Consider the following 61,862-nt stretch of genomic DNA (forward strand, 5'->3'; position numbering starts at 1 on the left):
CGCGGACGGCGTCGGGGCGGCACGCGGACGGCGTCTGGGCGACGGGCGGCGTCGGGGCAGCAGACGGCGTCGATCTGGGCAGCCTGGCGGCGTCGATGAGCTCGGCGTTGTCGGGCGGGCCGGGGGCAACTGACGATGTGTTCGTCAAATTTTACTAAGTGCTGTATATATAGCAAGAGCATTGGTCCCGGTTCGTGAAACCAACCGGGACCAATACCCCCTTTAGTCCTGGTTGGTGCCACCAACCGGGACACCAACCGGGACCAAAGACCTCTTTTTAGCAGCCCAAAGGGCGGGAAGCGGCGGCCTTTGGTCCCGGTTGGTGGCACCAACCGGGACTAATGCCTCCCCCTTTAGTCCGGGTTGGTGCCACCAACCAGGACCAAAGGACCCTGTGCTACCCGCGTCGGGGCCAAAGTTTAGTCCCACCTTGCTAGTTGAGAGGGGCGCGCAGTGGTTTATAAGCCCCACTGCCGCACCCCTCTCCAGCGTAGACTTGCGGGCCTATTTGCTACTGCTTTGCCTGATGGGCCTTCTGGGCCTACTGCGGGCCTGAATCCTGGCTCATGGTAGGGTTTCTAGTCGTATTCAGGCCGTGAGGGCCCAGTAGGAGGCATTTTTTTTGTTTTTTTGTTTTTTTTCTTGCTTTATTTATTTTATTTTGTTTCTACTTACAACAAAATACTTATTATTGCTATTTTTAATTATTTTCCAGTTTTTTGTTTTGTTTTCTGCATTTTTTTTGTTTTTTGCTTTATTTTTTTAACTCTTTTTGCTTTTAGTTTTGGAAAAATTATAAACTTTCTGTTAGTGCCATTAGTTTTCAAATTTGAAAACACTTTTTTTGTTTTCTTTCTTGCTTTATTTATTTTATTTTGTTTCTACTTACAACAAAATACTTATTGTTGCTATTTTTAATTATTACGAGGGCCGGACCATAAGACATTAAAGCATTTCAAATGAACTATGAAAAAGTTGAAAGTTGGCATGGTATCATAAATTCACCCACATAGCCTGTGCATGTACAAAACGGACAATGGTATCATACTCGTGTGTTACAAAGTTGACATGGTATCATCATAATAGTTGCGGGAGAAAGTCTTCACTTTTTCTTCGCTTGTGTCATTTGCTTATTGCGCCGTAACCATGGATAATCTTCATCGCTTATCAGGATGTTGGGGTCAGCCTTGACTTTGAAGGGAGGAATTTCATGAAACTTTTCATAATTTTCAGACATGTCTGTCTTGCCCTCCACTCCCACGATGTCCCTTTTTCCTGAAAGAACTATGTGGCGCTTTGACTCATCGTATGATGTATTCGCTTCCTTATCTTTTCTTTTTCTCGGTCTGGTAGACATGTCCTTCACATAGATAACATGTGCCACATCATTGGCTAGGACGAACGGTTCGTCAGTGTACCCAAGATTTTTCAGATCCACTGTTGTTATTCCGTACTATGGGTCTACCTGTACCCCGCCTCCTGACAGATTGACCCATTTGCACTTAAACAAAGGGACCTTAAAATCATGTACGTAGTCAAGTTCCGATATGTCCACTATGTAACCATAATATGTGTCCTTTCCCTTCTCGGTTGTTGCATCAAAGCAGACACCGATGTTTTGGTTGGTGCTCTTTTGATCTTGGTCAATCGTGTAAAATGTATTCCCATTTATATCCTTTCCAAATCGTAACAGTCGAAGATGGTCCCCTGGACAACAAGTACAGCTCATCACAAACAGTGTTGTCACCTCTGAGACGTGCTTCCAACCAACTGCTGAAAGTCCTGATGTGTTCACATGTAATCCAGTCGTCGCACTACTCTGGGTGTTTGGAGCGCAGACTGTTCTTGTGTCCATCGACATACGGGGTCACCAAGGTAGAGTTATGTAGAACTGTGTAGCGTGCTTGAGACCAAGAATATCCGTCCCTGCATATTATTGAGTCCCTTCCAAGCGTGCCTTTTCCATTCAGTCTCCCCTCATACCGCGATTGAGGGAGACCTATCTTCTTAAGGCCAGGAATGAAGTCAACACAAAACCCGATGACATCCTCTGTTTGATGGCCCATGGAGATGCTTCCTTCTGGCCTAGCGCGGTTACAGACATATTTCTTTAGGACTCCCATTAACCTCTCAAAGGGGTACATATTGTGTAGAAATACGGGGCCCAGAATGACAATCTCGTCAACTAGATGAACTAGGACGTGCGTCATGATATTGAAGAAGGATGGTGGGAACACCAGCTCGAAACTGACAAGACATTGCACCACATCACTCCTTAGCCTTGGTATGATTTCTGGATCGATCACCTTCTGAGAGATTGCATTGAGGAATACACATAGCTTCACAATGGCTAATCGGACGTTTTCCGATAGAAGCCCCCTCAATGCAACCGTAAGCAGTTGCATCATAATCACATGGCAGTCATGAGACTTTAGGTTCTAAAACTTTTTCTCTGACATATTTATTATTCTTTTTATATTCGACGAGAAGCCAGTCGGGACCTTCATACTAAGCAGGCATTCAAAGAAGATTTCCTTCTCTTCTTTGGTAAGAGCATAGCTGGCAGGACCTTCATACTGCTTTGGTCGCATGCCGTCTTTTTCGTGCAAACATTGCAGGTCCTCCCGTGCCTCAGCTGTATCTTTTGTCTTCCCATACACACCCAAGAAGCCTAGCAGGTTCACGCAAAGGTTCTTCGTCACGTGCATCACGTCGATCAAAGAGCGGACCTCTAGGTCTTTCCAGTAGGGTAGGTCCCAAAATATAGATTTCTTCTTCCACATGGGTGCGTGTCCCCCAGCGTCACTCGGAATAGCTAGTCCGCCGGGACCCTTTCCAAAGATTACGTGTAAATCATTGACCATAGCAAGTACGTGATCACCGGTACGCATGGCAGGCTTCCTCCGGTGATCTGCCTCGCCTTTGAAATGCTTGCCTTTCTTTCGACATTGATGGTCGGTTGGAAGAAATCGACGATGGCCCAGATACACATTCTTCCTGCGGCTTCCCAGGTATATACTATCGGTGTCAAGTAAACAGTGCGTGCATGCATGGTATCCCTTGTTTGTCTGTCCTGAAAGGTTACTGAGAGCGGACCAATCGTTGATGGTCACGAACAGCAACACCTTTAGGTGAAATTCCTCATGTTTGTGCTCATCCCACGTACGTACACCGTTTCCATTCCACAGCTGTAAAAGTTCTTCAACTAATGGCCTTAGGTACACAACAATGTCGTTGCCGGGTTGCTTAGGGCCTTGGATGAGAACTGGCATCATAATGAACTTCCGCTTCATGCACATCCAAGGAGGAAGGTTATACATACATAGAGTCACGGGCTAGGTGCTGTGATTGCTGCTCTGCTCCCCGAAAGGATTAATGTCATCCGCACTTAACGCAAACCATATGTTCCTTGGGTCACTTGCAAACTCATCCCAGTACTTTCTCTCAATTTTTCTCCACCGCGACCCGTCAGCGGGTGCTCTCAACTTCCTATCTTTCTTACGGTCCACACTGTGCCATCGCATTAACTTGGCATGCTCTCCGTTTCTGAACAGACGTTTCAACCGTAGTATTATAGGAGCATACCACATCACCTTCACAGGAACCCTCTTCCTGGGGGGCTCGCCATCAACATCACCAGGGTTATCTCGTCTGATCTTATACCGTAATGCACCACATACCGGGCATGCGTTCAGATCCTTGTACGCACCGCGGTAGAGGATGCAGTCATTAGGGCATGCATGTATCTTCTGCACCTCCAATCCTAGAGGGCATACGACCTTCTTTGCTGCGTATGTACTGTTGGGCAATTCATTATCCTTTGGAAGCTTCTTCTTCAATATTTTCAGTAGCTTCTCAAATCCTTTGTCAGGCACAACATTTTCTGCCTTCCACTGCAGCAATTCCAGTACGGTACCGAGCTTTGTGTTGCCATCTTCGCAATTGGGGTACAACCCTTTTTTGTGGTCCTCTAACATGCGATCGAACTTCAGCTTCTCCTTTTGACTTTCGCATTGCGTCCTAGCATCGACAATGACCCGGCGGAGATCATCATCATCGGGCACATCGTCTGGTTCCTCTTGATCTTCAGCAGCTTCGCCTGTTGCAGCATCATCGTGCACATCGTCTGGTTCCTCTTGATCTTCAGTAGCATCACCGTATTCAGGGGGCACATAGTTGTCATTGTACTTTTCTTCTTCGCCGTCTTCCATCATAACCCCTATTTCTCAGTGCCTCGTCCAAACATTATAGTGTGGCATGAAACCCTTGTAAAGCAGGTGGGTGTGAAGGATTTTCCGATCAGAGTAAGACTTCGTATTCCCACATATAGGGCATGGACAACACATAAAACCATTCTGCTTGTTTGCCTCAGCCACTTCGAGAAATTCATGCACGCCCTTAATGTACTCGGAGGTGTGTCTTGAACCGTACATCCATTGCCGGTTCATCTACGTGCATTACAGAACATCATGAATAGATAATTAAGTGACCAAATTAATAGAAGTTCATCATCACATTAAAACCAAAGTACATACATAGTTCTCATATAACAACATAAAGCTCTGCAGAGCATCTAAATTAATTAAACCATACATTGAAACTATGTAAAACATTTCAATGCGAAAACAAATGCGATCATAATCGCAACCAATGTAACAACTGATCCAACGGCATAATGATACCAAGCCTCGGTATGAATGGCATATTTTCTAATATTTTCCTTCAAGATTACCAATGCGAAAACAATTTTTCTAATTTTTTCCTTCAAGAAATTGTTTTCTTCTTCAACTAAATTTAACATCTCAACAATAGGGTCGGTTGGAATTTCCGGTTCAATAACCTCCTAGATAAATAAAATCTATGTCACGTTGGTCGGCATAATTGTCATAAACAATAGATGAACCAATAGTTATGAAAAGATAATATATACCACATCCGAATCATAGACAGGACGAGGGCCGACGGGGGCGGATACCAAAACCATCGCACTATATAAGATGCAATAATAAAAGTAAGAAAATTATACAAGTATCTATATAAACATACAAGTAAGAATTTTTTTTCCTTTCAAAAAGAAGATAAGAACAAGAGGCTCACCACGGTGGTGCCGGCGACGAGATCGGCGCGGCGATCGACGGCGGTGAAGACGGGGACGTGACGTGACGGACCGCTAAATCTAGACAAATATTGAGAAAAATGGAGCTTGGAGGTCGAGCTTGGAGAGGAGAAAGCTTAAGTAGTGTGGCTCGGGCATTCCATCGAACACCTCGTGTGCATAGGAGGTGAGCTAGAGCACCACAAAGCTCTCTCCTCGCCGGCCACGAAAAACAGAGCAGTGAGAGTGCTCTGCTCGCGGGCGAGGGGTATATATAGGCAATTAATTGGTCCCGGTTCGTGGCTTGAACCGGGACTAAAGGGAAGCATTTGGTCCCGGTTCAGGCCACCAACCAGGACCAATTGTGGTGGGCCAGGACCAAGGCACATTGGTCCCGGTTCGTCCCACCAACCGGGACCAAAAGGTCTAGACGAACCGGGACCAATGGCCCACGTGGCCCGGCCGGCCCCCGGGGCTCGCGAACCGGGTCCAATGCCCCCATTGGTCCCGGTTCTGGATTGAGCCGGGACTAATGGGCTGACCCGGCCTGGACCATTGCCCCCTTTTCTACTAGTGTATGTTGGCATAGGTTACATGGTGTGTCTACCCCGCTATATATGAGAGGTCTAGGATACAAGTGTCCTACTTGGACACGACTCCATATCTTGTCTACACGCCGTACGACTCCAGGTCCAACTGTAACCTAACTTGTACAATAATATTCAACACAACTCTAACATCCTCCGCCCCTGATTCTTCCCATGGCGGTTGTTCTGCCAGCCACCGTTCCCGCCGCCGCCGCCACCAGAGCCTTGGCCCCTCCCGCGCGCCTGCTTGCGCGCCTCCCACTGCTACTCAGTAAGATACAGCTGCCCGTCGCCTTGGCTCAGCGCGGGCGCGGCGCGGCGCTCCTCGGCGGTCCTGAGCCAGCCGATGACTTCCACAACCGAGACAAGTCGAGAAGGTTTTCGATCGCCATTGCGATCTGCGAGTACCGGGTGGAACAACACGCAAAAGCTTCTGCACGACGCGTACCTCCTCCACGTTCTCGCCGAGGGTGCGCAGCTGGTTGACGAGGCTGGTGATCCGCATGCCGAAAGCGTCTTGGGTTTCGCCATGGTGGAATGTGATCTTCTCGAATTCCGCGTGGAGCTGTTGTGCGGTGGCCTCACGCACACGGTGCACTCCCATACGCATTACCTTGATGGTGTCCCAGGCCGCCTTGGCCGTCTCCTTGACGACGAGGACGCCGAGCATCTCCGGCGGAACGGCTCGGAGGAGGACGCCGAGCGCCGCCTTGTCGTCGCGCACGCGTTGCGCATTGCCTTCGATCGCGTCCCAGAGCTCCCAGGACTCCAGGTGTACCTTCATCACCAGCGACCACTCAATGTAGTTGGTCGAGGTGAGGGTCGGGAACATGGTGTCGGCGCTCGGCACGAACGGCGCACGCTCCGTAGCCGCCGCCTGGTGGATCACCACCTGCCGCTCCCACCTGACGCGGCTTCGCCCGCGACCGCGCTCCCGTGGTGGAGTCTCCTAGCGTGCCGGACTGCCCGCGCCTCCGTTGAGGCCAGCCACGGCCGCCGCTGCAGCCGCGTCCGGCTGTACTCCGTGATCGGACATGATCGCCGGGATCGCTAAAATGAGGCTCTGAATACCACTTGTTAGCAATCTTAAGCTCACGACCACAGAGGAGACAGTGGTTTGTGCCGCGTGCAATCTTGCAACTTTTCTCATTTTTCTTTCAGCTTTTTATTCTGTTACATGGAAGGACAGGCAGGTAGTGATCCTATCTATGCGCTACGATCCGGCGTGCTCACGCCATCCCACGAGGGCCGATCGTGCCTCCTAAGCCACCTGCGAGACTTCCGGGCCGATCGTGGTGACCACGTCCAGCCCGCCGAAGCTAGCTACTTGCATGGCACGCATATGTCGTGGCTCATGCGATCTGTTTATTTGACAGAAAAACAAACTAGCCTAAAACCCAACGTCTAGATTAGCTAACATACACATTTCAAGTGAGGCGATAGTTGTCGACACCAGAGCGACGACAAACAAATATGGCCTCTTGGTCCTCCTGTTTGCGCTATGGTTTCCAATAAGTGTGTTTTTTAGTCTAAGAAGATCTTGATTTGCGAAAAAGATTTCTCAAGATTAATTATGTCTTTCTAAAACCTAAACCCCAGTTATTATATCTCTTTTTACCATCAATATTCTTGTTCTTTCTTCCAAGCTAAGGCGGCTAGGGTAAAGTTCTCTTTCCCTCCAAGCTCCGCCAGCCAGCCCATGGATTCTCCTCCCCTCTGCATGTCACTTTGGCAGCTGTTGGCAAGGAGGGGAATCTAGGTGCCTCGGCTCCGGCTAGTAATTTAGGGTAGGGTTTTTAGTCCTCATAGGGTGGCGCTCGAACAGATGGTAGCATATCATCTTCGAGTTAGTCTTCTGGCTTTCGATCCTCCTCGATGAACTTTTATCATAGATCTGGGTATTTAAAAAAAAATCTCTCTTTTGTTTTTGAGTTGAAACCCCAGTTGTTAGTGTAATTCAATTTTCAGTTCTTTTTCATGTACATTTTCTTTATCCTCCACCCGCGAAGATCACTCATCGTCTCTGTCTTGTTCCCTTTTCGCTGCCGCCGCTGCCTGTACCCAACCACGAACCGTGGTGCCCCTCCTCGTCGCCTGCCGCATCATGAGTCTAGGAAAACTTAATGGAATTTGAAAATAAGTTCAGAAATTTGAGAAAAGTTCATGAATATGAAAAAAGTTTGCAAATTGGAAAAAGTTTGTGAAGTTGGAAATATTTCAAGAATTCAAAAAAATACAAATTTGAAAAAAAAAATCACAAATACGGAAAAGTTTGCGAACACACACACACACACACACACACACACACACATACATATAAGAATTTCATTTTTAATTGTGAATTTGGAAAAAAAGTTTGTTACTTTAAAAGAGTTCAAGAGTTTGAAAAGAGTTACTAACTATTTTAAAAAAGTAAAAAATAAAAATAAAGAATGAAAAAAGCAACAAAAAGGTAAAAAAGACCAAACAAAAGCTTAGTAGAAAAAGGCAGAAAAAAGAAAAAGATAAAAAAATAGGACCGGGAGCTTCAGCTTCCAAAAACTGCCTGGATAGAAGTCCCGCTGGAATACACTTTAATGTGCCGATCCATAGAAAGAGGTGCGTCAGGACAACATATGTAGAAGGCATTAAGCAGCGCTCAATGCGCTAAATAGAAATTCGCAAACAACCACTACTTAGTATCACTGGCACCGGTGAAGTAGAAGGGCGGCAAGCCCGAAGACAAGGAGCAGGGACGGCCCTAGGTCCACTGGGGTTGAGCAAACCAAACCATGCACATACTCTCTCCGTTCCTAAATATAAACCTTTTTAGAGATTTCAATATAAATTATGTACGGAGCAAAATAAGTGAACCTACACTTTAAAATATTTTTATATACATATGTATGTAGTTTGTATTGAAAACCGAGGGAGTAGTCTTGAACGTTGAACAGCCTATCCCTCTCCTTTGGGCCTTCACTCACTCAGTAGGGTACAAGTCTCGGCACAAACCGCGTAATATCGCAACGGTAGTGGTACGTGAAGGGCACGCTCACATGTCTTTCAGTTTGAGATGGACGTACGTGTGGAAAATCTGTATAATTTGCGACTAGACCCGTCAATTGTCACGTACTATACCCGTCAAGGTGGCCCGTGGATTAATTTTATGGTTCTCAGTAGTTGCCTGCACTGCACGGCCACAAGCATAAACGTATCCTTCTCCTTGGCCACAAAACCAGACGTACCTTGACTGTAATTTTTTTGTCAGGCGTAGCGTTCCCAAGCGGCCAAGCCCAAGCTGCACTCGGCATATGCAGCGACAGGCGATGACCGCGCGCGGGTCATGCACGTCCTAAGTACTGGTGGTAACTTCCCGCAAAAAAATAACAAAAATAATAATTCCTTGTGGTAACTAACCCGGCGATGACCGTAGACTCCTCTGCACGACATCCTGCTTTTAACACGCGACTAATACGTACAGAGGCATCATACATACAATCTCAATAATATCTCTGTACTGTATCCATCTACTATCTATTATTGATCCTATATATATGGCCACCATAACACGAAAGACGAAACCAACCACCAACAGCTAGAACAACCTTGCCCGCCGCCGGTGCCACGATGAGCGCCGTGTGCTTTTTGTTGGCGTGCTTGGCGGCAGCCCTGCAGCCAACGTCGGCCGCCGAGACTGGAAGGGGTGAGATCTTGCATATCCCGTCCGCCGCCGACCTGGCTCGGGCTCGCTGCCCTTCCAGATGCGGTCGTGTTCCCATTCACTACCCGTTCGGCATAGGGCCTGGCTGCTTCCGGCAAGGCTTCGAGCTCACCTGCAACAACACCGCTGGTCATAAGAGGCTCTTTCTGGCCAACAGTACCATTGAGGTCCTTGACTTGTATCCCAGAGGAAATGAACTTCGAGTCTCTCCTATCCACTTCAACGTCACCATGAAACCAGGTATGGACGACACCTATAACATGTCATGGGAGGCCCCTGTTAAAGGTCTTATGGCCTCTGAAGAAACTAGCTTGTTCGTTGTTGGTTGCGGTGTGGGTGTCTACTTGTTCGGCCGTGATACCAACAATCCCATAGGTTATTGCGTGAGTATTTGCCTAGACGACAAAGAGGCCATGAAGGAGGCAAATGCAAACCACTATAACGATGTTGGGATGGGTTGTTGTTCCATTTATTTGCAGCAGGACGTGCCAGCATTTGGGTTCACAGTTGACCGCCTCAAAGGCGTCTCAGCACTATCAAGAGAACGTCAAGGGCTCTCTAATACTATCAAAGTTTTCCTGGCGGGGGATTACAGTTTTAATGTTACCGACATCTATTCAAGTCGGGTAGACAAAAGAAACATTGGTGTGGCATTACTTGCAATAGCCATCACGGATCAACCAAGATGTCAAAGTGCTAAGAAGAAAAAGTCAAGCTATGCTTGTGGCGATAACAGCGATTGCGTGGATGTGCCATCTGGAGGCTACTCTTGTCGTTGCCGCACTGGCACAAACGACAACAACCCATACCTTATGGATGGTTGTCAACAACCAGGTCAGCAATCTACTCTTTAACCAGGAATTTAAAAATATTGAAATGCCATGTCATAAATATTGGACTGATGTATGCATGATTGAATACTATGGCAATTTTTGCTCGTCATCATTTTTCATAGGAAAAACATATTTTTTGCTTCCGAATTTAAATATAACTAGTTCTACGTACAACAAAGCAAACACTAATTGTCTCTTGCCCAAAACTGAAAATTACCAATCATAGAAGTTCAAAAATTAGGACAGGTTTTTCTTCAGAATCTTTTGACATATTTGGATGTACTAATGTTATTGATTATATTGTTTACTAGTTCCACATGGGGTAACTTAATTCTCAGTTCTCATATTGTCGCTACTAATAGAAAATTCTTGACAAGGTGTCAATAAGACTTAAGTTATTTCACAAAAAATAAGACTTATGTTATTTTCGGTACTCCCTACGTCTTAGTGCATAAGGCATGCTTGTAGTTCTAGGTCGTCAATTTAACTTGTGTATTAACTATAATAAAAATATCTATTAAGAAATTACATTTTCGTATTAATATAATGATATACTTTTGATGGAATAAAACCACGTGCATGCCCTATGCACCGAGATGGATGGAGTAGTATCCACCCAATTAATGGGATTGGTTTCCCAGTTAAGACGGTGGAGTAGCACATTTCTTTAGGTTGGTCTTGGTCATAATGAGAGTAACTTAGCTAGTAACATAGCGTACTTCAAGAGAAGTTTACTTAAGTGACATGTAGTTAACAAGGAAAAAGGTGTTTGGAGTAACATAATATGTTATTATAACATAACACAACCCAAAGAAAAATGATTTTACAATCTAATAAAATGCAATCATCTATAATACTATTTCTATGTTACTTTGCACTATGAAGGTAGTAACTTAGACTAGTGTCGTATGCATGACACTAGTATAAGTTACTCCCCACTATGACTAGCCTTATAATGTTTTAACTAGCAATTAAACTTGGTATTATTAATTAATGATTTAATAAGTTGTACCTCTAGTCTAGATAGGATGACCATTAATTCACACAAGCTTAATGTGACTTCTCTTGTGGTAGTCTCCCAGTGTGACTTCTTCCTCTGTCACTATACTTGCAGCGCATTACAATCCCAATCATAAAGGAGGTTGCACCCAATTTTGCGGGAACACAAGCATTCCCTTCCCTTTTGGGCTTGAAAATGGTTGCTATGCTACTGAAAAGTTTCGACTTAACTGTACATCAGAAAACATTACAATTCTTGATCAAAGGGGCAAATACATTGTGGCAAACATTTCAGTTAATGAAGGATATCTTAGTGTTAGAGAAACACAAAACAACTCAAAGTATGGCGAAGAAGAGCTCACGGTGCTATTTGAACCAGACGAGGGGGGCTGGGAATTAGGACTTATGCCTGGAGAAGGCTTTTATTTATCTGAAGAATACGGTATGAAGATGTGGTGGTCTATCGATAATTTAACTTGTCCGGTTGCTATGAGCAAGCAAAGAAGTGCTATGTACGCATGCCGCAGTGTCAATAGTAGTTGCATTCCTGTCACCCGCGGCCGCAGGAATGGGACGATGCAGCTCGGCTATCGTTGTCAGTGCTCTCAAGGTTTTGATGGAAATCCATACATACCAAATGGCTGCAAAGGTAAACACACTACAACTGCCAGTACAAATTGTCCTCCAACTATAGGGCTGATTTTCCATGTACATGAAATGATTGACCGAAACATTGCAATGATAGATCTAGCAGGATTCATGTGATGCAGTTTGTCGGTCATCTTGATCCAAAGAATTTATTTCCTTTTTAGTGGGTTTAGGATAAGCATGTTATTCAAGTCATACAACTCATTAACATGCCTCATTTTAGTTATGTGCATCACATGATGTAGAGACTAGAAGGGCGATAACTTTATTACTTAAAAATGGTACATTAGGGTACATTATGCTAAATGGCCCTAGCCATGCATTGGTACTAGATTTTAGCTAATTCATGACAATGAAAACATAGGGATTGATCCTTGTTTGAGATCACATTGCATATCACCATCATGTATATGATTAATCATATCCACCATTTTTTTGGTATTTTAAATGTGCACATACAAACTTCTAGAACTTTAGTGACATTTGCATATTCATAAACATGTAAATGCACCTCATGGAAATGATACATTATTAACATATATGGAATCAAACATATTTTTATAATGTTACATCTATATAGCTTGGTTCCTTACTAACATGTGCTTAGAAACAATAATGTTCAGTGGTGTATTTTGGAGATCACATTGTTGTATAGAGGTAATTTTGATGTCTCTAGGATGAGTTCTAGGCCAAGGCTAACCTACCTAGGATGAGTTCTAGGCCAAGGGTAACCTATCTATGGTTCCACCGTTTCTTCCAAATATTTCCGGGCATCATATGTTTCTCACATACCTACCATTTTGCAGATGTCAATGAGTGTTTGTTGATGCATATTTGCAATGGCCCTTGCCTAAATTATCCTGGAGGCTATAGCTGCAATGAGTGCACCCATGGAAAAGAGTTTGATCCAATAAATCTCAAATGTGTCATGTCAACAAAGAGACGCAATCTTCTCTTAGGTAAATCATATCGAGTTTACTCACCTCGGTACAAATTGCAACTTGCAAAGTGAGATTTTTCTCATAACAACTACTATTGGATGTATAGGTATCGCAATTGGAATTAGTTGTGGACTTGGTGCCATTATTCTTGTGCTAGGTGCAACAGTACTCATCAGCAAGTGGAAGAGAGGCATGCAAAAGAGAATTCGAAGGACATACTTCAAGAAAAATCAAGGCCTACTCTTGGAACAACTAATATTAGATGAAAGTGCCACAGATAAAACAAAGATATTCTCCTTGGAGGAATTAGATAAAGCAACCAATAACTTTGATGCCAGTCGTATTCTTGGCCGTGGAGGACATGGGACAGTTTACAAAGGGATTTTATCTGATCAACGTGTAGTGGCCATAAAAAAGTCTAAGCTGGTGGAGCAAACTGAGATTGACCAGTTTATCAACGAGGTTGCCATCCTGTCACAAATCATTCATCGGAATGTAGTCAAGCTTTTTGGTTGTTGTCTCGAAACAGAAGTGCCTTTGCTAGTTTATGAGTTCATATCCAATGGCACACTATATGATCTTCTTCACATTGACGTAAGTGTTAAATGTTTACTTTTATGGGGTGATCGCATTAGGATTGCTGCAGAAGCTGCAGGAGCTCTTGCTTATCTCCACTCAGCTGCTGCGATACCAATTTTCCATAGAGATGTGAAATCCTCCAATATACTTCTAGATGACAACTTTACTACCAAGGTTTCTGACTTTGGTGCTTCGAGGTCTTTATCACTTGATCAGACACATGTAGTGACAATTGTACAAGGAACTTTTGGTTACTTAGACCCCGAGTACTACCACACCGGGGAGCTGAGTGAGAAGAGTGATGTTTATAGCTTTGGAATTATACTAGTGGAGCTTCTAATGAGAAAGAAGCCAATTTTTATTAATGAACAAGGTATAAAACAAAGCTTGGCTCATTACTTCGTGGAAGGATCTCAGCAGGGAGTCCTCATGGAAATAATGGATCCCCAAGTTGTCGAAGAAGCGAACCAGAATGAAATTGATGACATTGCCTCAGTTGCGGAAGCATGCTTGAAAACCAAAGGAAAAGAAAGACCTACCATGAAAGAGGTAGAAATGAAGTTGCAACTCCTAAAAACTAGAAGATTAAGGAGTCAACTTCCTCCCATAAATGATGGAGAGATCGAGTCACTTGGGTGCCTAAATGGCGCTAGCTCTCATGCACAGAGCAACAACATTGTCAGTAATGTTAGCTTAACACCTACATGCAGCTCCGGAAAGTACAGTCTGGAGCAAGAGTTTTTGAACTCAGCCAGCTTGCCACGCTAGCGAAGCACACAGTGGGATGATCATCTGCTTACTAAGCTTCTGAGGTGCATCTTTGTCAGTTATCCTATACGTATTTATATAGAAAAAAATGTAATGCATGTAGTTCCTTTTAGTGTGGGAGTATGCCATGTAAATTCCCGCATTGTGTTTGTAGCTTATTTTTTGTCTGTAATTTCAATTTAGAGGACAAGTCATTGCGATTAAGCTACGGTGCTGGATAAAGGTATTTTACAGTGTTGGCAACTGCAGTACTCATGTCTCACCGCTCATTACCAGTGACTTAATTACAGGTTTGAATAGTACTACCTAGTTTAATTTAATATATACTTTGCCGAATGCTGATGGAGGAAGATGATGGCCTCGATGAGGTTTCCTTGGTTAGAAATGAGATGCACAAGTCAGGTTGGGTTCGGCTTGTGAAGGTGCATAGGAAAGACAAAGAGGGTCGAGCAGTCGCAACTCCAGGAGCAGCAAAGTCAGCCATGCCGATGCGAGCATGCTCCCGGCGTGCTGAATGCCAGAAATGGCTCCTGACAATGGCTCAAGGGCACATTGCATTTTGTTGGGGGAGAAGAGGAGAGGGAGATGAGCTTTAGCCAAGGCCTCGACCCTTGATGAAGAAAATGAAAGGCGTGTAGGAGGTTTGGCACGCGTGTGTTGAGAAGTTCTGCTTTTGCGACAAAGAGTGTGAAAAATAATTATCATTTTTTTCATCTGCCTGTCTTTGCCGTTTCCCCTTCGAAGCTGCCAGCCGGCCGGTTTCTCCAGCGGCAGGCTGGCCGTTGAGGAACAGTGGACCGCGCCTCTGCAGGAGGCATGCGGCTGGAAGCGGAGGAGGCCGCCCGCCGTGTGTGTGACCGAGGTGCCCGACGTCGTTCTTCCTCTCCTGCGGCGACTCCTTGGACCACGGAGGTTCGATCTCGCCTCCTCAACACATTTTCCCCTCAGACCCACACTCCCCTATTCAGTTCTCTGCCATACAGATTAACAATTGTCAATCCTATCATCACTGTAAAGCCCATCTACTGATGAGTCACGCTGTCAAACTAATACTCGATGAATGTACGCCAAATCATTTGCTGAATGCCACATGCTCTTCGTTGGTCGCGCTTAGGAACCCACATGGGACATGCCTCTCGCAGGTCCCAACAACCAACGATAATAGATCAATGAATGGTTGAGGATTCCCCCCCTCCGTCCCACTGGCCACTGCTCTGCATACTGAAATGCACTTACTAGTACAACATTAACAATTTCTAATCATATATTGCTCTAAAGAGTGCAACCTATCCAGTGATGAGTCACACTGTCATTTATACAAATGCGCGATGAGGACACACCAAATCCTTGCTGAATGGTGCTGCAGGGTACGCCAAATGCACAACGAGGTCCCAACAACCCAGAATGATAGATCGATAAATGCTTAAACTTTGCGTTAGCCGCTGGACAGCCATATGCATTGTCACTAAATTTCAATCCGTGATGCCGGCTTGGTTCAGGGCTTCAGGCAGCGTTTGTTTGTACATGTGGTTGGTCACTACATCTACCGTCTATTAGAAATACAAATTAGCAATGTGTACTTATATGAGTATATATGGTGAGACGTCGCTGTAAAGCGTAGCTAACAATGCATCCCTAGTATAGATTAAAAGGCGCTGATGATGAGTGTCACACTGTTAAACCAATATATATGAGATGCGCGATGGAGACCTGGCAAGTCTTGATTAAAAAAGAATCAACTAACTTCTGTCTATCTAAGCAGGACCTAAGAGCCTGAGACATGCATCTCAAATCTACCTCATGTAATTCCTTTAAATCATTAATAAACTTTGTGTTGGAGAATAGGAGTTAAATTCTATGTCAGCATACAGGAGTATAGTTTGTTCAGTATCGCAGCTAGCAGAGCGCGATGACTTTCAAAGCCTTATACATTTTCACTAAATTTTAAGCCATGGAGTACAGCAATTCTGCAGAAATAAAAATTAACAATGTGAGAGTTTGTTGAGGCATCGCTGTCTATTCATGTAACGAGGGCCGGCCTGATGCATAGTTAAGTAATGAAGTCTGCTATTAAAAACTAACAGTTTTACTAGAACTCATCTAGATGAGATATAATTTGGTCTCATTCACCTTTTATAGCCATTGAATGTGATGCTATAAGATGCGTGTGTGCTGACGTGGGTTGTATCTGTTCTTTTTTTCAAAGTGAATGAGACCAAATTATGTCTCATCTAGATGAGTTCTAGGTACTCCCAAAAACTAATGTGCAGCAAAGGTGAGTGAGTGCCAACTTAAGGGCAGCAACGTCTTGTTTAAAAGATGGTTTCGACACTGAGCCCTGCATCTCAGATCCATTCACAGCAAACACTCACGGGCAAGCGAGAGAGGGAAGCTTGATCGGTACCGATGGAGGTGACCGCGTTGAGCATCGGCAAGTCTGCGCTGAGCGGAGCGCTCAGCTACGCCAAATCCGCCGATGCGGAGGAGGTGGCCCTGCAGCTGGGAGTACAGCGCGACAAGGCCTTCATCACCGACAAGCTGGAGATGATGCAGTCTTTCTTGATGGTGGCGCATGATGAGCAAGGCGAGCACAACAAGGTGGTCAGGACCTGGGTGAAGCAGGTTCGTGACGTCGCCTACGACGTCGAAGATGGCCTCCAGGACTTCTTTGTCCGTGTTCATCGGAAATCCTAGTGGCGCATCCCTCGCACCGTTCTCGATCGTCGCCATGTCGCCAAGAAGATGAAGGAGCTGCGTGCCAAGGTGGAGGACATGAGCCATAGGAACGTGCGGTACCGCCTCATCGACCGTGGATCAAAACCCGCTAATTCTTCTGACCTCACAACCACCACTGCTGCCATGTTCGGCGTTGATGAAGCAAGAAGGCATGCTACAAATCAGCACCAATCAGGATTAAGGTTGGATCTTGCCCAGCTGATCTTCAGCGACAAGAAAGACTTGGGATCATACCAAATTGGAGTGATCGGAGTGTGGGGAACAAGTGGCACGGTTGGGCATACCTCCATCATCTTTGATGCTTACGAGAATCCAAATGTCAAAGTCAAATTCCCAAGTCTAGGGTGAAACAGTCGTGGCTTAGGGTGACACGCCCTTTCCACCGGAAAGAATTTGTCCAGAGTATAGTGGAACAGTTTCAAGCAACCACCATAGGGGTGGTTGATTTTCTGCTGGAGGCAGAGGGGGAGAAGATTTGGCATGAGTTGGCACATGAGTACAATGAATGTGTCAGCAAGAAGAGGCACCTGATCGTGCTTGCCGGACTATCCACTATTGAAGAATGGCAGCAGATCAAAGCTTGCTTCCCAGAAAACAAACAGGGGAGCCATATCATAGTATCCACAGAGCTAGCATGTTGAAGTTGCAAGCCTGTGCCAGGGCCAGGGAAGTACCGTGTCGGAGATCAAGCAATTGTCTGCTAAACAAACTATATATGCTTTATACCAGCAGGTACTACTTCGAACACAAGTTTTTGGTTCACTCAGTTCGAAATCTTGAGTTTATTTATTTCTTTAGAAAAATATCATCCAAGATGTAAACCTTTAGATCAGCTATGCATGGAGTGCTTGAGGCGGGATCAATTAATTTGTGTGTTTGGACAAAGCCAAGAATGAGAAATTTCCCGGTGCAAATCCTAACACGCCACTGAGAAGAGAATAATCAGCATGAAATGAGTCCACTTCTCTCACCCAACCAAGCTCCCCCCGTCCCCTCCAGCGTCATCCCTCACCATAGACCTTCACAGTCCTCCCAGATCTTTTGTCTTCGCCCCTATATTCCTTGCTGATATTGGTTTCCTCTGCCAAGATCCCTAGGGACAGGTTACCACTCTCCAGTGGGAAAGGGCGGCAGGTGACTAGGTTCGGTGGTGATGTGTTTCCTTGAGACATAATGACAAGGGTGAAGGGAGAAGAGAGGTAGAGTAGGGAATCCAGTAGATAGGGACAAAACTAGACTTGTTCTATTCTTGCTTGCTTTACATATTGACAAAACTAAATCATATTGGTCATGACTCTTTAATAGAACAATAACTATATTTCTCCTCTATTAATACGGATTACATAAGAACTGAAATATTTCGCAGTTTTTGTCCTCCTTGAATGCTAAATGGTTGTAGCTTCTAGAGGTGGCTGAGGAGGGTATACGGACGGCTAAGCGTATATGTCTCACCAAGTCACCATACATGACATGTAGGTGGTCATGCAATGCTGAGTTCTAATGTTTTTAGTAACTTTATGTTCCCCCTGCTTGTAGTAGTAGCAAACTTTCTATGTAACTCATGAATACTTTGTGTTCGTGTACTTCTCCGCTTTTTTCAAATTTTGGACTGCTTTTAGTATTTTCGGCAAAGGTCACCTCAGCACAATTGACTTGTATGCATGCTATCCTAGCTTCGATTTACTATTTGTGGTTCATTGTGGTAACAAAATTTTTGTGTAGCAACTGGAAATGCATTGAGCTGATTCTTCAGTAAGTTTTTGGAATGATTCGTCAATTAAATTTCATGTAGTTATTGTTTGCTTGTGTTCAGGGGTCTCAAGACATGACATATTCATCAAAGCCAACATCTAGCACAACGCTACCCTGCATTGTTGAGGATGAGATAAAAGAATACCAGTCTAATAATAATGTTGACAGAAAGATGATAGTGCAAGAAGAGCACACACACACCAACACGGTTTCATGTGTTTTTGAAGAATTCCAGCTTGTTGGGAGAAACTAAGAAAAAAAATGCTATTATTGAAGTCATACGAGAACACGCTTCCACCTCACAATTTCAGGTGATCGCAGTGTGGGGAATGGGTGGTCTTGGAAAAACCACTCTGATCAAAGATATTTACCAAAGTCAAGAGGTCAATGACATGTTTGGTAAACATGCTTTTGTCACAGTCTTGCGACCTTTCAAGCTTGAGGAGCTCCTGAGGAGCTTAATATACCAGTTAGAAGCAAAGAAGAGCGCCATGGACTTTGCGTTTGGTACCAAAGAAGATATTGGTTCGATGGGGGTTAAAGAGTTGACAGAAGTGTTATGTAAACGTTCACAAGGAAAAAATGTCTGATTGTTCTCGATAACCTATCATCCACCACTGAATGGGATAAAATAATGCTGAGTTTACTTGCAATGAAGAATCCAAGCTTGGTTATTGTGATCACAACAAGGCAAGAGGATATTGCTAAACATTGTTGCAAGAAACCAGAGTACATGGAACAAAAGGAGTGCATACACTTTCTTAGTGTTCTACAAGACAAGGATGCATGTGATCTCTTCACAAAAAAGGTATTAGAGTTGTTACTTGTATTTCTTTAGGATGGGTCATGTCAGATCAGTGTAGTGCAGCTCCGCTGGACCACGATTTGGAGGAGATACTTCCAAATAGTTGCAAAACGTAAGATGCAGACACCACCATGACCGATGTCATAGGGTCATCATGTTGGAATGTTGTACTTTCAGTAATTAAACAAAAACACTGATTATGTTAACCATTGTCTAGTTAGGCCAGGTTAGGTTAGTAGCAGACCGACAATAATTACGGCTCCACCACTGCTCTTATATCAAAATTATACTTGAGGCAATGGTTAAAACAATGTCATGTAATTAGAACGAGTTTCATTTCTTTGAATTTTCCAATTTGTTCAAAATAGTTTTTTTTTTCTTCAGATAGTTTAATATGAACACATTACTGTAATAGTATATTCTTTGTTTTCCATTTTATAACTTAGTGATATCACATAGTTCAAGCTCTGAATATATATTTAATAAATGTGTCCATGTGAATTTTATTACAAAAATATGTTAAGAGATGTGCACAATAAGTTAACACTTAACTTATATATTGGTTTATTTTATAGTAATCAATATAGTGTGATCTTATTTGTCTTACATACAAAATTACTCCCTCTGTAAACAAATATAAGAGCGTTTAGATCACTACTTTAATGATCTAAACGCTCTTATATTTCTTTATGGAGGGAGTACATGTATGGAACTATGTTCGGCCACATTGTATGTTTACTCACCACCAAACTTAACTGAGACAAACTAGTTAATAAACAAAGTAGAAAGATTTGTTTTCTCGCACCTAATTCATTTGATTGTAGTGTAGTAAAAATACTAATTATATTTCCCACCATTGCAGGTATTTAAGAATAAAATCACAGATTTGGCTAAGCATTATCCTGAATTGGTTGAACCAGCAAAACTAATCCTAAAGAAGTGTAATGAACTTCCTCTTGCCATAGTCACCATAGGTGGTTTCTTGGCACACCAACCAACGAAAACTGCGGCAGAGTGGAGAAAATGTTGGTTCCAGCAAAAGAGTTTGCTACTTGTAGCAAGAAAATAAAAAAGAACAAAAATCATGGCGGCCATGTCGTTCGCCGCCGAGCACATCATCTGCCCGTTGCAACAGAAAAGCAAGCAGTTCCTGCAAAAATCAAACATGCTTCCAGCAAAAAAACAAAATCGAAAATAACAGCAACTTATTCTCAGTCCCTCTCCTGCGGTGATGCCTAGGACTTCCAAGGTTCGACCTTTCCTCCCCACCATCTTCCCCTCCGACCAACTATTCACTTGTCTGCATACTGTCTGAAATACGCTTTGGTAGTACACTACAGACTAACACTTTTTAACCCTATCATCGATGTAGAACCTGGAAGTTAGTGATGAGCCATACTGTGAATCCTATATACTTAAGAGATTCATCCCCACTACAAGTATTTATCTCAACATGCAGGGCATCCAACTCAGCATCCTACCACTTCAGTGAACTCCTAATATACACGATGCCACGTCGAACGTGTTGCTACCCGCGTATAGAAAGGACCAAGGCACGACGTTTGGTTACCATCCCACGTCTGCTTCATCCGTTAACCACAGGCTCCTCAATAAAAAAATGTGCGTTATCTTCTCCACCATGCCATTGGTATTCTCCCACTTTATTTCCCCCTTCTCTTCGTATCCTCCGTCCGGTTCCACTCATCGAAATAAATCAACCCATTCATACTCGCCGTGCAAAAGCTACCATACACACCTCACCTTCAGCGGCGATGATGGTGCTCATGGCGCGGTGCTGCTGCCAGCCCGGCGTTCGTGGGGGTGGGGGTCGCCCCCAAATACCAGGATGCTGCTGCTGACCCGGGCCCCCTGTGAGCCTGCAATCCGTTGTCGAATCAAGCCCCGCGGACAGTGCTGACCCAAGCCCGCGCCCTGATGTCGACCATAGCTCTAGGCGAGCCACACGTCTCACTGTTGTCGTCGTCCTCCAACATCACCTGTGTCAAAAGGTGGGGGCTCTCCTTCCTCTCTATCTCGACGAATCCTAACGATCTTGAGTTTGTTTGGGTTGGAAGCTCTGATTTGTGTGGGGCAGGAAGCATTTTTTAGAAGGCAGATCTGTTATGTCTCCAGCGTACTCTTCCGCCCACCAAGTCCGGTCAGTCTTTCTAATCCCCAATCCTCTCTAATGCGAGCACTCCCCGCAAGCATTAAACAACAATCTCTGATTCCTCTTCGTTTTATTTTCTTTATATTCATAGTTGGAAGGAATAAACAAATGAAACAACTTTGATTGGAAACGATGGGTCGTACTGTTCTCTCTTCTTTTTCTTTTGTATATAAGGCGCTGATTGGAAGGAATAAGTACGTGCAACTACAATCCCGCATCTCTCTCTCTCTCTCTCTCTCTCTCTCTCATACATGCACACACGTGTAGGTTAGTATGAATTTTATTGTTTTTTTTTGCTTTGATTGTTTTGTGAATCAAGGCATATTCTTTTGGTCATTTTCAGGTATGTTCCTGACAGACAGTACTATTCCACTATGAATGCCATCAGAACGATCCGATACCCGAATAGATGGTTTATTAGGCATATGTGTGTTTCAGTAGTACTGTTCTATCTGAACATCATCTAGCCTGTCGAGCTAGCACAGTGATAGATTAGCCACGTGTTTCAGATTTATCATTCAAAATGGAAGATTCTGTAAATATTGTTGCGGATATGAGTTGCAGGTTAATCGACTAGCGGCTTCAAGTGTAAGTTTAAAAGGGAATTTTTCCAGATATTATACAAATAAAATAAAATAAATCATATTTGCATTTGTTTTACATAATGATGTGTTATACATTTCCTTCCATAAATTGAAGCTTTCATAATCGATTGCAGGGTTGTAGCTTCTGTGCTAAATGATCAACACAAGAATTTCTCTGTGCTGGGGCCGGATGTTGAGGAGATGAAGCTACTGTTTGTAAATGAGGGTTCATCGAGAAGCAAACACAACGGCACATATGATGGCGAAGGAAGGGGTCTTGAATGATCTTCATAAAGTATGGCTGCATGTGCCACCTGATAGTATCATGCATGTAATTTGAAATCCCTGAACTTCATGAATAAATAGAGTGAGGAAGTTAATCTAAAAAAAATTAAGCTTTTATTAAGTATTTGCACCGTATGAAGGTAACACAACTACCAATATGTTCACTCCATGCAATTGCCTCATTCACGCTTCGGCAGAACAAACTGCTATGCTTTTTTTTCCATAAGAATCCTTAAAGAGACTATTATTGCTATTGGCATTGTTATTTCAATTTTTCCTTTATGCAATTCGCCCATGTTATACTAATTTTTTTTTGCAAATGTTAGAAGATTTTATACCCAGTCATGCATGTCTACTCCCTGGGATGTACAACTGTGATGACAAATAAGACTGTTGGTGTGTTTCTGGTTTGAAGATAGATGATATCATTTTATTATTTATCTATGCTAGGATATTAAGTGATGTTATGTTTTCAACCATGTGTGCAAATTATAATATACAATCTTCTCTCGGGCAATAGCTTCGTTTTAAAAATGTAAGAATAATTTGGAATATCACTATTTGATTGTTCTGGTGTTAATGACAATCCTTGGTGAGAGGATCAAGTATGGCCATTTCTGATTCTCCTAAAGTTTAATTGTTCTATGCTGGATAGCAGTCTTTTAAATAAGATGTTGAACATGGAGTATATTTGTTGCCCTACTTAGTAACCATGACAATTTGTGTACCTTTGGTTACTTTTCCACCCAAAATTATTATCATAGTGGACAATCGAAGCTAATTTCTGTTTTGGCATATTAACACGCAAGGCTCGCAAATTAGCATGAATTTCTTTTTGCTCTGATGCACTTCTAATATATAATCAAATTATATTACCTTGAATTATTATCAGGAAAATCTAAGCAAGTATGTAGATACTTTACAATATACGAATTCTCCTAGCTTTTCATATTGTTTCATCGAAGGTTAAAAAATGCATTTTTTAGGATTTTATTATTTCTTACATCATAAATATTTATCATGTAGTGCTAAAAATTCCCGCAGCAACGCGCGGGGTATCATCTAGTTAAACTAATGCACGGCAAGTGTACGCCAAATCCTTCTCTTGCTGATGGGTACGCCAAATGACCCCATTGCTCGTCGTCGGTAGTGTAGTCGTAGTGTCTAGAAACCTCACGCGGTCACAACAACCAACAATAATAGATCGATAAATATATGGTTGAGTATTCCCCCTTCCGGCCCGGTGGCCACTGCTCTGCATACTGAAATGCACTTACTAGTACAACATTAACAATGGTTAATCCCATGTCGCTGTAGAGTGTAGAATCTATCCACTGATGAGTCACGCTGTCAGTTAAAGAAATGGGCGGCGAATACACGCCAAATCCTTGCTGAATGGTGCTGCTGAATACGCCAAATTTGCCTCACGCAGCAGGCCAGAACAACCCACAATAATAGATCGATAAATGGTTAAACTTTGCGTTAGCAGCCAGACAGCCATATGCATTGTCACTAAATTTCAATCCGTGATGGAGGCTTTGTTCAGGTAGCGTTTGTTTGTACATGTGGTTGGTGATTACAGCTACCGTCTATTAGAAATACAAATTAGCAATGTGTACTTAATTATATGAGTGCGGTGAGACGTCGCTGTAAAGCTTAGCTGACGACGAATCCCTGGATTAAAAAGCACTAATGACGAGTGTCACACTGTTAAACGCTGCCTTAGAGTGTGTTGATATCCCTGAAATACGTTTTAGAAGTAGATAACAAGTGATCCTTATAAGAGAGACACCATAGTGTTGATATATTGATGTCTATCTTTGTAATAAGAGCCGACCTGATGCAGAATTAACTAGTGAGCCTGTTGTTCTAGTAATGGGCAAGGACTTGAGGCCCGGGAAAGTACTGGTTAAATGATATTCAGTAGTTGTGAGTGGGCAGGGTGTGAATCAACAATTCAGCATTAATAGGCGAGGTCATTAACAATCATCGAAGCAAAACCGCCCGTCCAGTGATGAGTCACACTGTCAACTAAACTAATACGCGATGAGTACATGCCAAATCCTTGCTGAATGGAGCCGCCAGGTATGCCAAATGCCCCATTGCTCTTCTTTGATCGTGCCTTGGAACTCAATAATAATAAGTAGATCAATAAATGGTTAAACATTGTGTTAACTGGCAGACATCCATATATTAGGACCAAAGCCGTATGCTTTTTCACTAAATCTTAATCCCTGATGCAGGCTTTGGTACAGGCAGCTGAATTAGGTGGGTGATGTTGTTCTTGCTATTATATATACATGCGGTTGGTACAGAGTGCAGCTACCGTCTAGATGGAAATGAACAATGTATATTTCTATGAGTGCGGTGAGGTGTCGCCGTAATGCCTACCTAATGACGAGTCCCTTGTTTAGAAACCGTTAATAATGAGTGTCACATTGTTAACCTAATATGCAATGAGATGGAGATCGGCAAGTCTTGATCGGAAAAGAGTAACTTCCATTATGTGTCTAGGCAGTACCTAAGAGCCTAAGACTTGCATCTCAAATCCATCTTAATTGATCCTTATGAATACTTAAACTTTGTGTTAGCATATAGGAGCATATTATGTTCAGTATCGCAGTTGGCTTCGACAGCTATTAGCATCAAAGGCATATGTATTTTCACTAAATTTTAAGCCATGATGTGGGTTGTTTATGTTGGAGGAAGGACGCCACATGTAGGCTTTGTTCGGGCAGTTCGATTAGCTGAGTCAGTGCAGCTAGAGTCTGTAGGAATTGAAATAAACAATTGATCCTTATGTAAGAGTCTCTTGAGGCATCACTGTCTACTGTCTAGTATTGAGAGCCGGCCTGATGCAAAATTAAGGACTTAAGGGCAGCAAAGTCCTGATTAAAAGATAGTTGTTAGTGTCAGTGAGCAGGCCGTCATAAACCAGCAAGGTCATCACCTAACCATGACCTGAGAGCTTGAGCCCTGCATCTCAGATCCATTCACACGCAAACACTCACGTGAAAGCGAGAGAGGGAAGCTTGATCGGTACCGATGGAGGCGACGGCGTTGAGCATCGGCAAGTCCGTGCTGAGCGGGGCCCTTGTCCTGGCCAAGTCCGCCGTTGCGGAGGAGGTGGCCCTGCAGCTGGGAGTACAGCGCGACAAGGCCTTCGTCACGGACGAGCTGGAGATGATGCAGTCTTTCTTGATGGTGGCGCATGATGAGCGAGGTGAGCACAACAAGGTGGTCAGGACCTGGGTGAAGCAGGTCCGCGACGTCGCCTATGACATCGAGGATTCGCTCCAGGATTTTGTCGTTCGTGTGGACAGACAGTCTTGGTGGCGCATCCCTCGCACGCTTCTCGATCGTCGCCATGTTGCCAAGCAGATGAAGGAGCTGAGGACCAAAGTCGAGGACGTGAGCCAGAGGAACTTGCGCTATGGCCTCATCAAGGGCTCTAGCTCCACTCAGCCTGCCGCTGATGCTGCCATGTTTGGTGTTGATGAAGCAAGGCATGCCGCGAAGAAACACCAAGCAAGATCGGATCTGGCCCAGCTGATCAACAAGGATGGTGATGATCATGTTGGAGTGATCGGTGTGTGGGGAACAAGTGGCACTGTTGGGCATAACACCATCATCTGGGAGGCCTACGAGAATCCAGACGTCAAACTGAATTTTCCGTGCCGAGCATGGGTCAGGGTGATGCGTCCTTTCCATCCAACAGAATTTGTCCAGAGTATGGTGAAACAGTTTCACACAGCGGTGGGGGTTGGTGTTCTGCTGGAGGGGGAATGGAAGGAGCAAGATTTGGCTTAGGCCTTCAATGGATATGTCAATGAGAAGAGGTGCCTGATTGTGCTTACTGGCCTGTCCACAATTGAAGAATGGCACCAGATCAAGACTTGTTTCCCAGAGAACAAACTGGGGAGCCGGATCATAGTATCCACTGAACATGTTGAAGTTGCAAGTCTATGCCCCGGGCGGGAAAGTACTGTATCAGAGCTCAAACAATTGTCTGCTGAACAAACCATCTACGCTTTCTACAGGCAGGTACCACTTCTGTTTTAAACACATGTTTTTGATTTTCGAAAGGACCGTCCAAAATCTGAACCATTGTCAGTTAGATGTAGTATATAGTGGCCAAGGGTAATCACTATGGAGCATCTCGTGGGTAGGCTTAAATTAATTTGCGTGTTTGGACAAGGCAGGGGAAGGGGACCTTCCTGGTCCAACCCCTCCTGTTCCATGCGGGAAAGAATAAGTCCCCTAGGTGTGGAACAAATCTAGCTCTCGAATTGGAATCTCCCCGGACTACCATGATGGTCTTAACCGGATGCATTCTCAGCCACCCTGGATTCCTCATCGACCTGCGGATACAGATGTCCTCTGCCCAGGTCCCTGGATGAGGTAATGTCTGTTCAATGCAGAGGTATTAGCGGGTATCCAATGTGAATTACCAAAGCATTCCTGCTCGCTGGCTAGTGCCTAGGCTTGGCAATGTGTCTCCTCTAGCCTTCACGCCAGGGGTGTGCAGGGAGCTGCCCAGAAAATGGGTGTAAATATGGATATTCCATCCGACAAATAAGCGCTATGTTGCAATGCTTTGATAAAAATGGCAACACAAGGATTTTTTTGCATTTGTTTGAAAAGTAGTTGTCCATGCTGTTCATGCCTGCTGAGGGCTAAGGTTTTCAATAACTTTATGTTCTCTTGTAGTAGTAGCCAACTTTTGATGTAATTCGTGAATAATTTGTGCTCTAGTTCTTTTTCGCCTTTTAAACTTCTAGACTGCTTTCATTATTTCTGGGGAAGTACGTCAAGTCTGACCAGGTCATCCTAGCTACATTAACTTGTTGCATACCATTGGTATACTATTTCTGGTTCGTTGTCACATTAATATTCCTCTATAGAAATTGACACGCTGGAGCTGACCCGTCAAATTTTTTTTTGAGTATCCATCATTAAATTTTTGTCTAACTATTGTTTGCTTGTGTTCAGAGCTCTCATGATGTTACATATCCATCAAAGCCAGCACCTAGGTCAAAGTTATCCAACATCCCTGAGAATGAGATACAAGAAGACCAATCCAATGCTTTTGTTGATGGAAATATGATACCGCAAAAGAGGTTAACACGTGGCTACACAATGAGAGGTGTCCTTGAGGAATTTCAGCTTATTGGGCGAAAGCAAGAAAAAGAAGATATTATTGCACTAATTGAAAAACAAGATAGCACTCATGAAGTTCAGGTGATAGTAGTATGGGGAATGGGTGGTCTTGGAAAAACCACTCTGATAAAAAATGTTTTCCAAAGCAAAGATGTCAGTGGCCTGTTTGAAAAGAATGCTTTCGCCACGGTCTTGCGGCCTTTCAAGCTTGATGAGCTCCTTAGGAGCTTGGCATTGCAACTAGATGCAAACAAGGAATCCATGGACTTTACAGGTGACACCCAAAAAAGCATTGCTTCGATGGGAGTTAAAGACTTGATTAAAGTGTTGGGCAGACGTTCAGAAGGAAAGAGGTGTTTGATTGTTCTCGATGACCTCTTAGCTATGGAAGAATGGGATAAAATATCGCCAAGTTTAGGTGAAATAAAAAATCTGGTTATTGTGATCACCACAAGGCGAGAGGATATTGCTAAGCATTGTTGCAAAAAACCGAAGTGCATACGTTTGCTCAACGGTCTTCAAGAAAAGGATGCAATTACCCTGTTCACAAGAAAGGTAACGAAATAGTATTCTTTATATTATTCACCTTATTTGTTAGCAAAAAATATTATCCCTATATCTCACTTCAGTTTTTAGTTTTGAATGGTCGTCTCAAATTAGTATATTGTAAGCACATCACGACCAACCATCCTTGGCCCACATACTTCAAAGTGAGTTGTAAAAGGAGTAAATTGCTCAAAACCATCACATTTGTGGCCAAGGTACTTCAAAATTACCGATTTTGCCAAAAATCACAAAAGACCACGCTTCTGCGCCAAGTGAATAACAAACTGCACTAAACTTGTTGCCAGCCGTGACTAACAGCAAATTGTCGGGTGGGACCTGTCTGTCGGGCTGATTTGGCATGCCTACGTGGACAATATGCTGAGGTGGAAAGATGGCCCCACTAGTCAGCCTCTCATCTCTTTTCACTTCTGTCCCATCCATGGTCAATGCCATGCCCGCCGTCCGCCAGCACTGATCTTCGGCGCGCGTGATCAGCCGCACATGTGGTCGCGTCGTCCCCTGCAGCTCCCTCCTCTGCCGCCTTCCCTCCAAGCACCGGCTCAGGCCTAGCTTCACCCGCGCGGCTGCGCCACAAGCGCCACAAACCCGCGCCGTCCCCTGCATCTACCTTCGACGCCACCTGCCATCCACTCCCCGGCCCCGGCTGAGCTTCCCCCAAGTGGCCTTCGCCGTTGGTGGACTTGACGAGATGGGCACCCCGCTGCCTCCCTTCGCTGCCTCATCAAGCCGCCTCCAGCCGCCACCCCCGGCCACAACAAACTGCCCACGACCACGACCGCTCTCGTTCCCGGACACTTCGTGAGCCTCTGTGTGCCGTGTGCGCGTGCTTCTGCAAGCCCGAAGCGCCACGTGCGCATGCTTCTGCAAGCCTGAAGCGCCACGTGTGCGTCATCAGGTGCTCACTCGCGTGCTTTGGCGAGCATCCGACATGAGTTCAGAGCACGACTTCATCAATGCCATGGGCGCTGCTGTTCCCGTGCAGAGACGGGACTCACCCAGGAAGCAGGCTCGTAGATTGTGCCAGAGTTGGCGAGGCGTGGCCCGGCACTGTCGAGCTCCACATACTGTGCGCGGATGGAGGCGAGGCATGGGTTGCCGCCGTTGATCTCCTACAAGTCCCACCACATCCAGGAGGCAGACTTAGCGGTTGGGCCGGCGCCGGCGAGGCGAGCAGAGATGGCTGCGGATGGCTGCAAGTGCATGGCACAGTGGTGGCGGTCGGCATGGTGCGGTAGTGGCAGGAGGAAGAAGAAAAGTGAAAAATAAGACATGTGGCTGACAGGTGGGGCCCCGTCCACCGCAGCGGGTCAACACATTGACTAGACTAGCTTTCACCACATCAGCGTGACAGACGAGTTCCAGTCATCAGTTTTGTTGTTAGTCACAGCTCACGTCTTTTGTGATTTTTGGCGAAAACGGTAGAGTACCGTAGCTATAAATGTGGTGGTTTTGATCAGTTTACCCTTGCAAAAGCATAAAAATATGCCACCGTGACTCATGTTGTAGTCTCATTGGTTATGAAAGAAATAGTTACTGGAACCAACCTTTACAACATGAGAACGGTTTCCGAAGCCATCGATTTTGCTTCCACACTGGCCCTGGCCCACACACTAGTCGAGTCAACAACTCTTATCACCTAGCGACCAAAGTCGATACCCTATAACAGTATGATCTGACTTCCGAATCTGAGCTCTACATGCACATGCGGAGCCCAATGTTTGCATATGGTGAGCTGACGACTCTGCCACCTAAGCAACTCGGCATCACCCTACATATATGACAAACATTTCTAGAGTCACCACTCCTGATTTCGCACCGGTCCACAGTAGTGTACCAACTGGTCGACGATTTTGTCACCCATACAACCAGAGTTGATGCCCTTCTTTCGATAAATGGTGGATTTTATTAATTTAAAATGAAGTACAAGTGGATACAAACATGATAGTACGCAATACATCAATGCACACACGAAGAATAATCCAAAGCGGTCGGCAAACTACAACAACAACCATTCGCACCAGTGATCTCTTGACATCATGAGGGCAACGAGGAATGTTCTCCGGTAGCAATACCTCTAGGAAGGGACTGACGCTCAAGCGCCACAATGGCCAGATCCAACCACTAAAAGCTAGATATTGGGTTTTCACCCTAAAGATCATGTCCGAGTAAATCCGATCAATGCCTTCAGTAAGGTAATGATGCAAAAACATCACCATTGCCAGTTATAACCAACTAGGGTCAGATCTAGGGTTTTGAATCCCGGAGCTCGAGACCGGGTACTCGAAACAACACCAAATCAAAGTCATCATGTCGTGTTGCCACCGCTTTCTACTATCCAATCAGATATACGATTTCCGCTATCCCACCAGATGTACACATAGCACGACATATGTGAGATGCCACACAAGTGAATACCATGGTCAAACAAGAAGGGAGTTGAGCCGCGACTAGAGCTAATCATCACCAAAGCCTCCGAGCAAATGAAGGTCGTCGTCACTATTGATGAGGGAGGAAAGTCATTGACACCGCCGAAATCCAATTTAGGATGCTCCGGCAGTCCTGGGCCATCCCCTTCTCTGCCTTCCTTGAATGGGGCAAGCTTTATGGCAGCCACGTGTGAACAGCCTATGGTGAATCCAATTCTCCGTCGTGATCTAGCTGGTTCGACCATTGGCCAGTGGAAAAAAAACCTGCAGATCTTTTGCGCTAGCCGTGTCCGATGGTCACCGCCTAGTCTCTAGTGTGCACTGGCACTGCTACTACGCATGTAATGCAGCCACATCTGCTCGTCAGTTGCTCCAAGTCGAAGGATAAAATTTTACCTGGTACTCATTCGGCAACGACGCCCACATCTGCGATGGATGCACACCAACAGCTGCCATGATCTTATGCTTTATGCCATGTGTCATCGCCATCAAAGTAACCTAAGGTGCCGCCTCTGTTGGCGTGAAACCACATGGATGCCAACCAAGGGCGGCAACAAAGCCTTACCATCCCTTGAGCATCATTGGCCGTGCAGGATTCCCCTGGGGGCGGCAGGGGAGGAATCAGAAACAAGGAGGCATGAGTAGGACGAATGAGCACCACCCTTGTTGCCCGTATGGTGACGCGTACGTAGAGTTGATGCCCTACAACAGCGAAGTACCAGGTTGGTTTCTGAAGCCACCGATTCAACTTCATCTCAACACACACCTGGTGCTCAAACCCGTTTCGCCGAAGCACAACTTGACTAGGTTTTTGCCTCCTAAGGAGACAACTCCAAGGAGGAAGCAACGAGAAACGTTACGACCACCTTTTCGAGTAAGGGACGTAAACTTGGATCCTTGCATGGAGGATCCATAAAACGTTGTTGCCTGGAGATGAGATGGAGCATGACGCGTGCAAGGAGGGGAACGATGACTGTGGGCACTGTCATCGTCCCTGCAACCAAAGTCGAGCTGATTTTCACCTCGGGCTCTTGTGTTCCCACAACCGCCGCCTACCAAGTGACATGCGGCACGACACTTCATTGTTGCCATGCATCCGCCACTTCCCACACATCACCACTCGATGCCCTACCTCCCACACCCACATGACCAGCGATCGACACTTCAACCTCCGCTTTCCCCTCCCTTCTCTTCTCTTTCGCTGCCCCTTTCTTGGGAGATGTCCAAGGCTGCCCAACCCGATCAAATGGCTCGTCTGACGGTGATGCCAGCCGTTGATGGCTGCGGAGAGGTGCTCAGGCCTTCCTTATGCATATCAGAGTAGTAGTTGTCCTAGTAAGTCTTGGCATTATGTTGTGGTTTGGTGTTACGTCAGATGCCTGCCTTGCTCTGTTGCCGACGAGTATCGTAGGGAGGTTGCCTTCCTCCTCCTCTAGCCGACTCCCATGGTGGATGATGGTGGCTGGCGGTGGATTTTACGGAAGCATCATCAATAAGCTTGGGAACCATCCGTTCGGCTAGATCTGGAACCATCTGTTCTTCACCGGCATGGTGTCGAGCGGACAAGAGGTGGATCCGGCTGTTTCCTTTGCCATCCATTGATCTCGGCCACCGCCACAGAAGGTGCGGATCAACAAAGGTATTGCTTCTGGTGTGCCATCTTCAACTTCCAAGTGAGGCCCTTATAACCGTGCTCGTCATTGGCAAGGTTTTTGTCAAAGACGGTGAACATGGAGTCTCCGATGTGGTTGCTACATGCTATACGACTCAATTGTGTTCCATTTGTATGGTTTGGGGTCCTATTTGCAATAAGGGAGTGTTGTATTGAATTTGATATGAAATGACAGTTTCAGGGGCCTTTGAGTCCCAACCCATGTTTAGAAAAAGCAAGCCAAGGCAGGGGCCTAGCCAGATCTAGAGCGATACTCGAGAATAGAGCCACATGATGCAGTACTGCCACTGCTACCTGTCGACTTGTACGGCGCATTGTTTTCGTCAAACCATGTCGAAACACTTGTTTTCTGATTCATGTTTTGTGAGGATTTTTTGTCTCACATTGTCAATTCCTTTCACATTAGGGACCTATTCGGTTCACAGGAATAGGAAACATAGGAATGGAGAAAACCACAGGAATGAAATAGGAATTGAGGTGCAAACCAGAGGATTCAAAAACAGAGGAATACCAAAGTAACACACGTTCGGCATAGCATAGAAAAAACGGAGGATAACTTTCATCGCCTTACGCTAGAGAAACAACTTTATGGATACTTTATTTTGTTGCATGGCTGTTCTCTCAGGTGAAGCACCTAGTTGCTGCATAGTTTATTTGGAAAGTGACAGGTTTGCCTCGGGCATACGCGACAAATGATGGTTCGACTGGATTTTCTTTTTCCTGAGGAATCATGAGGTTTAATCAGCGTTTTGGAGGAAACTGGAGCAATGATTCCTTCTATCCGAACGACTAGTTTGCTGAAATTCCTCTGGAACACGTAATCCTGTAGATTTCCCATGAAAAATCCTTTGAACCGAACAAGGCCTAGATAAAGATACTGATAAATCCAATGTATTCACAATCATTTCTTTTGGGAAATTTTCATTTGAAATTGATTGGTTGGTGTATTGACCAATTTATTAGCATGTTGGCTGTGACAAACAATTGCATCCCAGTTTGTTTTGGCAATATTCTTATTTCATTTTGTTGAGACTTCAATGATCAGATTCGTGGTTTTGTAGATCTGTACTTATTACTGTGTTTAGCAAATTTTACCGCCTGATTGCACTGATTTTTTGGTTGAGTTACTGAAAATGTGGTTCATCTTGAGAGTTGAGTAGTACTTTGGAAAAGTTGAGGAATCTAGAGTTTTAGAAGCAATATTTAATCTCGAACTTACATTTTGCTTGAGATTAATCTTGCTACTCATTACTAAATATGGTTCATGTTCAGAGTTGAGTGTGTTGTGAAAAAGTCTATGTCTACAATTTTACGAGCAATATTTAATCATGAACAATATTAGATGATTTAGTAGTGTTTGTGAGGAAAATATCAGTGCTGATTCCACCATTTTGTTGCTGATATACGTTTAGTATAATACAGTGAACACTTAATGTGGTATTTAAATGTTAATAATCATTAGCAGCGCTATACTGTCCCATGTCCATTCGTCCTTCCCATTGACATGACCTGTACATGATGCCTACAGTGTTTTTTTATGAACCTGTTGTGCTAATGGTGGGTCAATGAACTGTACAAATTACAAAATGCATGTCCATTTAGTATATATTGTACTGATGTTAATATGATCTCAATGTGACAGAGCAGCTGACTACAGAGCTACCTGTCGGCTAGCTCTCATGTAAACTAGGAAAAGTGGTTTGGATGCACCTAATTCATTGTTAGTTAAATGACTAATTATATTTCCTACAATTGCAGGTATTTAGGAATATGACTACTGATTTGGCTGAGCAATATCCTGCATTGGTCGAACCAGCAAAACAAATCCTGAAGAAGTGCAATGGACTTCCCCTTGCCATAGTCACCATAGGTGGTTTCTTGGCTGATCAACCAACAAAAACTGCTGCAGAGTGGAGGAGACTGAATGAGCATATCAATGTTGAGCTGGAGATGAATCCAAAGATTGAAGTTATAAAAACAGTCCTCATGAAAAGTTATGATGGCCTACCCTATTATCTCAAGCCTTGTTTCTTGTACATGTCCATCTTCCCTGAAGACCGCAATGTTAGTCGGAGGCGTTTGGCTTACCGATGGGTTGCTGAAGGTTATGCGCGAGACAAGCCCACAGCAGATAGATACTTCATGGAACTCAGAGAGAGAAGCATGATATTACCAACTCAGCAATCAGTTTGCAGCATACAAGGATTCAACTCTTGCCAGCTACACGATCTGATTCGTGATATCAGCATTGCAGAGTCTTTGGAGGAAAATCTTGTTTTCAGGTTGGAGGAAGGCTGCAGCTTGAACACCCACGGCGCAATGCGTCACCTTGCCATAAGCAGCAACTGGGAGGGTGATGAGTGTGAGTTGGAGAGCACCGTGGAGCTATCCCGTATACGGTCATTGACAGTGTTTGGCAAGTGGAAGCCATTTTACATCTCTGAAAAGATGAGGTTTCTCCGGGTGCTGGACCTGGAAGGAACAGAAGGGTTAAGAAATCATCAGCTTGAGCACATTTGGGTGCTTCTTCATCTGAGATACCTCTCTCTTCGTGGGTGTGGGTACATCTATTACCTCCCAGATTCGGTGGGTAATCTGAGACAACTTGAGACACTAGACATCAAAGGGACGAGTATAGCTATGTTGCCCAGAACCACCATCAAGCTTAGTAAGCTATGTTATCTGCATGCTGGCAGCGGTTCAGGGGATAAGGAGAAAACTTGTTTTTCAAAGTATGAAGACATTTGTGAAATGCAACGTGATTTATGTGTAGGATGCTGCTCACTGGATCTTTCAGACATGTATGGATTTGGCAGGTGTGAGGCTTTCCATCTTGCTTGGTGCACATTGTACCCTAATATCATTAGGGGCATAGAGAATTCTGGTGTTAAGGTGCCAAGAGGGACCAGGAAACTGAAGGCCCTCCGTACACTACGGTATGTTCACCTTGCTTGGGGAACTGCCATTATAAAAGAGATAAAAGGCCTCACTGGTCTGCAGAAGCTAGGAGTGGTCGGTATCAACAAGAAAAATGGTCCAGGTTTCTGTTCGGCCATTTCCAATCTCAGCCATCTTGAATCATTGTCAGTGCGGTCAGGTGATGGCCTAAATGGCTGTTTGGATGGCATGTCCACAGCTCCGGAAAACCTGCAGAGCCTCAAGCTATCCGGTAGCCTGGAAAAATTGCCGGAATGGATCAAGGGGCTCCAAAATCTCGTGAAGCTCAAGTTAGAACTCAGCAAGCTATCAGGGAACCTTGAAGCCATGAAAGTACTTGGGAAACTACCATACCTATCCATTCTGGGTTTGTGGGATGACGGGTTTAAGATCGACGTCCTCCAGTTCCAGACTGGCCTTTTCAGAAGGCTCACGGTGCTTGATCTTTTCTACTCAAGGATGGAAATTAAATTAGTTGAGTTTGAGGAAGAATCAGTGCCCAATCTTGAGTTGCTGACCCTTAGCCTTGGATCTACTGAAATTTCCTTCTCTGGGCTAGAACTTCTCCAAAGCATCAAGGAAGTACGGCTTAGTGTTCATAGCTGCTTGTTTGGTACACCCAAATCATCAAAAAATGGGGGAAATGAAAAAAAATGGGGAAAGAAAAATATGAATACATGAGAAGAGAAGAAAAGATGTACAAACCCATGCAAGATAAAGTCAGGGAGGAGTTGCAGATGCAGCTTGATAGGAATAAGAATAAGAATCGGCCAGTCTTGAAGGTGCAATGAGCTCAGAAACCTGGGGCTACTTCCGTCCTAAATATCCGGACTGAGTGGCCGCCAAGCCATGCTATTGGAAAATCTATCTTCTTTTTATCTCTTGCATTGATTGTTATATGTTGTAATAATGGATTGAAATATAGCCCACACGAGTCTGTTAGAGGTGGTATTTCTTTTTCTGCTTTGGGTATCTCTTTGAGTTTCTGAAGAATGAATGGCCACTGCAATATATGATGCTCTGTACCTGTACCATCGGTGGGCTCCTTAATAATAATGGGTGTGGTGATATCTTCGGCAATTGTAAAAACTGCTTTGATATGGTGAAGAATGCTGCAATATGTATCATCGTACTTTGGTAACTGAATAAAGTGTTTGGATTAGATGCAGAAACCTCGTCAGTATTTTGCATCATATGCGATACTTGTTTGCAATCCTTTTCTTCTGCATGCCCTCGGTGACCGTGTCAGTCGGGGCTCTGTTCCTTTCATTTGTCAGCAGAATGGAATGAATGATGTAACCACATACAGTATAATTGTTTCACGTAGTCAAGCAGCTTACAGATGTCACGAAGGGTCAGTCCATCTACGTAGTCAAGCAGCTAAATTGTTTCACGTAGCACATACTTTTATTTTTGAGCCTGGTAATAGTTATTTCCTTCGTTACGTTCGTTTCATTACTTTGCTTTGCTTTTTTATTACTTTTCCCAATTTCCTACTTTTATTCATATTTATTTCTCAAATAGAAATTTTTTTAATTAATTTTATTTAAAAAATTCACCACGCGACTAAGAAAATGTTCATATATTATTTGCGCAAATTTTCGAAACACTTCATATCATTCAAGAAAATGTTGGTCACATTTCAAAAATATTCACACGTTTCAATTTTTTTTCATGACATTTTAGAAAAGGTTCACCGACAATCAAGAAATTCATGTAGTGTGAAAAAACTATTTTCTCAAATTTTTTAATATTTTAGTACCATTAAAATGCATTTTGACATTTAAAAATGTTCACATGTTTAAATGTTTTTCGTGGCATTTCTAAAAATCTGCGTAAAAATGTAAAAATTAGCTAACATAGTTTGAAGAAAACAATGTTTGTACCACTCCTTAAATTATTCATGAAATTTAAAAATGCATTCACACCTTGTGTTCATGGAAATACAAAAAAAATTGTTCATCCAATTTTTTAAAAAGCGCTACTCATGTTTAAAAAAAATGATCAACATGTATTTAAGAATGTTTACTATGTATTAATTTTTTTTTAATTTATAACTTACACATGTACAACACATATTAGGATACATGTTTCACAGGTATTTGATAAATATTCAGCATAAATCTAAAAAATGTTCGACGTATGTACAAAAATGTTCAACGTGAAAAAGATGACCATGTATTTTTAAAAATAAAATAGAAAAAAAGAAAAGAAAGAAAAAATTAAATAGGAAAAGGGGAACTAAAAATAATACAGCCAATAAAAAAGAAAAGGAAAAGCCTCGTGGAATCTTCCCAAAATCGGCTGGAAGGTTCGACGAGCTGGTCCTCATAGAGCTTAAAAAAATGCTTGTATCACACTTAATGGCTAGCTCATTTTGTCGATTGCTTGGTGACGCTACAATTTTCGCAGTAAGAGTAGACTAGCGTTTATCGAAAAAGGCTTTCACCCCATGTGTTGTATGTAAACCATGAGCTTCAAGGCGGTGCGCCATGAAGGGCACGACAGTAGAGAGCCACCCCCGCCCGATTTAAAGGACCAAGATTTTCAGCTACATCGTGATAGGAATAAGAATAAGAATCAACATGTCTTGAAGTTGGTTGGAATGAGCTCAGAAACCTGGGGCTACTTCTGTCCAAAATATACTGCGCGGGTCTGTGCCATGCCATGCTATTCGAAATCTATCTGCTACCCACTCTTGTTTTTATCTCTTGCATTGATTGTTATATATAGTATTAATGGACTGATATAAAGTCCACATGAGTCGATGGCATTGTTGTTCCGTGGTTGTTAGATGTGGTTTTTCATTTTGTGCTTTGGCATCTCTTTAATTTTGTGAACTGCAATGCCTGATGTTATGTAATGTATGTTCTAGGGATGCGTGCACACCCTGGCTGGGCTTGCTTAATAAGGGTGTGGTGATATGTTAGGCAATTGTAAGCTATTTGGACTAGATGCGGAAAAATTGTCAGTATTCTATAGTATATACTACTGCATCCGTCCTGGTTTATTGGTCGTCATTGTATTTTGTGTCAATTTTTGACCATAAATTTCTAACAAAATATACATGCATGTCACCAAAAATTATATAATTGGAAACTATGTTCAAATATGAATCCAATGATATAATTTTTGTTGACATGCATTAAAATTTTGTTAGTTAAATGTTTGGTCAAAATTGGCACAAATTACAAAGGGGACTAATAAAGCAGGACGGAGATACTATGTTGTAGTATCATCCACGTTGCATGTAACCCGTTTATTTTGCCCTTGGTGATGATGCCGTTTCTGCTCTAGGTTTTTGCTTCGATTTGGGGAAGAATGAGCCAGCACTGCAATACAAGATGCTATGTATCTGTAGTTTTGTATGTTCCGGACGACAATGTGCATGCCATCGTTGGGCTGTTCTGATAAGGCGACAGTAACATCTTTGGTAATTGTAAACTGTTTGGATTAGATGCTTAGAACTCGTCAGTGTTTTGCATCGATCATATGTGATTGCTTATTTGCAATCCTTTTCGTCTGCCCTTGGAGATCATCCTATTAGTCTCTCGGCTATGTCATTCACGATTTCACTTGTCAGAAGAATGAATTGAATGATGTAACCACATATGATCTAGGTAGTCATGTTCATGTTTCAATTTTTTCATTCTTTTTTCATTTTCCTTTTTCCTTTTTTAAATTCACACACTTTTTAAAAAAATCTTCAACTTATCTCAAATTCTTGAACTTTTCAGATTTGTGAACATTGTTTCAAATCCATGGACATTTTTTTAAATCCTTGAACATTTACTAAAATTCGCAAAGAAACTAAATCAAGAATTGTTTTCAAAATGCAGGAATGTTTTTCAAGTCCACAAACACATTCCCACATTTATGAACTTTTTTCTAATTTGTGAACTTTTTTAAAATTCATGATTTTTTTTTGAAAACAGAGACATTTTCTAAATTTTGAACAAAATTTGGAAAAGTGTACACTTTTTGGAATTGTGAACAATTTTTGAAAATGGAAACACCTTTCAAAACTCTGTTCAAAATTTGACAACGCAAACGTTTTCTAGAATTTACGAACATTTTTTTTCAATTCTGATTTTTTTTTTGAAATTTTGAACATTGACTAATAAGTATGAACAAAGAATGAAAAACTGAACAAAACTTGGAAATTCGCAACAGTGTCTTCCTTTTTGTAACCTTGATTAGTAAGTATGAAAAAATAATCAAAATTCTGGACATTTTTGTTGAAAACATGCACAGTTTGAAAAAATCAACAAAAACTGAAAAAACATGATTTAAAAAAAATTCAAACGAATTTGTGAAATTTTTGAATTTGAGAAAATAGAAACAATAAACAGAAGTTTGGTAAGAAAAATAAACATAAAAAGGAAAATTGGTGAGAAGATAAAAAGAAATAAAATGCCATGTATGCCACCGTTGGATACGCTTTTATCCGCCATCCGTCAAATGGCCCGAATTTTTTTCATGATCTTGTATTATCAATTCAAGGTGTCATGACAAGTTTATTGGGTTTTTGTCAAGTTGTGCATTTTTTGGAGTTTTCCTGGTCTAAAAAGAAAGATAAATGGCCAGACGTGTCGCAACTTGCATACGTTGTCGAAAGTCGTTTAAATCAGGCATGGATGCCTACCATGAACATGCTCACATGATGGCAAAAGTTGGGTCCATTTCAAGGATGTCCACAAAAACACCATGTTCAATGGAGGGTGTTCAGGCAACAAGAAGGGTCGGTTTGAGAGATGTTGTTTTTAGACATACGTGAAATGACCTTAATTTTTTTCATGGCGTAGTATGACCAATTCAAGGCACCATCCCAAGTATCTTGGGTTTTCTTTTCTACAAGTTTTGCATTTTCTGGAGCTTTCTCGGTAAAAAAAGAACGATAAATGGGCGGACATGTCGTAACTTAGATACGGTGTCAGTAGTCATTCAAACCTATCGTGAATACCTACCATGAGCATGCTCACCTTCTGGAAAAAGTTGGGGTCATTTTAAGGATGTCAAAAAAACACCATGTTCAATAAAGGGTTTTCGCGTAGGGCCAGAAGGGTCCATCTGAGAGCATGTTGTTTTTTGACATCCTTAAATGGCCCAAATTATTTCCATGGCATTGTATGACACTTCTAGGCACCATGCCAAGTTGTTTGGTTTACGACAAATTTTGCATTTTCTAGAGATTTCTCGGTCAAAAAGGCCGATAAATGGTCGGACATCTCAGAACTTGCATACAGTGTTGGAAATGGTCCAAACCTAACATGGATGCGTGCCGTGGGGATGCCCACCAGCTTGCAAAAGTTGGGATATTTTTAAAGCTGTCCAAAAATAGACTATGTTGAACGGAGAGTATTCAGGTAGGCCAAAAGGCTCCGTCCGAGACCATGTTATTCCTCTACATCCTTGAAACGACCCTAATTTTTTCCGTGGCCGTGTATGACCAATTCAAGCGACCATGACAAAGTTGTTTCGGTTTTGACAAGTGTTGTATCTTCTGGAGTTTTTTCAGTGAAAAAAGGCTGATAAATGGTTGGATGTGTCGCGTGCATAAGTTGTCAAAAGTCATTCAAACCGGATATAGATGCCTAACATGGGCATGCACACTTACTTGCAAATTTTGGGGCAGTCCTGAGATTTCCAAAAAAATACCATGTTCAACAGAGAAGGGTTCGGTTGGGAGCACCTCGTTGCTTGACATCCCTTAAATGGTTCCAGTTTGTTATCATGGCCTTGTATGACCAAGTCAAGGCACCATCCCAAGTTGTTTGTGTTCTTGACAAGTTCTGCACTTTCTGGTGTTTTTTTGGTTAAAAAAGGCCGATACATGGCCAGACGTGTCACAACTTGCAAATGGTGTCGAAAGTCATTCAAATTTGGTATGAATGCCTACCATGGGCACTCCCACCTTCTTGCAAACTTTGGATTCATTTCAAGGATGTCTAAATATACACCATGTTCGACAGAGTGTGTTCGTGTAGGCCAAAATGATCCATTTGAAAGTACGTTGTTTTGTTGACATCCTTCAAATGGCCCAATTTTTTCCACCAACTTCAATAACCAATTCAAGGCATCCTGCCAAGTTATTTGGATTATTAATAAGTTTTGCATTTTCTGGAATTTTCACAATAAAAAAGGGCCGATAAATGGACGGACGTGTCACAACGTGCAAACGGTGTCGGAAGTCACTCAAACCTGGCATGGATACCTCATATATCCGTGCCACGCTAATGCAGGAAGTTGGGGTCATTTATCCATAGTTAAAAAAACCACCAGTTGAGAGGAGTGTGCCAGACTAGGCCAGACGGGTGCATCCATGAGCATGTAGTTTTGCCTAACTTAAATACTTATGTTATTTTCAACTTCCATCATCATGAACATTTTTCTTATGTCCTAACCATTATTTTAAAAAATTCCAACATTTTTTCTGAATTGTGTTTGAAAATTTTACAAACTTGAACACTTCTTCCAAAATTGTTAACAAATTCCCAAAAATTGATGAAAATTTGAGCACGAATTGCAAACCACATGCTTTTGTAAAATTTATCAACTTTTTTGAATTGTGAATATTTCTTAACTTTATGAACAAAAATATTCGAAACAGGAATATTTTACAAAATTCAAGAACATTTTTAAAATTGTAAACAATATTTGAAAACAAGAATATTTTTATTGAAAATAATTTTGCAAATTTCGAAACAGGTTTGAAAAATAATAATAAAGTTCAAATAGGGGAAAAATGAATTGATCAAAAAACAGAAGGAAAAAATTGAAAAGAAAAAAAACTCTTAGACTTTGGCCCTGTTGGGTGGCCCATGTGTTTGCGGATTTTTTTTATATTTTGCAGTTTGTTTTAAAAACTTCTACCTATTCATGAGCTTTTTCTCAACTTTGTTAATATTTTTGTAAAACGATTTATACCTATACAATAATTTTTTAGATTTTCAAAATAAATTCACTAAAAATGTTGCAAAAAGTTCGAGAAATTGAAAAAGATTCACAAATTTGAGAAGAAGTTCACAAATTTGATTTTTAATTTATTTTAAAAAGTGCACCCATTATAAAAAACAAAAAAAGAGAAACAAGAAAGAAAGAGTAAAAGAAAACAAAAAAGGAAACATAACCCGGTTTAGGAAAACACGTCAAAAACAGGCCTGGATGTTTATGAAGTTGTCTTGTCCACATAAGAAGCGAAAAACAAAGCAAGTGGGCACAACAACTAACCTGTCCTGGTTGGTTAGTAGAACATGAAGTAAACCTTGAGGGTTAGAGTTTGAATCTTCCGTCATGCATTTTTTTGAAGATTAAAAAGAAAGAGAGAAAAAGCTGACGACGCCAAATACGGTTTGGGTATCCCACGTATGCCAGATAGTATATAGGCGGTATGTATGCCGGTCGTGTATATGCAAGGTCGGCATGGGAGACTTACTTTTTAAGAAGACTATCTTAATTTTTATTATGAAGGGGTATGGAGAGATCTCCTCCTTCTTGGTACAAACTCATGCTTTCATGGGCCTAACTAACTTACATCATAACAAGACTAGCGTAAGCACCACCCAGGTAGAAGATTCCAGAGCCCTTCCATATACTCTAGATTTTTCTATTTGCATAGAAGTCTATGTCTAATTGAAGATCTTTATCATGATAGTTCTTATACCCTTCACTGTTATAATCTCAACTAATATATAGAGAATACACAAAACACATATACCCAATATTCATGCAAGTGTCACAAATTATTGGAAGAAGCATATCATATGTCATTTTTTCTCACATTTGGATTTGGTTCATTTATATTTTAAGATACAATACAATATATGACTTCAAAATAGATCTTAAAATTATAATTACTCATTGCGATGTTTGTGATTCAACATAAATAATTTATAAACAAGTACTAAAGTTCAGTATAAATAATTTATGAACAAGCATTAAAAAATAATTTGATATTTTCATTTGTAACCGGCGTTATTTGTACACCCGGCTGCTCATGTCGGCGTATTGGAATAACTGCATAAAAGTAATTTGATTTGCACTCTGCTAGTAATAACTCCATCAAAGTAAAAACACCAACCAACCATAAAGCTCACGTGTTTGCTCCACTGATACTTGTGCTCCAATCTAGTAGAGTGGATCTTTTAACAGAAAAGGTGGAGGACCCCCGGCCTCTGCACACTACTAGAAACTACGATTTTACCTAGGGCCAAGTTCTTCACCTAGAGCTAATTGTCCTCCTCGAAGGAAAGAAAAGTAATGAATAGTACACCCTAGGTAAAGATGGATTTCAAGGCAAAAAAAATTGGTATATACTTTCCCTAGGGTCGGGAATATGCAAATGCCAACTGGTTCGCACCATTTATCATCTGTGGTGTATGTTGGACCCACTGCTCAGTGAGAAAGAGCACATCGGCAACGACTGACGAGTGGCGCATAGAAGGAAATAATTTCGACCAAGTCAGGTCTCCTTCTTCTCCACCGGAGCGCTGCGCCGTACCCAGACCCAGTTTTCTCTCCCGAACCAACTCCTTCTCTCGAGTTACCCTCCGCCGCCGGCAGGGTGACGACGCCCCCAGACCCGCCCCACCGTTCCCCACCGCCGTCTGCCTTGCCCAACCGTTTTCCCTTCCCTGTTGTTTCCCACTGCCGTCCACCCTGCCCCGCCATCCCGCCCCACCGTGTCCCCGCCACTCCGCCGATATCCCCGCCACTCCGTCGATCTCCCACCCCGCTGTGCTCTTCATCGCGTCCCTCACCCCGATGTGCTCTTCGCCGCCCATCCTGCCGCGTCCCTGCTTCTTCCCTTTCTATATGGCTGTCGCTCCGGTGGAAAGATGACCGGGACGGCCATGGAGACCATGGCCACTCGCGCCTGGGTAATGGTGCCGCCCCGTCCGTGGTGACCTTGCCGCGCCTGCTAGTTGACCGTCGCTAGCCGCCATCGAACCCCTGCATCTCTCCAACAGGTTCCCTCTCTAGTCTGTACCTCCCTCACTCTCTGCTAATTTTCGAGCAAATCACTCTGTGTTAGTAAGTCTTATTAACGCAGTTAGCAAGTTGCGATCCAAAGCCTATGATGTCCATGCCTGGGAAGTGGCAATTTCTGCAATGTGTAGCATATTTGGCTATGTATGAAAAATCCCAGTGTCTGTCCAGGATAGTAGTTGTCTTGTGTAAACTGTGTTTTCCCTTAAAGTATATGATGGTTCTAAGCTATGCTTGCTCTTGCTCACTATGCACTCAAGTTTGCAATAGTTATGCATAGGAATGATAGATCTAACCTTATGCATAAGAATGATAGTTGTAACTGAAGCAATCCAACATTGTTAATTGTTTTGTACATATTTTCAGAACAGACAAGTGTTGGGCGCTGACCGGTTGAAGAAAATTCCCATGTTCTTCGTGTCGAAGCAACGGAGAGGAAAGAGATTGACAAAGCTAAAATCAAGTAGGTATTTTGATATCTTCTTTGCACGAAACAAATGTTGATTAATGTGTTGTTCACTTTTATTATGTGTGGAGGTAGAATTATTTTTTGTTGGGTGATGAGTGATTTTCTGTTTGAGTGTGTATGATGCATTCACTGTCTGTTGGGATGTGACTAATACTCGTAGCATTTCATTTTTATTACAGACTTAAGTAGAAAATCAAACCATGTCTTTGGATGATCAACGTAGTTGGATGTATAGTGGGTGGAAGGATAATGGAAGGCATTCTGATGAGTGGATACGTAATACAAATGATTTTGTGAACCATGTTTTCCAGGGTATCCGGAGTGCGAAGTTTGGAGTTTCCTGTCCTTGTTCAAAATGTTGCAATGGTAATAGAAGAACAAAACAATTGATAACCTCTCATCTTTGTCATTGGGGGCTCCTGTCGGGTTACTTTAGATGGACTACACATGGGGAGCGTCATGTTCATGTAGATAGAGTGGAGTCTGTCAATACTGATTGCTTAGAGGACATGTTGTGTGACATTGGGGATTCAATGCATGTTGATAATTCAGATGAGGAGCTAACACCAGATGCCAAAGCTTTTTATGCCATGTTGTCAGCTGTTAGAGACCCACTTCATGAGTTCACCCAAACCTCACGCTTTCCTACTGTTATATGCTTGATGGGCATTAAGTCACAATACAATCTATCGGGAAATGCGTAAATAGTTTACTGAAACTTTGGCAAGATACACTTCCACAAGGCAACAAAATGCCGTCAAGCTTGTATGAGTGCAAGTGTATCTTAGCTGGTTTGAAAATGCCACTCGTGAAAATAGATGCATGTGTTAACCATTGCACGTTATACTATAAAGATAGAGAGAACAAACTGGAGTGTGATTTCTGTGGTGAACCAAGGTATAAGGTGGTTAACAATGACTGCCCAAATAAGAAGCGTAAACCCATCCCACGGAAGGTTCTATGATACCTCCCTTTTCTACCAGGATTGCAAAGGATGTTCACGGAGCCTGAATTTGCTAAGAACATGAGATGGCACATGGAAGGCATTCGGGAAAATCCAACAATGATGGTGCACCCACGTGATAGTGAAGCATGGAAATCTTTCAATGAGGATGGGTTTGCAAGTGATCCACGCAATGTCAAGCTGGTCTTGTCTTCTGATGGCTTCAACCCTTTTAATTTTAGGTTAACACAATACTCTTGTTAGCCCGTCTTTCTTGCTCCTTTGAATCTGCCACCTGCTCTTTGCTTGAAAACCCAAAATATTTTCTTAGCATGGTAATCCCTGGACCAAAGGGTCCCGGCAAGAACTTCAATGTGTACATGGAGCCTTTATATGGCGAGCTGAAGGAGGCATGGCAGGGGGTACCAACTTATGATAGTTTCCTTAAGCAAAATTTCAATATGAGGGTAACCTTGCATACAACTGTCCATGACCGTCCTGCATTTGGAATGGTTGTTGGATGGTCTACCCATGGGGGGTTGGCTTGTTACGAGTGTGGGGCTGATACACAAACAATTTGGCTAGATAATGGTCACAAATGTCAAGCCGGTTGGCCGGCTAGATAATGGTCACTTCTTTGTACCTTCCTGCTGATGTGCCTACCTCAAGAAATCTCCCCCAACGTTATGCACAACCTAGCACTTCTAGGACAAGTACTTTTAGTTTGTTTGATGTCAAGGGATGGAATATTGGCAGAGGGGAGCCTAGGATGTTATCACACGAAGAGTATAAGACAACCATGATTTTTATCTTAACAAACATGCCTGAAATGGATGATATTGTGAAGTAAGTTCTCTGAATTAGCATTTCTAGTACATGCATGTACAATAAATAAGGTTGGTACTGATGGCTTACACAAAAATGTAGATAATTTGAACTTGACCAATGGAGGCGCCCTCGACAACCAACTACAAAACAACTAGATAAACTTAGGCAGGATGGTGCTGGTTCAGGAAAACCAAACTTGTTGGATTGGTTCAAAACATTGGTAAAGTATCTACACACTAGCAAATAAAACACCCTATAGTTTACAACACAAAATAACTAATTTTTTGGTCTTCTTGCAGTGCATCAAGGATGCATCAATTAATACTGAATTACGCAATCTTTCAAGAGGTTGTAGCATGAGAGTGAATTCATATGACATGTATGAAATTAATGGGTTCAGATTTCGATCAGACGAATATGAAAACCATAGAGATGGGGACCTTTTGTCTAGAAATACCGGCATTCTTGCTCTTAGAGTTGATGATGCAACCAACAATGAGCTTGAATACTGTGGTGTTATAAAGGATATTATAGAACTTAAATTTGATGGAGATGAGGACTTTAGTCTTGTGATGTTTGATTGTCATTGGTTCCATCCAACTAAAGGAGTGAGGCATTTGAATAGATTTGGCTTAGCTGAAGTAGCACCTGCCTAAACCAATCCAGCCAATGAGCCTTTTGCTATTGCCAGCCAAGTAAGCCTAGTCTATTATCTTCCCTATGCTTGCACTTCTGTTGCAAGTCTTGTTGATTGGCAAGTTGCCTACAAGGTACCACCTCTAGGCAGTCTGGACACTCCGACGGATGATGTTTACACAACAACAACACCCACAAATACTGATGTCTTCAAGGAGAATAATTTAGATGTGAATGATTTTATTGTACAACTAGGATCACAGCTTGACAACATAACAACAAGTGGTTCAGATGAGGTGGTTGATCCAACTGAATTGTCTGATATTAGCAACCGACATAATTTGGGTGGTGAAAAGATTCAAGAGCAAGTTATCGAGGATGAAGACTATGATGAAGTGATCGTTGAGGAAATTGAAGAAGAAGAAGATTTCTAGGCTTTGTAGCCTATTTTATATTTTCTTTCAATTGATTGTTTGTAATTTGGGTGGTTGAAGGACTTAGCAGGAAACACTTATCTATTTGCTATTATTATATTTCTCACGGGCTCCGTGTTGATTGTATACTGTTCTTTGACATCTCTATTCTTGTTTGTTTCAAGAATTGCAAATTACAGGATGACACTTGGAAGAAGAGCATCTCGCACCGTTGGATCCATCCAACCAGCACCTACTGCTCGGAAGATTACTGCTCCTGATGGCACTTATGATGGGTACATAAGAGGAGTTTCAAATCTTCCACCTGATATCCCGAATAATGAAGACCGCCCAATCATTCAACCAGTTGGAAAGATGTAAATCTCATTAATTAGTATAAGTAGTTTCCTGTTCTACAATCTGTATTCTTTTGATAATATTTGTTGCATTTACAACTTCCTTGTAGGCATTGGAAAGACATTCCTGTTGTTCGAAAGGGCAGACGGCCTTCAAGTGTATTGACATGCCTTCTGAAACGTAATCATCCAGGTGTTGTGGATTATGATGGTGCTAAGGTGCTTGCCACAGAGTGGGAGCATTATCATGAAGTAAAGGACACAAATGGCCATTCTGTTGCAGACAAAATTGAAGATGCCTTTTGGGGGTATAAACTATTTAAATTGCTCTTGTTTGTTGTCAAATGATTTCCTCTCTTGTAATAAACCATCTATACATTCTCTTTTTAGCTAAGGTACAAGTATGGAGATGCATACTCAGAGAAGGCAAAGCAACATGTTAGAAGATGTTGCAAGATACTTTTGCCAAGTATCTTTTATTATGCAAGAATCCAAGCAATAATTGAGCATTTTTGAAAAACTGAGAGCATTAACTTGAATGATAAGCTTGCTAGGCAATACTATTTGGATAAATCTTTGTATTTGGTACAAAGGCAAGGTTGGTTACAAGAAGAAGCTTGGGGTTATTTTAGTTGATGAGTGGTGTAGTGAAGAGTGGATTGCAAAATCTAAGAAACATCGTGAAAATCGTGTTAGCTCAAAGTTCAAGCCTCACAAAGGTGGTTCCAACTCCATGACTACTATAAGTCAAAAAAATGGTTATCAACTAAACTTAATTGTTTATCCTATTACCAGTTTATCATATGAATAATTTTTCATATTTGTTATGTATTGAATCTTGTGCAATGCAGTCTGAGCAAACCGGCGAAGAAGTTAACCCAATTCAAGCTTGGGTGCATACACATAGAGGAACTGACAAGAGCAAAACTCCGATTCTCAACACACCAGAAGCTACTAAATGTCTGGTATGTGCTTGTGCCCATTCGTCGATCGAATGAATGAATATAGACTATTAATATGTGGATGCCACATGCTCTTAGTTTTCTATATGAGTCCAATAATAAAAATGCGTTAGATCATTTACTTTGAACGGAATAATGCTGAAATACCTTGCTGTTGCAACCTGCCATGTTCCTATGTTCTGTTGTAACTATGTGCAACCTGTCCTGTTCCTTGCAACATACACCAGGAGATTTGTACTACATATAACTCTATAGAAGAGTTAAATGTCATGTTCCTTGCAACCATCCATTTATGCAATTTTGTAATAGAATCTTTACTCATTTTGCTGAAATTTCTGAACATTTGTGTACCTTTGTTTTCTTGTTGAATAGGCGCTTTACACAAAAAAGGCTAAAGAGTTAAATGGAGAGAACTATGATACTCTAAAAAAATGTTGTTAGTCCTAAGGAATTTTATGACTGCTCTAATGGGAAACCACATGGCAAATGGCCTCTCTTCAATGGCATTGTCAATGAGACCGAGGTAATTGCTGAGGTCAGAGCTACTGGTACATCTTCAACGGCCTTGAAGTGTCGACGAGCTGAAGAAATTGAAGATGCGCTTCGAAAGGAGTCTGAGAAGGCTTGAAAGGCAGAGGGTTATGCCAACAATATCTTCTCATGGGGTGTTGGCATGTATGAGCACTGCAATGGGATACAAAAGTTTCTTCAGGTGCTGGTTAACCACTTTATGTTCATCAATTAACTTGCTAGCATTTGGAAATAACCATCATGAATCTCTTCTTGTTTAACAGGATTTTGCAACTAACCAAGGAGTACCTCTTGGTGAAATACCACCGCCGCCAGTTCCACCTCCTGCTCGTTCACGGTCTCCTCCTGGATCCCCATGACAATCTGCTATCCAAAGTATGTAATCATCCATCTCAAGCATAACACTCAAGCCTTAATATATTTAAATCATGATATATTTTTTACATGCTCTTGTTACTTCAAGCTCAATTTAACTATCATGCTCCTTAAGATTGGATGGTGCAGAATTTGATGTTTAGTCGATCGTCAAATGCAGTTTCTTTATGGATGTACTCTTGCCATTGGCCTGAATTATGTTCACATGGATGTTTATTTGTAGCTGTCAAGTATAACATTTTTACTTTCCCGTTCAGATTAAGAAATTTCTATGCTTGCCTATTTGTGAGTTGAGTTGTGTAGTATGCAAGAGTAACTATCTTTAAAACTTGACTCTTCTTTTGCAGATTCTAGAAAATAGCGAAGAACTGCCCCCTTTGTGTGCTCATCAACAAGCAAATCCTAGCTCTGATCATGTATGCATTTCTTAAACTTATCTCAAATGATACAACTACTGATGGCCTCTTTGTTGTGATGTTCACATAGTTGTGACAATATGCATGCTCTATAATGTGTTCACATAGCCTGTGTGGTGTTGGCTCATTTGGGGGATCAATATTGATTAGTGGGGCTGCCATAATCTGTACTGCAACACGTAGTGTTCAAGTGTAGTACATGCTATTGTATTTGGAAACAAAGATCATGCCTTATTTTCTGATTTTGTGTACACTAAAAATAATATATCACAACATAGTTACATTTTGGTGTGAGAGGTATTTACTATGGATGATGCTCCTGCATTCTTTGCCTCCTGCTTTTGCCTTTTCTGCCAACATCTCTTCTCCTTTTCTTGTTTATTTTACTGATTTTATGTATTTATCACAGTATCATGTGATGAAACCTTGAAACAATCTTAGGACACCTTTTGACACAGTGCTGTTATCTTGTGAATGAGAAGTCATATTTTTCCTGATGGTACTACATGTACACATTCTGCTCGTTGCTGCATATGGTTGGTCCATGATGAGATTTCCGATTAGCTCCAAATAGCTCTTGCTCTTTTTGCATATTCCCTGGAACAATTTCACTTGCTTCAAGATCATTTCTTTATGCTTTCTAGTTATTTCTGTAACAAGTTACTGTTGTCATCTTCTAGCCTCTAAAAATATGTTAAATCTTACTTTTCAGGAACATGTTGGATCAAATGATCGTGCTGCAGCAGGCGATGAAGGGATGTTTGGGGGATTTTTCAGCGAGTGTGGAACTGGTGCACTAAGCTTATCACTACTGGGCACCCAACGAGTCCATTGATGTTCTTGGATGTATAGTGCGTGAAGTAACATTTTGGTGCATGTATAGTTAACATGCTGGTACAGATGAATGGTGGAATGAGTCTCGCATCTATTCCAATGAGCAGTCTGTTACATATACACAGCGGCACGAAGCCTAACTCCCTACATGCCAGGAGTGGATGGCGTGATCAGGCGGAAGACTAGGCCTAAGTACAACAACCATCACAACTCATACAAAGCAGATACAGATACATACAACGGTACAATTCAACACCCCCCCGCAGTCCGAACGTTGCTTGGCAAAACGTTGAGACTGGACCGAAAATCATTGAAGACCGTCGAGGGCAGCCCCTTGGTGAAAATATCTGCAAACTGCGACGTGGTAGGAACGTGAAGCACCTTGGCTTCACCGAGAGCCACCCGATCCCGGACAAAATGAAGATCAATCTCGACGTGTTTCGTCCGTTGATGTTGCACGGGGTTGGACGAGAGATACACCGCACTGACATTGTCGCAGTAGACGACGGTGGCGCGTGTGGGGGGTCGCCGGAGCTCGGTGAGAAGTTGCCGGAGCCAACAAGATTCTGCCACACAGTTGGCGACGGCGCGATACTCAGCCTCCGCACTAGAGCGAGACACCGTACGCTGTCGTTTGGACGACCAGGAGACCAAGTTGGAGCCCAAGAACACACAAAACCCGGACGTCGATCGGCGGGTGTCAGGGCATCCTGCCCAGTCGGCATCACTGTAAGAGATCAGCTCGTGCGAGGAGCCACGATGAAGCTGGAGGCCGAAATGAGCAGTACCACGAAGATAACGTAAGACACGCTTGATCAACTGAAAATGGGTGTCGAGAGGGGCGTGCATGAAGAGGGAAATTTGCTGGACAGCATGGGTGATGTCGGGGCAAGTGAGTGTAAGGTACTGGAGAGCGCCGGCAAGACTGCGGTATTTCGAGGGATCGGAGTAGGGTGTACCACCGGAGAGGGAGAGTTTGGAGCTAGTGTCTATCGGCGTAGAAATAGAGTGGCAGTTCAGCATGTTGGCACGGTCCAAGATCTCGAGAGCATATTGCTCCTGGGATAAGAAGAGCCCAGCGGTGGTGCGGTGCACGGTGATGCCAAGGAAATGGTGGAGGTCACCAAGATCATTGATGGAAAATTCCTTGGCGAGAGACGCGACGAGGGAAGTGAGGAGAGAGGTGGAGCTAGCTGTGAGGATGATATCATCAACATACAAGAGCAGGTAGGCCATGGCATCTCCTCGATGAAGAATGAAGAGAGAGGTGTCACACTTAGAGGAGACAAAACCGAGCGAGTGAAGGTGGCGTGTGAAGCGAAGGAACCATGTCCGCGGAGCCTGCTTAAGACCATATAAGGATTTGTTGAGGCGACAAACGTGTGTGGGATGAGCAGAATCAACAAAACCGGAGGGTTGCTGACAGTAGACGGTTTCAGCTAGGTCGCCATGGAGGAAGGCATTCTTGACGTCCAGTTGCCGGATGGGCCAATTGCTCGCCGTGGCGAGGCTGAGAACCACATGGATCGTGGCAGGCTTGACGATGGGGCTGAAGGTCTCCCCATAATCAACACCGGGCTGCTGTGTGAAGCCCCGAACCACCCACCTCGCCTTGTAGCGCGCCAAGGTGCCATCAGGATGTAGTTTGTGCCGAAAAATCCACTTGCCCGTCACCACATTGACACCTGCAGGACACGGCACCAAAGACCAAGTGTCATTCCGAATTAGTGCATTAAACTCGTCTAACATAGCGTCATGCCAATGGGGATCCTTGCGAGCCGCACGGTAAGAGGAGGGAAGTGGTGATGGTGCGGTGGTGACGGATAAGTCGAAGTGTTGTTTGGGCATGGCAAAACCAGTTTTCCGGCGCATGACCATCTGGTGCGGATTGGCGAGCGGGGTAACGGGAACAGCGCGAGGGGGTATATGTCGCGGCGGGGGAGACCGATTGCGAGGCGGGGATCGGGGAGCAGACGGCAATCCCAAGGAAAGGTTGCGCCCTGCCGAGGAAGTGGGGAGTGATCCCGGGGTGCGTGGGCTGCAGCTGGTGGGGTGGGTGGACCGAGGCATGCAGCTAGCGGGAGTACGTGGGTTGCATGGGGATGTATGGGTGGCGGGCCCCGCAGGGCTGGGCGGGGGCGTGGCGATTGGGTGGAGGAGTGGAGGGTGTCGTGGGTGTTGTGGGTGAGAGCGACCGGTCGGGACGTGCGTGTACGCGGAGCAGTCGTGTACGCCGAGTAGGCGTAGTGGGGCGCTCCCGGACGCGGGCCGAGGACGCCCGCAGAGTTGGGTGGAATCCACGGGGAGCGCGGCGGTGGGAAGGGCATGCCCATGGGAGCGAAGTAGCCCAGCCACGGCTGCGGTCCGCGGCCACCGCCAACAGAATCGCCGCGACCCCGGCCACGGCCGCCACAGCCACGGCCGCCACGCCCGCGGTTTCCACCGCCCGGATGACCGCCGCCCTTGCCGCCTGGAGGGCCGCCACGGCCGCCGTTGCCACCATGCAGAGGGCCACCGCCAGGAGGGCCGCCACCGCGGTCACCGCGGCCGTCGGCGCCTCTGGCGTCGTCGTGGAGGACGGCCAGCACCTGCGCGCCCTCGGTGCGCGCGCGCTTGTCGATGGCGAGCTCGGCGAGGACCAAGCGCGACCGCGCCTGGGCGAACGTGGGCAGCGGCACGGTGGACTGGATAATGGCGGCCGGCAGTTCGAACTTCTTGCCGACGCCATCGAGCATCTGCAGGGTCAGGGTGCGGTCGGTGACCGGCTCCCGGACGTCAGCGAGGGCGGCGGCGATGCCCTGGAGGCGGCGACAATACTCGTTGATGGTGAGGTCACCGCGGACGCATGCCCGGAACTCCTGGCCGAGGTGCATCGCGTGCTCGGCCTCATTGGCGAGGAAGTACTCGTGAAGACGCTGCCAAATGGTGTAAGCAGTGGAGTCGGGCGGGGCGACGAGGTCGAGAAGATCACCTTCGATCGTGGAGAAGAACCAGAGGCGGATAGTGTTGTCGTCGTCGCGCCACTGCGGATCGGAGAGGCGCGCCGCGGCGCCGGCCTTCACATGCGTCTCCACGTGGTACCGCGCGAAGAGGAGGTTGAAGTAGTTGCGCCAGCGAGTGAAGTTGGTCCCATCCAGGGCCAGCTTGAAGTTGACGACTCCGGCGATGCTCGGAGGAAGGCCGCTGGGAGGTGGAGTGGTGGTGGGCACAGAAAGAGGGATCGGGGGAATGGGGTTGGGTGGGGACGTAGCGAGAGGCAGGCCGCCGGAGTTGGAGAGATCCGGGGTGAGCGACGCGTGTGGGCGCTCAGAGGCGGCGGCGGCGGCAGCAAGATCGTCGGCAGAGGGGTTGTGGCCGAGGCCGCCGTCGACGGGAGAGGAGGGAGGGCTGGTCGACATGAGAAGGGAGAGGCCTGAGCTCTGATTACCAAGATGAATGGTGGAATGAGTCTCGCATCTATTCCAATGAGCAGTCTGTTACATATACACAGCGGCACGAAGCCTAACTCCCTACATGCAGGGAGTGGATGGCGTGATCAGGCGGAAGACTAGGCCTAAGTACAACAACCATCACAACTCATACAAAGCAGATACAGATACATACAACGGTACAATTCAACATGTACATGTTTGGTGATGTAGGAAACTGTAGTTGAACTACAACAAGCATGTACATGCTGGTCGAGATGTTTATTGGTTAGCTGTAGCAAACACTAGCTATAGCTTATTTTTGGACAAACTTGATGGCTGGTGATTTGCATCTGATGTATGCATGTGATGATTGATATCTAGAGATATCTATATTAATTATGCGATGTTATTTTGGGTCAGAATTATGGCTCCTATTTGAAATATTCTAGTTATGGATTCAAATTCGAATTGCAAATTGGAATTATGGCACATATGAATCTGGTGTTTCCCTACGGTATAATTCAAATTTGGTAGGGACATAGCTCTAGGGAAAGTGTATGATTATGTGACATTGCAAAAGGGTCCCATGATCTTTCCCTAGAGCTGGCTATAGGTGAAACAAACTTTACACGGTGGATGCATCAGCCGTGTGAAATTCTTTCCCTAGGGCTTGTGCCCCTAGGTAAAGAACTTTCCCTAGGGCTGGTTAGATGCACCCTAGGGTCCCGTGTAGACTTTACCTAGGGCAAACCCAAGGTAAAGTCTTTACCTATGGTTTTCCCTATTTCACCTAGGGTATATGGCCCTAGGTAAAATTGTAGTTTTTAGTAGTGGCATCTGGACGATGCATGCATCCATTTTATTAATTGTTCACACAAGACCTTACAAAGTAATACAACAGTAAGACTAAATTCACCGTCTAGGCAACATCTGTCGCTACTCCTATACAATTGATGAAAGGGTGCTGATAGTCTAGACCTAATACCAAACAGACCTCGCAGCCAAACCTACCATCTAAGACCGGAGGTCCCATCCAGGACGCTTGCCGGGTACAGGGCACCCCCCCGGTCTGGCGCACTCCTCAACCAGGACGCCTGCCAGGTATGAGGCTACCGCAGCCACCTGCCACCAATCCATCTTCGGAACTGTACTGCTGCATCTACCTTGCCCGGTCTAGCTGCCGTTGACACCACCACGACGCCAGACCGCGTCACCCTCCTGCGCGAGTCCATCTGCGCGCATCGGACGCCGAGTCACCACAACGCCATGCCGCCGAGATCCGCAGCCATCAATGAGTGAGATGACGCACCGCTCCACCAAAGAATCCGTCCTCTAGTCCCTCGATCACGTGTGTACCTCCAAGAATGACGCCCCAAAGGAGGGAACGGCAATAGAGCGCTGCCGTCATCCGATCTAGGGTTTCCTCCGGAGGTAGCAGAAAGTGGCCTTGAGCTTCTCCACGGCAATGCCTTCAAGAAGGGAACAATGCAGATAGCGCCGCCACCGCCGGCCTTGGCAATAGCCGAAAGCAAGTTTTCACCCAGATCTGTTTGAAGGAATCCTACTCCCGTGCACGGCCGCCGCCACCACCAGGCTAAGCACTCGCCGCCGCCGGCACCTCCACGATGCCCAGAGGCTGCGAGACTCGCCGCCACCACGCCTGTGCCGCCGGCCACCGCTGCCAACACCAACCCCCACCATCCACTGGATCTGGGTAGGGATCCCAGATCCATCCCCCACCACCCACCACCACGGAGGGGAGGAGGCGGTGCTAGCGAGGGACGCCGGGAGGGGGAGAAGGAGCCGAGGCAGGGCCAGCCCGACGCCCGGCACCACTAGGCAGATGGGAACGCCCCGCGGAGTCCCCAACTGCGTGCGGGAGAGAGCCGCCCCGCCGCCGCCAACCCCACACGGCCTTTGGCCGGTGACGCCCTAGGCGGCGGCGAGGGAGGGGGTTGAGGCAAAGGGGGCGGCGCTAGGGTTCCTCCCGGGGGCGCCCGTGGGAGCGCCTCGGGGAGGGGAGCGGACGTATAGAAAATCTGCAGTACGCGTTCCATTTGCGACTAGCAAATTTATATTAGCAGGACCAGAAGCATAAACACACGCTCCTATCCTTATCCTTGTCCTCAGTCACAAATTTAGAACCAGACATACGCTGGTAGTTGAAAGAAACCAGAGGCAAGTTATGTTATCCGTCCATTAATAATTAAAATCAAGCTAGTCTTTGCATTGCAAGGCCTGGTGTTTCCGAGCGGCTAGCATCATCGGCCATTACTCGGCAGCAACGACAGCCGACGACCGCGCGCGGGTCGGGCGACGACCGTCACATCCCATGGGACCTGCATCGCCGTCGTGCTTTTAATCCTCGATGGATACTTACAAAGGGAAGGCAGCATATACACATGCATTGTGAATGTCTATCTACTGTTGATCTTATATCTCGGACATATATAACAAGAAACCAGCCACCAAACTTGCCGGGGCCGGAGTAAGCGTACGATGAGGGCGATCATTACCGCCGCCATGTCCTTCTTAAGTTCTTATTGGCATGCTTGGCAGCGGCTGAGGCTGTAGGGGTTGGGATGCTGCATCTTCCTTCCGCCGCCAACCTTGCTCGGGCTCGCTGCCCTTCCAGATGCGGTGGTGTTGGCATTGACTACCCATTCGGGATATGGCCACTTCAACGTCACCGGCCATGAAACCACGTATCGACAACACCTATAACATGCCATGGGAGGCCCCCGTGAAAGGTCTCATGGTCAAACGAGAATCAAAATTGTAAGTTGTTGGCTGCGGTGTTGGTGTATATTTTCTGGGCCATGATGCCAATAATCCCACAGGTTATTGTGTGCGTATTTGCGTAGATAACAAAGGTCCACGAAGGAGGCAAATGCAAACCGCTACGAGTCAATACAGGGATAGGGTCATGTTCGATCCTTTTGGAACATGATGTGCGAGCCTTTGGCTTCAGAATTGCCCGCCTCGTTGATGGCGTCTCAGCACTATCGGGTCAAGGGCAAAGCCTCTCTACTAATGTCAATGTTTTTCTAGTGGAAGATTACGTACAATTTTCGTATGTCAGATAGAGGAACCAAATGTTGATGGGTCATATTTTAGCATGCCCATCACAGGCCAACCAAATTGTGAAAGTTCTCTGAAGAAAAAGTCCTATATGCATCAAAGCGATTGCCAGGATCTGACATCTGGAGGCTACTCATGTCTGGTGCCACAGTTATGCGAACGACAACAATCCGTACCTTATGGATGGATGTCGAGGTCAGGGATTTGCTTATTATTCGTAAACATAAATATATCGAACTGCCATATATCATGATTATGAGTATATGTATAATTGAATATTATGGTAATTTTTGCACCATGGTTGTTGGTGACAACTTTTCTTCTCCTTTTTTATACCCGCCGTCATTTTTTTTTTGGGAAAATCATCATTATGTGTTCTCCGTAAAGTATAGTTAAAAAAGAAAGCACTAAATATTTTCTTGCCCAAGACTCAAAATTGCCTCTCATATAAGTTACAAAATCTGACCGTACTTTCTTTAGAACCTTTCGATACATTTGGAAGTAGTACTATTTTTTGTTATATTGCTTCCTAGTGGCACATGGGTTACATAGCAGCTATGTTGTCTTTACGAGCGGAGATAAGAAAAATTGTGGGAAACCACTCGAGAATTCTTGAAAAGGTGCTGATACAACTTAAGTTGTTTTCGTTGATATTCACCCAATTAATGAATTTGCTTTATTACAAGTAGCATGTTTCTTGATAATGTTTCATCTAGGAATTAAACTTGGTAGTATTAATTATTGATATGACGAGTGTACCTGTACTCAAGATAGGGTGACCATTAAGTCCGGAGATCTTAATGTAACTTCTTCCTATGCCATATACTTGCATCATTCACTTCCCTTTTGGCCTTAAAAAAGGTTGCTATGCTGCTGAAAAGTTTTAAGTGTACATTGTAAAACATCACAATTCTTGATCAAGGGGAGAAATGCAATGATCAAGTGGCCAAATACATTGTCACCAAGATTTCAGTGAATAAAGGATATCTTAGTGTTAAAGAAACATAGAACAACTCAAAGTACGGCGATGAAGACCTCATGGTACTTGTTGCTATAGGCGAGAGTGGTTGGCAAGTAGGACTCCGTGCCTCTAAATGGTTTGTATTTATCTGAAGAATACGACATGAAGATGTGACACTCATGTCGATAATTTAACCTGTCCGGTCGCTATGCGCTAGGAAAGAAGTGCTACGTACGCATGTTGCAGCATAAAATAAACACTTGTATTAGTATCACCCACAACCACATGAATGGGACGATGCAGCTCGGCTATCATTGCCAATGCTCTCCGCGTTACGAGGGAAATCCATACGTACCATATGGCTGAAAAGGTAAAGACACTGCAACTTCCATTCCAAATTGCCATCCAACTGGATGCATGATTTTCCTTGTACATGAAATGATTGATCGAAATATTGACAATGATACATCTAGCGGGATTCATGTGTTGCAATACTTTGACTTCTTGATCCAAAGTGTTTGTTTCCTTTTTATAGTGGAGTTATACTATCTAGGTGGATTCTGAATGATGTCCTCGAAAGGGTTGGCTTCTCCTCTCATAAGAAATGCACTGCCACTATTCAGATGCTTGCATATGGCATTCTCGGTGATCTTGTGGTTGAGTATGTTCGCATGAGTGAGTCCACATGCCTTGCTTCATTGTACAAGTTCTGGAAAGTTGTGGTTGCAGCGTTTGGCCCGGGGTACTTGAGAGAAACCAAATGGCGCAGATACAGCTCGGTTGTTGGCGACCAATGAATCCAGAGGTTTTCCGATAATGTTTTGTAGCATAGATTGTATGCACTGAAAGCGCAAGAACTGTCCATTTGCTTGACAGGGGCAGTATAATAGTTATGTTAAGCTTGCATGGTCATACTTGGAGCCGTGGCATCACAAGATCTTTGGATTTTGCACTCTTTTTTTGGCATCGCAGATTCTCACAATGACATCAACGTGCTTCAGTAATCTCCGGTGTTCGCACAACTTGCAGAAGGCAACTACCCGGAGGTCAACTTTGAGGTCACTGACCACCACTAGAACAGGTGATACTACCTAGATGGTGGTATCTATTCTCAGTGGTCAACCCTTGTGAAGACAATCTCTGACCCGGCGGGAGAGAAGCGGGCTAGGTTTGGCCAAGCACAAGAGACTGCTATGAAGTAGTGGAGTTGCTTTCGGTGTACTCCAATCTTGATGTGCGATGGTTCCATACCCTGCTAGAACATAGAGCGAGCGGAACATGTGGGAGCTGATGCATACTTGTGTGATTATGCACAACATGATTTTACAAGGTGGGCATAATGACAACATCTTCGACCAACGTTTGATTTCCGGGGTGAAAATATTGAGCTTGGGCATCAATCGACAACATTTGCCGAGTTTACCTAATTTCATCATGAAATGTGTGATTGGACAACTCACATTCAATTTCAAAACTATTTGGTTGAGCATATATATATGGACTCACCTAGGCAACCAATAGGTGTATCCGATTTTTTTCTTTCAATGTTTTTGTGATAATTTCAAATTTATTTGGTTGTTATTTGGTTTTAAACTATTTATTGTGATGTAAAACTATGTGACCTTCTATTTGTCATCGTATACATAGAATGTAATGTTAAAATTTGGATAAAAGTTGGCTGGACGGACCAAATGGGTCGGCCGGTTCGGCGCATTGGCAGGGTAATCACGGACAAGGGGGAATGCCGCCCCTTCGGCCGATCCAGACGGACAAAAATCGAACAAAAATCTGCATCCGTTCGCGTAGGCCGGTTGGAGTTGGCCTAAGGGATTGTACAGACTTCCACTCATCCGTACGTAACACCTGCCACATTCGATAGTTCTTTTTTTTGGAAAGTATGCCTATATTCATAACACGAAACAATTACTTCCGAACACGTACAAGCGCACACTAACACACTCATGATCAAGCAAAATAACAAAGAGCACCTAACACAACTAGAAAAACACGAAGATGTCCTCAACTCTGTGCCATTACCCCTGAACCTTGCGAAAGACCCCTGGAACAAAATAATTTACAACCAGCCCTAAGCAGGACATCATCTTCAACCACAACTTCATCATGGCCACATTGCTCCACCTTTTCTTTGCTCCGGCGTCAAAAGGACATGGACACACCTGTTATCCAACAAGCCTGCACCAGCCTTCACCATCTGTGGCTTTGAGTACCGCCATATGTGCCCCTTCCGGTTGAAAGAGAGCTAGAATCCGGTTTCGACGCCGCGGTCGGGCCAATCGCCCGGGCAAAGCAGGACGTCCCTCCAGCAACGACACAAAGAAAAAGGATAAACAACAACAATAGATCATACCGACGAGGAGGAAGAAGAAGCTCCATCTCCGCAGAGCCACCAACCATCCGAGGACTTGCCCGGCCAGTGCCGATTGACCTCGAGACACCATAGCCCACGACCTCAATGAGATCCAGGGATCCCCCACCCCCACTGGCTCCTAGACGGAGGCAAGAGCCCCGCTTGACTGCGTACGAAGCCCGGGAAAATTTATTCAGACGCGACGCCGCCGCAACGGACTTGGCAACGTCTCCCTCAAACCCTAACTCTACTATGAACATTTGATATTTCTACGTGGTGGGGGAAGGGAGGAGAGAGCTGGAGGCGGCAGACAGTGAATAACCTAGAAAATTTGCTAGGTATCCATAGGCTACTCCCGTTATACGCTCGGGCGTCTGTAGCGGGTTGTTCCCAACCATCGTATTTGAGATCAACAATATTTTCTAATTTTTGGGAGCTAAAGTTAGGAAAAGAGACGGCCTACTGTACGGGCTGTTTTTACGGCTATCTACAACTGACGTGGAGGACACCTAAGGGGTGAAACTGGGGCAACTGGTATTTCGCGTTGTACTCATCTGGAAAGAGGTACGAGAGAGTGCCCAGGAACAAAGATCTGCTGAGCTATGGTGCAGAATTTTCTTGGACTAATGAGTGCGGTGGGTGAGTGGCAGCGTCAACTAGCAATGATGTATACTTCAATGTAAAAGCATATGTCAGAGGCATCGCGGTCGATCCCTCGACATAGAATTAATGGACGAGTATGAAGTTTAAACTAACAAGTACTGGAGTACTGGTACGTAGTACACATGGAAAACTGTAAGCTTGGACCTTGTAGTTTATCTCAACAGAACCTACTCAAATGCAAGTTAGCTAGCGAGACTACTCCGCTCTAGTGATCGAGGCGGCGGAGCGCTTGGGTATGCCAAATCTGCCGTGGCTGCCTTGCAGTTCGGAGTCCGGCGCCACAAGGCCTTGTCCTATTCTGAAGTTTCAACGGCACCTTTTGAGTACTCCCTCCAGCCCATTTTACTCCGCTTATTGGATTTGTGTCAAGTCAAATTTTACAAG

At 44.1% G+C, this 61,862-nt stretch overlaps 1 protein-coding gene, 1 long non-coding RNA gene, 1 other non-coding gene and 2 pseudogenes across 3 annotated transcripts; all 5 read left to right on the top strand.

Moving 5' to 3' along the window:
• Positions 1–9,214: 9,214 nt before the first annotated feature.
• Positions 9,215–14,188, top strand: LOC123139774 (wall-associated receptor kinase 2). Its single transcript, XM_044559482.1, has 4 exons — positions 9,215–10,216; positions 11,330–11,863; positions 12,669–12,821; positions 12,910–14,188. The coding sequence occupies exons 1-4, from the start codon at positions 9,289–9,291 to the stop codon at positions 14,148–14,150; spliced, it is 2,856 nt and encodes a 951-aa protein (XP_044415417.1). The 5' UTR covers positions 9,215–9,288; the 3' UTR covers positions 14,151–14,188.
• A 2,368-nt stretch (positions 14,189–16,556) lies between these two features.
• LOC123140049 (putative disease resistance protein RGA3) lies at positions 16,557–20,733 on the top strand (annotated as a pseudogene).
• A 410-nt stretch (positions 20,734–21,143) lies between these two features.
• Positions 21,144–22,597, top strand: LOC123140053 (uncharacterized). The gene is made up of 2 exons (XR_006469754.1): positions 21,144–21,601; positions 21,705–22,597. It is a non-coding gene; the product is annotated as an uncharacterized lncRNA (long non-coding RNA).
• A 2,930-nt stretch (positions 22,598–25,527) lies between these two features.
• On the top strand, positions 25,528–36,324 carry LOC123140052 (disease resistance protein Pik-2-like; annotated as a pseudogene).
• Positions 36,325–50,568: 14,244 nt separating this feature from the next.
• On the top strand, positions 50,569–50,665 carry LOC123140424 (small nucleolar RNA snoR31/Z110/Z27). The gene has a single exon (XR_006469988.1). It is a non-coding gene; the product is annotated as a small nucleolar RNA snoR31/Z110/Z27 (small nucleolar RNA).
• The last annotated feature ends 11,197 nt before the right edge of the window (positions 50,666–61,862 follow it).

This window comes from Triticum aestivum, chromosome 6B (genome assembly GCF_018294505.1).
Source record: "Triticum aestivum cultivar Chinese Spring chromosome 6B, IWGSC CS RefSeq v2.1, whole genome shotgun sequence".
NCBI lineage: Eukaryota > Viridiplantae > Streptophyta > Magnoliopsida > Poales > Poaceae > Triticum > Triticum aestivum.

Excerpts from the sequence above, each read along its gene's own strand:
- LOC123139774 (XM_044559482.1), top strand. The coding sequence starts at position 9,289 with ATGAGCGCCGTGTGCTTTTTGTTGGCGTGCTTGGCGGCAGCCCTGCAG. Across the intron at positions 10,217-11,329 it reads GGATGGTTGTCAACAACCAG|CGCATTACAATCCCAATCAT; the intron begins GTCAGCAATCTA and ends CTATACTTGCAG. Across the intron at positions 11,864-12,668 it reads CATACCAAATGGCTGCAAAG|ATGTCAATGAGTGTTTGTTG; the intron begins GTAAACACACTA and ends ACCATTTTGCAG.